At 45.3% G+C, this 71,703-nt stretch overlaps 2 protein-coding genes across 2 annotated transcripts; one reads left to right on the top strand and one right to left on the bottom strand.

The window, feature by feature from the left end:
* Positions 1-28,754: 28,754 nt before the first annotated feature.
* Positions 28,755-41,599, bottom strand: R3HDML (R3H domain containing like). The gene is made up of 5 exons (XM_003411724.2): positions 41,339-41,599; positions 37,422-37,540; positions 35,422-35,554; positions 33,972-34,087; positions 28,755-29,225 (listed from the first exon to the last, which is right to left on the bottom strand). Exons 1-5 carry the CDS (start codon positions 41,597-41,599, stop codon positions 29,093-29,095), a joined length of 762 nt encoding a protein of 253 aa, XP_003411772.1. The 3' UTR covers positions 28,755-29,092.
* An 18,106-nt stretch (positions 41,600-59,705) lies between these two features.
* On the top strand, positions 59,706-68,354 carry FITM2 (fat storage inducing transmembrane protein 2). Its single transcript, XM_003411723.4, has 2 exons — positions 59,706-59,946; positions 62,282-68,354. Exons 1-2 carry the CDS (start codon positions 59,774-59,776, stop codon positions 62,895-62,897), a joined length of 789 nt encoding a protein of 262 aa, XP_003411771.1. The 5' UTR covers positions 59,706-59,773; the 3' UTR covers positions 62,898-68,354.
* The last annotated feature ends 3,349 nt before the right edge of the window (positions 68,355-71,703 follow it).

Genomic DNA, 71,703 nt, shown 5'->3' with positions numbered 1-71,703 from the left:
ACAATAAACATGAAAGAGCTCCTCCCTCTCCAGGTCAGGGGAAATGCAAATTACAACAATGAAGTATCATTTTACATTCTTCATCTTACAGAAACTAGGACGGGGCAGCGAGAAAGTGGAGCAACTGCGACCCCGCCACAGGACTCACTGAAGCCCTAGTTGTAGGAGAGAGAACAGTTTGCTGATACCTCAAGAAAGGCTGAGTGCCTGTTCCCTACCTTCCAGAAATTCTCCTACTTGAGACCATAGAGAGACGCCCAAGCCCAGGTGCAAAAATGTCCTTAGTAACGTTGTTTGAAACAGTGAAAAACCGGGAAACAACTCAATTGCTAGAAATAAAATAAATATACTTGGGATATTCACAGAGCATTTTAAGTGAATGATCTAGCAACTGCTTACATCAATCAGAATGGGAAGATCCAAAAGGTGTTAAGCGGAGTGAATAAAAGGAAGGTGATGAAGGATATATACATAAAAAAAAAATGATCAGATATGCAAAATAATATTGTTGGTGTTAGGTGCCATTGAGTTGATTTCAGCTCATAGTGACCTCATGTGATGGAGTAGAACTGCCCCATAGGGTTTTCTAGGCTATAATCTTTGTGGGAGCAGATTGCCGGGTCTTTCTCCCAGGCAGCCGGTGGGTAGGTTTGAATTGCTAAACTTAGGTTAGTAGCCAAGTGCTTAACTGTTGCACCACCACTAGGCTCCTTAAATAATACTGCATATTGTTTATACAGACATAAGCAGTAAAAGTATAAAAACATGCCCAGTAATGATAAACACCGAATGTTGGGGACAGGAATACCTCTGAAAAGGGTGACAGGGTGATGGGATTGGGGAAGGGTACATGTTTCATTTCTCATTAAAACAAAGAACAAATCCAAAGAAAATACAGCCATGTGGTAGGACTTGACAAAACCCTGTGGTGAGTACATCAGGGTTCCCAATATTATTCTCTACATTTTTCTGCTTGTTCCTAATATTTTTTACTAAAAAAAAAAGAGAGGGAGAAAAGAGTCTATAAAAAAAATGAGCTACCTTTCTATATATCAACAACAATTTGGCAGTGTAATTTTTAAAAAAAGGTATAATTTAAAATGTCAATGAAACTATTTTTTAAAAATCTTGGAACATACATAAGATATAATACCATTTCTCAGCGTCGTTTGGGGCCCAGGAGTGCTTTAATGGGGTTTGTGTTTGCAAAGGGGCTTTGTGATTAGTAATTGGGAAACCTGCACCTATAAGCCCCTCTGGGAACGCCCAACACAAGTGATGTGTTAAGGGCTCTGAGAAGTTCTCCAGTGATGAAATTTGTCCATCTTGCTTTAATTCAGCATTTTTCAAACATCTTAAGACAGAACTCTTTTTTTTTTTTTCTGAATGGCCTCACTTTGGGAAAGGCTGGTCAACCAATCTTGAAGGTCCTTCCAATTCTTGTACTCTGCCATCCCAGTTCTGGCTCTGCCATTTACCAGCTGTATGACCTTTCCTCTTGGGTCCTCCATTTATTAAGCTATTAAATGGGTGTGTAAAATTTGTTACTAAAGATCCCTTACCTGCTTCCAGCTCTAAAGCCCATGTTGGAGCCCAATGTCAGGATGGCTTTTCTACTTAGTTTCATTCCTCCTCCCTCAACTATCTTTTAATTATTTGACTAAAGCAGATTCACAGTTGAAGAATTACAAAAATGCAGAGAAGCAAAATAAAAGAATTGAATTTACTCCAAATACCACTTTGGGCACTTTTTCAAAAGGTATGATGATAGCAGTATTTGTGGAGCACCAAAGGTATGCAGCACTGTGCCAGGAGATCTCATTTTAATTCTCACTAATGCATGAGGCAGGTCTGTTCTTACCCCCATTTTACAGATAAGGAGACTAAGGGTCAGAGAGGTAAAGTCACTTGTCCAAAGTCACATAATTTGTGTGGCTCTAACATAAGTCAAGGAGCCCTGATGGCACAATGGTTAAGTGCTCAGCTGCTAACCTAAACCCAGCAGCTAACACCCAGCAGCTCCATGGGAGAAAGACCTGGCAATCTGCTTGCGTAAAGATTGTTATTGCTGTGTGCCATCGAGTTGATTCTGACTCATTGCGACCCTATATGACAGAGTAGAACTGCCTCATAGGGTTTCTTAGGCTGTAATCTTTAGGAAAGCAAATTGCCAGGACTTTCTCTAGCTGAGCCTCTGGGTAGTTTCGAACCACCAACCTTTCAGTTAGCAGCTAGCAGCCAAGTGCTTAACAATTGAGCCACCAGATTACAGCCTAGGAAACCCTATGGAGCAATTCTATTCTGTCACATGAGGTCACTAGGAATCAAAAATCAACTCGGGGGCACCCAACAACAACAACTAAGCCTGCCTAACTCTTCTACTACCCATATGATTCCTTCCTATTTGAAGGGTGGAGGGGAGCCCTGGTGGCACAGTGGTTTGAACCTACCAGCCACTACTCAGGAGAAAGCAGCGGCGGTTTGCTTCCGTAAAGATTTACAGCCTTGGAAACCCTATGGAGCAGTTCTACTCTGTCCTATAGGGTTGCTATGAGTCAGAATTGACTGGACACAACAGGTATATTTGAAGGGGGTCTTCACCCCTGCCAAGATTCCTTTCCCCCAGCTCCCTAAATCCTTCTGGATGCCTTCATCTCCCCAGAAGAGCTGTGGATATTGGTCCCGCCAAAAAGTTAGTGCCTTCACTGCAAAAAGGTCTGTGTCCTTCCCCCAGCTCAGTCAACAAGATCTCCAAAAACTATGACTGCCCTGGAGAAGGGAAAAACCAGCCTCACCGCCACACCAACCCCGCCCCCCAAATCACTGGATTTGGGGTAAATTCAGCAGGCTGGAAACAGAAGAAAGGGTGTGTAATTAAGTTTCAAATTGACTATTGTTTTATATGAATGTCTGATAAAGAAAACACAATGGCTACCAGATGGGGGCTGGGAGGCGAGATTTCCCAAGTGTAGAATTCTAGAAGACAGGCCTGGAGTTCTGGAGCCTGGGTCCTCCCGACAAACAGGTGACCAGGCCACAAGGATGGGGACGTCACAGATAATAATGGTGGAGTGTGGAGGAAAAGTCAGTGATGGACAGAAGCCCAAGAGGTTTGGATAGGACTAGAGGTCTATTCCGGAATGGGAAATGGAGGCAGAGTGAGTTAGTGAGTCTGGTTCCTGCAATAGAATCTGTGGGGCTAGAGCAGCGCGCTCTAATAGAAATATAAAGCGAGTAACATGTAATTTTAAATGTTCTGACCCAAATAAACACAAACCTGTTGCTGTCAAGTTGATTCTGACTCATAGCTACCCTATAGGACAGAGTAGAACTGCCTCATAGGGTTTCCTAGGCTTGTAATCTTACATCACCAGTCTTTTCTCCTGTGGAGTGGCTGGTGGGTTCAAACCACCGACATTTTGGTTAGCAGCTGAGCACTTTAACCACTGTGCCACCAGGGTCCTTTGGACCATATGTCACAGAGGTGGAAACTGAGGTTCAAACTGGCTAAATATGTTCCTAACTCACAGCAAAGACAAATAACTCAGTCTTTAGGCTCCCATTCTAGGTCATTTCTGCCACGCTAGCTAATAATCAACGTTGATTTTTTTTTTTTTTTTAGCTGCTATTATTGAGCTTTTCAGAGTCTCTAGGTGGTGCAAATGGTCTCAGTTAGCAATTGCCTGCTAACCGAGAAGTTGAAGGTTTGAGTCCACCCAGAGGCACCTCTGAAGAAAGGCCTGGCAATCTACTTCCGGAAAATCAACCATTGAAAACATTGTAGAGTAGTTCTACTCTGACACACATGGGGTTGCCATGAGTCAAAATCAACTTGATGGCAACTGTTTTTTTTAATATATAGAATTTCATTTATTTCGTTATTGTTGTTGAGAATGTACACAGCGAAACACACACCAGTTCCACAGTTTCTACACATATCCTTTAGTGACATTGATCACATTTTTGGAATGGTATATTCTCACCCTCGCGGCAACTGGTTTTGTTGAGAGTTTACTAGGTGCCAGGTTTGTGTTAATCACCTTCTGATGTCACCATGAGATAGGTTCTGTTTTCTGATGCTAGGTTCACTAAGGCTCAGAAAGGTGGAATAAATTGCCCAAGGTTACATTGTGGTAATTGAACCTGGGTCTATGTTTGATTTTAAGACTGTTGTCAACGCTGAACCACCAGACTCTGCCACCCTCTCTAGATGCTTCCTGTTGTTACACTCCCTTCCACTTCACAGTGGATAAAGAACCTCAGAGACCGAGTACCCTGGTGGTTTTCACACTATGGCTACTTTGAAGGGCCAAGGGCTGCTGGGTGGGCAGTTTCTCACACCTCCATTCCTGCTTCTACCTGAGCACCTCCAATTTTATCATTCCTGTGGATTATCTTCCAGATAAGATATATTTTTTAATTTTTATTGTGCTTTAAGTGAAAGTTTACAAATCAAGTCAGCTTCTCATACAAAACCTTATATACACCTTGCTATATTTTTTTTATATACTCCTAGTTGCTCTCCCCCTAATGAGACAGCACATTTCTTCTCTCCACCCTGTGTTTCTGCATCTGTTCAACCGGCTCCTCTCCCCCTTTGCCTTTACATGTCCCCTCCAGACAGGAGCTGCCCACATAGTCTCACATGTCTACTTGATCCAAGAAGCCCACTCCTCACCAGTATCATTTTCTGCCTTATAGTCCAGTCCAATCCCTGTCTGAAGAGTTGGCTTCAAGAATGGTTTCTGTCTTGGGCTAACAGAAGGTCTGTGGACCATGATCTCCGGGATCCCTCTGGTCTCCGTCAGACCTTTAAGTCTGGTCTTTTTACTAGAATTTGGGATCTGCATCCCCACTGCTCTCCTGCTCCTTCAGGGATTTTTGTTGTTGTTGTTGAGAAAGAAGATCACTGCCATTTTTGTGTGTTTGTTTTAAGTTTGAAAACCATTCCTCTGCCCACTGCCCCTCAATTTACAGGCAGGGAAATGGAGGCCTAGAGAGGGCATTGGCCATGGTCCCTCCACAAGTTCATGTTCAGGGCTGGATCGAGAATCTGGGTCTCCCTGCTCCTAGGGCTGAATCCACAAAGAGCTGAGACTGGAGACCAGGCCCGCCCTGGAGGCCGTCTACTGCGTGTGCCAAGGCCTCCCTCCAGCTCCTCTGGGCTCTGCTCAGGGAAAGGCTAACTACTCTCTCTCTGTCTCACCACCTCCTCCGCCCTTCCTCTTGCCTGTTTGGATAACTTTCTGACCTGTTATTTCACAAGCTCTCCCTAGGTGCAGCTGCCTCAGCTACCTGTTCCAGGGAATCGTGGGGCCTTGGCAGTGTGGCGGTCCAGGCTTGGCCGGCCCTATGGCAGACAGTTGTCAAACAGTGACTGTCTGGGTGAAGGGAGGCCTGTTTACCCAAGGTAGGACCCAGGCGGAAGGCTGCAGCTTTCTCCCCACGCTGCTGGCCCCTCCAGCCGCTCAGCCCTTCCCCATCTGTATCCGGCCATTCCACAAGTATTCCTGGAACGCCTACTGTGTGCCAAGCACTAGTCTCCTTGTTGGGGCTACAGCAGGGAAGAAGACAGCCAAGTTCCCTGCGCCAATGGAACTTACATTGTAGTAGGGAAGATAGATGGCAAACAGATAACACATGCATAATTTCAGGGGGTGATGGGGGCTGTGAAGGATGATGGGATCGAAAGTGATAGGGGTGGAGGTGGGGCAGCCTTAGATTTGGGTGGTCAAGGAAGGCCTTTCTGAGGAGGAATCATTTGAGCTGAGACCCAAACTATTAGGAGAGATCAGCTATGGGGAGACCTGGGAGAGGATCTTCTAGCAGAGAGAAGGCCAGTGCAAAGGCCCTGAGGCAGGAATGTGTTTGAAGTACAGCAAGAAGGCCTGTGTGCCAAAGCAAGAATGGAGTCAACGGCGGTCAGATTTTGTGGGGCCTTTTAGGTCAGAGAAAAGAGTTCAAGTTTTATTTTAAGTGTGATACAAAGCCATTGGAGGGTTTTCAGGAGGGAGCTTATACCCTGAAATTTCTCCTCTAAACTTAACTCTGCCTTTTCTCTCCATAACTCTCTGCCCCAAGACTCTTGCATGTGTTTTCAGGTACATTTGAGAGTGTTCAAAACTGTGTTTAATTATTCCCTTTTCTAATTTAATTTTAATGTATTAATCAAAGCTGTATATGTACATGGTTTAAAAGTTCAAATATTTCTACAAGGACTAGAATAAATAACAGTAGTTGCCCACCCATTCTTACCTGAACTTGATTTCCACTGGCCAGAAACAACACTTTCAACTCTGTATTCCTAAATATCATGGTTATACTGCTACTTCTTGATTATTCTGTTTTGTATATAATGAATTAACTTCCTAGTAGGAAAGATCCTATAGAACTGTATTCCAATCTGAAGGTAAATCAATGTTCTGTGTTTTCATTAGCACAGCCACATCTCTATTATTCACAACTGGCATTGTCTATACCAGATCCAAGGCTTTTCCATGCCTGTCTCAATTAATCCTCATGGCAACTCCACCAGGTTGGCGTATGATAATACCACCAACACTTTACATGCAATAAAACCATTGGCAGTTTGCAGAAGATCTTTGCATCCATCCCCTCGATCTGCAGAGCTATCCTGAGAGGGAAGCAGAATTGACATTAGGAACCCCACTTTCAGTGGAGAACATGGAGCCCAGAATGACAAAGAAGTTCCACCCATCACAATGTATGGCATAGTGGTTAAAATAAAATCCACTTCCAGCCAGGATGGAAGGAGCCAGGCTCCCTAGTATTAACCTAATACAACTGCCTAGGTTCGAGCGCCAGCTCTGCCACTTGTGGGCTGGATAGTTTTGGGTAAGTCGAGTAACCTCTCTGAGCCTTAGTTCCTTCTCCTGAGAAATGGATATGATGACAGTATGTACCTCAAAGGGCAGTTGCGAGGATTAAAGGAGCTAATTTTTGTAAAGCGCTTAGAACTGTGCCTGGCCAATAATAGGTTTGCGCTCCACTGCTAACATAAAAGTTGGTGGTTCAAACCTACCCAATGCTACGTGGAAGAAAAAGACCTGGCCATCTGCTTCCATTAAGATCATAGCCCAGTCCATCTAAGATACTCCACTGGTCTCATCCTGTCTGGAGCAAGGGAGGATGAAGAAAACCAAAGACACAAGGGAAAGATTAGTCCAAAGGACTAATGGGCCACAACTACCACAGCCTCTACAAGACTTAGTCTAGCACAGCTAGATGGTACCCAGCTGCCACCACCAACTGCTCTGACAGGGATCACAATAGAGGGTCCTGGACAGAGCTGGAGATAAATCTAGAACAAAATTCTAACTCACACACACAAAAAAAAACAGACTTGCTGGTTTACAGAGACTGGAGAAACCCCAAGAGTATGCCCCCCATACCCTTTTAACTCAGTACTGAAGTCACTCCTGAGGTTCATCCTTGAGCCAAAGATTAGACAGGCCCATAAAACAAAACGAGACTAAATGGGCACACTAGACCAGGGGCAAGGACGAGAAGGCAGGAGGAGACAGGAAGCTGGTAACGGAGAACCCATTGTCAAGAAGGGGAGAGTGTTGACGTGTTGTGGGGTTGGCAACCAATGTCACAAAACAATATGTGTATTGTTTTATGAGAAACTAACTTGCTCTGTAAACCTTCATCTAAAGTACAATTAAAAAAAAAAAAAAAGATTATAGCCCAGAAAACCCTATTGAGCAGTCATATTCTGTAACAAAGGCACCCTGGTGGTGCAGTGGTTAAGCACTCAGCTGCTAACCGAAAGGTTGGCGGTTTGAATCCACTAGCTGCTCCGAGGGAGGAAAGATGTGGCAGTCTGCTTCCATAAAGATTTACAGCCTTGGAAACCCTGAGAGGGCAGGTCTACTCTGTCGTATAGGGTCACTATGAGTCAGAATTGATGCGACAGCAATGGGATTCTGTGACACATGGGATATCCGTGAGCAGAATTGGCTCAACGGCAAAACACAAGGAGTGATAAAATAGAACTAGAAAATGCATGAGCTGAGCCCCAGATCTGGGTCTTCCGAGGCCAGATTCAGTGTCTGTCACCAAAGCCCAGACATTTGTATTGCTCTTCATGATTTTTACCATTTGCCTATTCCCTGTGCTTTATTTACTTATAATTATTTAGTGAACATTTTTCTTTCTTTTGAAGACACACACATGAATTTTTTAAAAGAAATTGTATATTACTGTTCTGATGGCTAGTTATAAATGTTTTAATACACAGTAAAAGAAATACAAAAAATTAAAAAATATTTGGCCATGTCCTACCTGAAATTGGCCCCTGTGCCCCGTGGGCACACCTAATGAAAGGTGGGAACATTCTGACCAGAGGTATTTAAACCCTTTGGCCATGACCTTCAGTAAGAAGGACCTTTTGCATCACAGACTTCACGTGCAGAGGCAGTGAGGGGGTGTTGGCCAAAACACAGGCTCAGGGTCTGACTGCGGGACTGAAGCCTCAGCATCGTCTCTTGCCGCCTGTGCTGTCTCGCTTTGGGTGGGTGTCTTAACCTCTCTGTGCCTCCCTATCCTCATCTGTACATGGGAATGATATTAATAATACCAACATCTACCTCAGACGGTCATTGTGAGGCTCAGGAGTTAACACGTACAAAACATATCAGTGCCTTATACATTTTTTTCTATTATCACAACCTCCCAACACATATCCATAAACATGTATAAAGAAAACCGAAGTTTCACACACACACAAAACTTTTTACATAGAATGCACTCTGCGGTCTTCTATTTCATTGTTCTAAAGTGGCCATCTTGTGAAATTTTACCATGTGTTTATGATTCAGGCCCTTTTCTGTATGAACATCAGCTCTTGATTAAAAATATTTTTAAACAGTACATTTCTAGTAAAAGAAAAGGCAAGAAATGAAGACAAAGGAAAGCAATGGATGAGGTGAACAGCAAATGGGCTGAGATTATTTTGTGCAGCAGCGAGGTTACAGAGTGCTGTGTGTTTGCAGACCTGGGATCCCTGAGAGCTTGGCCACTGCCCATCTATAATTGCTAGTGAAGAGTGCCCAATTGTCCATCAGGGATATCTGCTTAAAAACAAAAAGATGTGTTTCAATGGCCTTAAAAACTATAACATTCAATGTATTCAAGCTAAGTTTGGCAAACTATGCCCCCTGGGCCAAATCTGGCTCACTGCTTGTTTTTTGTTTTTTAATTTTTATTATGCATTTAGTGAAAGTTCCACTGTTCTTTTTTGTAAATAAAGTTTAATTGGAACACAGCCACGCTTATTCATGTATTTATTGTCTATGGTTGCTTTCCTGCTACAACAGCAGAGCTAGGGAGTTGCCACAAAGCCTATCTGGCTTGCAAAGCTTAAAGTATTTACTATTTGGCTTTTTTTAGAAAAAGATTCTGATTCCTGTGTTAAAGTTATAATTCAAACACCTTAAGCTTAAGTTAAGCCTTATTCTATTTATATCTTATCTTATTCTACTTCTAAGTCTAGTAAATTCCAACAATTAAATTTTCCCCCAACGTTTTGCTTGGAAAAATTTTAAACCTTCTAAAGGCTGAAAGAATAGTCCAGTACACACTAATGGCTCCTTCCCCTAGATCACCAACTGGTAGCATTCTGTCACATTCGCTTTATCTATATTTATCTACCTATCTGTACATATTTTGTTGAAACATTTGCCCTAACGCAATTGCATATTCACGTTGCTATATGTAGTTGACTTCTCCTCTGGGTTCTAACTGAAACAAGAACATAAAAGAACTAAGACTGGGCTTTCTTATGTCAACTTGAGAACTCTCATTCTGTGCATTTCAAAAGTATGTATGTATTCATGGCCCTGTGGCAGAGTTAGCTAACTGTGTACCAACAAATTCACGTGCCTCCTTCCATAGTGTAGAACTATTCGTACTGTGGTGGTTTGCGTGCCACTATCATGCTGGAAGCTACACGACCAGTGTTCCAGCAGGGTTACCCATAGAGGAGAGGTTTCAGCAGAGCTTCCAGACTAAGAAAACTAGGAAGAAAGGCCTGGTGACCTACTTCTGAAAATGAACCAATGAATACCCTATGGATCACAACAGAACGTTGTCTGACGTAGTACTGGAAGATGAGTCCCCTAGGTTGGAAGGTACTACACAACAGCCACAGCAATGGGCTCAAACATCCCAATGATCATGAAATGGTGCAGGACTGGGCAAGATTTTGTTCTCTTATACACAAGGACACCATGAGTCAGGGCTGACTTGGCAGCAAGTAACAACAACATTCCTGGAAAACAGTTGCCCAGCTTGGGACCACAGATCCCAGACTCCTTTGCATTTGGCGGGGCCATGTGACTAGTTCTCAGCAATGGAGTGTGAGGAGAAGTGATGTCACTTCTGGGCCAAGGTGGTAGAGCATCTCCACCCTTCCCACCAGCTTGATGCAGATAAGCCTGACAACCTTGGAAGTCACATGTTGAAGATAATGGAGACAAGATGGAAGAGCCTGGGTCCCTGGATAACTATGTGAGGGGAGTAAATCAACTAACTTCCATGTGAGTTTGTTTGTGTATCAGCTGGTGTTGCCCTAATAAAACTCAATAAATTGAATACGTGAACCATTCATGGGTGAAAACTGCAGTTTGAAACACACTGGTCTGGTCCTTTTTGAAATTTTTGAACCGTGGACTCCTTTCACTACATGCTTTATCCAAAGGCCAAAATGGAGCTTCTCTGGCAGAACTCAGGTTGTAGAGTGGGGAGAGCCTAAGAGCCTGGTCCGTTTGAATCCCTTCCTGCCGCCCTCAAAGTGAACCCTGAGTTTCTAGGGCTCCAGTGAATACCATGTAACAACCTGGGAGCAGGCACAGGACCCCGCTTCTCAGAAAAGTTGGCAGAGATCCAGCAGGAGAAGGGCTTGAATGTGGTGGTCACTAACAGCCGCCCAGATCACAGCCATCTCCCAGGCCTCTGGCTAGGGCAGCTCTGTCCCTCCATCTCCATGTCTCCCATTTGCTCCTCTTTTGTGAAAGAGCCACACAGGCCCAGACCCATGAACTGGGCCTCCGAAAACAAACCTCAGACATCACAGGGCATGTTCTTCTGGCAGTCCACATTATCTCTAACATTCGTCACCAACACCACATTTCAAATACATCAATCCTTCTACTGTCTTCCTTTTTTATTTCTCAGCTTTCTTGTGCATATGAGGCAATCTAAAAGACCATGGCTTGGGTCCCAGATACTGGAAAGCTATGGGACTGTGTCCAGCATCAGACTATGGCTGTTCCCAAACTATAGCGCCCCCAGCCCGCCTTTCCTCACATCCTGGAGCTAAGTTTTATTCTGACCTTCCAAACAGACAGTTGTATCCTAGAGCCAGTTACATATCCCATGTCCCATATTCATTTATTGTTGTTCCACAACAGCTGGAAAAATGCCTAATGCGTACATTCCCTTGCACATAGTAGGTGCTTACTCTAATAATAATGATAGTTAGAACCTACAGAGCACTTTCTATGTGCCAGATGCTCATCACTTTCCAGATAGCCCAAAACCTAAAACCAAACCCATTGCCGCCAAGTCAATCCTGACTCATAGTGACCCTATAGAACAGATAGAACTTTCCAAAGCCAGTGGTTCTAACTCCTGATCATTTCATTAGCAGCCAAACACTTAACCACTGTGCCAGCAACCCTGTGAAGAAGATGCTCTTATTATCACCCCCATTTTGCAGATGAAGAAACTGGGGCACAAGAAATTAAGTCATTTTCCCGAGGTCACACAGTTAGTAGGTGGCAGGGCTGGAATTTGAGGTCTGACCTCAGAGTCTGGGTTTCTAACCACTATGTTATACAGTCCTTCAGATACAATTGACAAAGAGTAACAAGTTTAGGTAAAGGAATGAAGACTTGGTGTCAGTTTTGATCACTTGTTTGCCGTGTAATGCAGAGAAACTTACTTAAGCACTCTGAATTTCAATTTCCCTGTTTATGAAGTGGGAATAATAGTGGTCTGCTACATAGAAGGGGCTTCATGAAAGTGAGTTTCTTTCCTTCTCATAGGCCTAGTCTCATGTTAGAGGTGCGTGAGTTGGAAAAAATGGAAGGCAAAGTTCCTGTACTTAAACATCTCATCAGCTTTTTAGCAGCAAGAGAAATCATTTATCATTCATGGAACAATCAGAAAAGTCCCGTGATACTTCCAGGAAAATCTGGAATTTAATACAGTCAAATATAAGTAAAATCGGTATACTATGTGGCCAGGCTCCGGGCCTTTGCATATGCTGTTCCTTCAGCTGGAACACTCTTCCTCCTGCCTCTCTTCTCCTGGCTGATTCCTGCTGAACCTTCAGGTCTCAGCATAGATATCAGTTCCTTCCGCTGGGAAGATGTTCCTGACCCCCCATCCTCCGAAGTCCCTGTGTGTTCCCACATTGTCCTATCACCCCCATCCATGTCTTTGACTGCCTACTGGCCTGTCTACCCCATCAGATTGGGTGCTCTGCCAGATCCAAAGCCTAGTTTTATTCTCCTAGGTTCCCCTAGGGCCTAGCAGAATGCCTCGTACACTATGAGCCCCCAGTAAATATCTGTTGAAAAAATGAACAATGGATTCACGAGCACAGGAGGCTTCCTGGAAGAGACAGAATTCACTTAGGTGTCCATTTCATCCCTTTACAACACGGGACAAAACAAGGTGATGGTTTTCAAACTCCAGCTGATCTAGATACCCAAAATCATATGAGGAACTTTAATAAAATCACAGGTTCTTGGAACTCACCGCAGGATTTCTGACTTCCTGTTCTGAAGTGGAGCCCTAAAATATGTAGGTTTAAGAAAGCTTTCTATGTGCAGTCAGGTTTGTGAACCATTGAATCACAGGGGCTGCAGGTTGAATTGGGGAGGAGTGGGAAGCAAGGGTGTGGGAAGAGGATATGGGGAGGGGAGAAGAGGAAAGGGGGACTGGGGGCACTATAGTTTGGGAACAGCCATAGTCTGATACTGGACACAGTCCCACAGCTGTCCAGTATCTGGGACCCAAGCCATGGTCTTTTGGATTGCCTCATATGCACAAGAAAGCTGAGAAATGAAAAAGGAAGACGGTAGAAGGGATTGACATATTTGAAATGCGGTGTTGGTGAAGAATATTAGATATACTGTGGACTGCCAGGAGAACAAACAAATCAGTCTTAAAAGAAATGCAGCCAAAATGCTCCTTAGAAGCAAGGATGGTAAGACCTTGGCTCACTTACTTTGTACGTGTCATCGGGAAAGACCAATGACTAGAAAAGGACACATGTTTGGTAACGTGGAGGGTCAGCAAGAATGAAGGAAATCCTCAGTGAGATGGGTTAACCATAGCCACAGCAATGGACTCAAACATACCAACAGTCATGAAGATGGTACAGGACCCGGCAACATTTCATTCTGTTACACATAAAGTGGCCATGAGTCAGAGTGGACTCGGACTCGGCAGCAACTAACAAGAAGAACAACATCCAGCCAGCCCAGGGGCAAGGCCTAGAAGGCAGGAGGGGTCAGGAAAGCTGGTAATAGGGGATGCAAGGTCCAGAAGGGAGAGCGTTGACATGTCATGGGATTGTCAACCAATGTCATAAAACAGTATGTGTACTAACTGTTTAATGAGAAGCTGGTTCTTTCTGTAAAGCTTCATCTAAAGTGCAATAAAAAAAGAAAAATAAGTAACTTTAAAAAAACAAAAAACATCCAATTTTCAACCCATGAATCCTTCACAGGGACACAACACATTACAGTTTACTGTTCCTCTTCTCCTTCATTAGCTCATGAAATCTTCACAACAATCAAGGTTCATCGAGTGCGTACTCTGTGTCAAATACTCTCCTAAACCTGCACGTATTAATTCATTTAATCCTCACATATGGCGTTGGTGGTATGTTATTCCCATTTTACAGATGTAGAAACAATGGAAATACAGAGATCTCTGACTGTCTGGCTTTAACTTGGCCTGAGTTTTAGAATATCTAAAGCAGAAGTTGGGAACTTCATAGCCCACACATGTTTTTAGCGTTGGCCCATCAAGTCGTTTAAAATATCTATAAACACAGTTAAAATCAGGACAGTTCATATGCAAATCTGCATTTACCACTTCTCTTGAATTAAAAAAAAAAAAGCCATTGCTGTCAAGTCGATTCTGACTCATAGTGACCCTGTAGGACAGAGTAGAACTACCTCATAGGGTTTCCAAGGGACAGCTGGCAGATTCCAGCTGCAGACCTTTTGGTTAGCTTCTGAGCTCTTAACCACTGCGCCACTAGGGCTCCCATGAGGGAAAAAACAAACAAACAAAAAAACCTAAAAACCCATTGCCGTCGAGTTGATTCAGATCCACAGCGACCCCATAGGACAGAGTAGAGCTGCCCCACAGTTTCCAAGAGAATGGGTTTCCTAAATTACCAGTAGTTATATTTGAGGAGCCCTGGTGGTGCAGTGGTTAAGAGCTCGGTGACTAACCAGAAGGTCACAGTTCTAATCCACCAGCCACTTCTTGGAAATCCTACGGGACAGTTGTACTCTGTCCTATAGGGTCGCTATAAGTCAGAATCAACTTGAGTTTGGTTTTTGGTTTTTGGCTTTTTTATTCCCTCATGGGTACAATCAATAGAAAGTGAATAGCAGCTTCCCCTTAGGTGAGGAAAGCGCTCTCTACTTTCCCACAGTCTCCACCCTTCCCTATTGTCTCCCTGACATTGAGGTTGAGTATCAGTTGCCATCTATAGTGGGGCTTGCATTGTTGTTTTTCTTATAGAGAGGAATTTCTCTGAGCCCCTGTTCTCAAAATAAGTAAGAAAATAAGAGACTGAGAGAGCCAGGTGTTTTAAGAGAAAAGAAAGAGGATATTTTTTGTGGCAGTGACGAGTAAGCCTACTTCTTAATGAACAAATGACCACCCAGGATTCTTCCTGTATGTACATGAATGGCTGAGTCCTCTAGCCATTTTAGTTTGTGAGCCTATTGACCAGATGTCCTTCAGCCAATCCGGGACAAGAGCCCTATCTCACCCATCTTAATTTCCCTGGAGACAAACAGCTGGATGGCTATCAGAGAAAGCTGCTGAAGGAATGACACGATCCCATTTTCTGTGGTTGAGACTCAATGACAGTAAACCACTTTGGAATTTCTAAATTACTAGGTAAATGTAGGTAATTGTGACAATGGTACTGGTGGTGGTGTGTCAAGACAAGGACACATCTGGGTTTGGCAAGGGTAAGATTGTGAAGGGGAAAGGAGAAGAGCCTCAAGGCTCACTAGGAGATAGCCAGACTGTGCATAATAATAACTATGAACTCTATCTACTCCACTAACCTAGGCTCTGCTGTGTGCTGAGTTCCTTATCCATTTACCTAACAATTGACCTCTATCACTGAAATCTTAACCTGTTGCCCTCCAGTCAATTCCGACTCATACCAACCCTACAAGACAGAGTAGAACTACCTCATAGGGTTTCCAAAGATGTAATCTTTACTGAAGCAAACTGCCACATCTTCCTTCCACGGAGTGGCTGGTGGATTCGACCCACCAACCTTTCGGTTGGCAGCCAAGCACTTAACCACTGCACCACCAGGGCTCCTTATTGAAATCTTAGGAGGTGATTATTATTCCTATTTTAAAGATGAAACATCTGAAGCTCAAGAGGGAGTTGTAACTTGCAAGGCCGAACAGCCAAAATAGTGGTGGATCCAAGATTCTAACCTAGATTTTTTATCTAAAAAGCAGGGTGTTTTAGCTACTATCACACACACACACACACACACACACACACACACACAACACACACACAGTTGATCCATGCTGCAAATCTGGCCATGGGATCCCACCTTTCTCTGCCCAGACATATGCGTAGCCTGGTCAAGTCCAGGAACAGCTGGATTATGTCAGGCCTGGAGTCAGATTATTATTTTTTTTACATGATCCTGAGCCTTAGTTTTCTCTTCTGTCCTTGAAGATAGTATTATTTATCTCAGACAGCTGTTGTGAGGTGTAAGAATTAAATGAGGTAATAGGTGTAGAAGAACAACATCCATCCGTCCGTCCATTCGTCCGTCCATCCGTCCGTCCGTCCGTCCATCCATCCATCCAACCATTCCAACAAATATTTGTTGAATTCTCACTACGTGATGAGCACTGCCATAGTGACTGGGATGAAGGGAAGTAAGGGCATCCTACAAATTGGACAGAGATGGGAGCAGTGAGGGGCTGCCAGTTATATTATTATTTATTGAGTCCCTTTGGGTCTCTGTGGTGCCTGTGCCTTAGGCTGTCCCCCAGGAGCTGACTGCCTGACTCCTTTGAGGAACACTAACCATGGGTTCAACCAAGTCTTACAATTGTGGCTTTACCATGATTTAAGCACCTACTACACACCTAGCCCTTTAACTTACTAGTAGTCTCTGACTTTCTATGGGGTTTTGTTCCCACGACTTCATCATAAGTCAGTTCTGAGTAAGTCAAACACCTCTTTTTTTTTTTTAAGTTTTCATAATTATTGCCTTTTATTATCAATAAAAACCAAAACCAAACCCAGTGCCATCGAGTCGATTCCGACTCATAGCGACCCTGTAGGACAGAGTGGAACTGCTCCACAGAGTTTCGAAGGAACGCCTGGTGGATTCGAACTGCCGACCCTTTGGTTAGCAGCTGTAGCACTTAACCACCACGCCACCAGGTTTTCCTTATTATCAATAGCGTTATAAAATCTGATCTTTGTCAGCGTCAGTGTGGTAACAATGAAGTCAGAGTCATAACGGCTGTTGGGCACGTGTGGTGTACAATTGTCATATGTCATTAAGAGTTGAATATTGCCCAACTTTCTGTTCCTTATGACTCCCAACACCGACACCGACTTCGTTATAGACCAGGCCATAGCCTGCTATATGGCAGTGTTTTGATCAGTGAATCATAATGTTGAGAAAAATAACATCAGCAAATTATACGCTTCGACATTATAGGTAGTACATATTACTGATGATAAGATGTACCCCCCCAAAAAAACACAGCTGGTCATAGCGTGGTTCTTACAACTCAGATATATTATAAGTTGGGGACTACCCTCAGAGATAGGTCCCATTGTTATCTCCATTTTACAGATGAAGAAATAGGTTCAGAAAGGGAAAGTGGCTTGCCCAAGGCCACACAGCAAGTGTATGAGAAGGACCCATGGGCTGTTTGCCACTGCTATTTCCACTGCACCACACACTCCTGCTTGAAGGTGGGTCAATTCAAGGAAGATCCCTGGGCTAGTGTCAGGAGATCAGCCTTTTTCTCTCACTGCCATCTGTCCTCAGGTAATGATGATAAAATGAGGTAATATTTATTAAGTCCTCACAGTGTATGTGATGCCAAGTGCTTTACACCCTTGCCCTCTTGTAGTCCTCACCATGACGGAAAACAGGTCCTAGTATTATGTCCACTTTGCAGAGGAGGAAACGAAGGCACAGAAATGTTATTTCCTCCAAGTCACAGAACTAGAACTGAGATCTCTTGGATTCCAGAGGCCCAGTTTCATGTGTGTGTGGTTTAAATCAGCTTCTAAAATGCACATCACTTTTTTAAAAATCCAAAAAAAAAAAAATGCTAAAGGGGAAACAATAAAAAGTGAAACAAATGAGAATTCTTGAATCTCTCTCCTCATAAACAAAACGGTTACCAGTGTCTTTGTGACCTTCTGCTAATTTTCTATGCAAATACAAATGGGTGTGTGTACACATGTACGTATTCATATTCATTTTGTTATCACAAACGTAGTGTGCTATACACACCGTCCTTCAGCTTCCGTTTTTGCACTTGATATCTTGGAGAACCTTGCCTCTCTGCACACAGATCTGCAGGGCATTCCATCATAAAGATGCACCATGATTAATTTTCCTCCGGCATTGGGGTTACTCCCAACTTGCAGGTCACCTCAGGCAGTGGAACCTGAGCTATTCATTGCCAGTTACTTATGCCTTCCCAGCCTTGCAGACAAGCTTCACACATCTAGCACACACCGATCTCATTTTACAACGCCCCACGCTGCGCATTGCTTTATACTTCTTCCCTCTGATGAATTATTCAGAGGTAATGGCCCTCAGGAGCTGGGCAAGGACCAAAATGACTTTCCACTGGAATTCACAAGGCTGGGGTTGCATCCGCAGCTAGGGATCGAGACCAATTTAGATGATCAAGACACAGCAAGGCTCTCTTTCAGCCTCAGTTTGACCCCAAAGCAGAGTGGAAAAGATGCTTCCAGCTTTCCACCCTCTGTGGAATTTTGGAAAGACTCCTGGGATGCATCCCAGGAAAGCCCTGTTTTTCTAGGTGAGCTACTAAATGAGCCAAGCCCCTTTCCCAGGGTTGTCCCGGACTCCTGCGGCCCCTCCCAGCACTTCCCGCAGCAGGAAACAGCCATGCCTCTGTTTCAGGCTGAGTGAAGCAAGCCACATACCTCCTCTGGGCTTCTTGCTGTTCTCCAGGAGCACTTGGAGGGTCTTTGGGCCCAGCAGAAACACATGGAAGGTCCCATCCATGCCTTTGAAACCTGACCACGGTCCCACCCTGCACAGTCCTCCCTCCAGCCCTAGCAGCTGTCTTCACTCACCATAGGGACTCTCCACTGGTGCCCCGAGGGGCGCGTTCACACTGACCATGGCCAAGCCCACCCAGCTGGAGACCTTGGGGCATGGAGGAGCCGGAGTTATACACAGCAGTGGCGGCGGGGCCACTGGGAGCCAGGCCACCAGGAAGGCAGTAAGCACCGCCAGCTGCCACCGCCTGGTTATCTTATTGATTCTTCTAATCGCCCAAGGTGGGTGGATACGTTAAAGAATAACCAGTCACTTAGGGAACCTGCGGCTGGGGACTGTCGCTGTCACCATGACAACGTTGACCTAGCCAGACTCGAGGTCCACTCTGGCCCCAGTTCCGCACACTGGCTTGGGGGCACCTGGAACCAAATGTGGGGGACACAAGCCCCACCACCACTAGAGGGAAAGGACTGGCCAGGAGGGTTTGGGAGGTGAGAGTCCAACCTGGGTTGGGTTTTATGGCTCCAAACAATGGGTGTGGCATGGTGTGGGAGGAGTGGGAAAGCCAGGGAGTAGGAGAAAAGAGGAAGGGTAGAAAACTGCATTTACTGAATGCCTACTGGATGCTAGGAGTTACTCACAGGCATTGCCAATTATAAATTTAACCTTGAGAGTTTGGGATAATTTTTCCAATCTAACAGATGAGAAAACTGAGGCATAGAGAGAAATTAGAGGACTTGGAATTACAATCCACAATCTCCCCTTCATTTTACGTATATTTATTTTCCCCTTCTTTTGCTCAGCATAATGTTTGTGAGTAGTCCCTGGGTGACTCAAATGGTTAGTGTGCTTGGGTGCTAACCAAAAGGTTGGAGGTTCGAGTCCACCCAGAGGTGCCTTGGAAGAAAGGTCTGGTGATCTACTTGAAACAAAAAAGGCCACTGACAAAATATAGTTCAAAAGTTTATGTTCTACATCCTAGTTTGTGAGTAGTGTCTGGGGTCTTAAAAGCTTGCAAGCAGTCATCTGAAGTACACTTATCAGTTTCTTCTCCTCTGGAACAAAACAGAAAGAAGGACACCAAGGACTCAGGGAAGAAACTAGTCTATAGGACTAACGGTCTACATGAACCTTGACCTCATCTACCCTGAGATCAGAAGAACTAGATGGTACCTGGCTCTCACTAACGACTTTTCTGATTAGGGCCACAATAGATGGATCTTGATAGAATAGGAGAAAAATATGGAACAGAACTCAAATTCTTAAAAAGTCTAGACTTACTGGACCAGTTGAGGCTAGAGGATTCCCCAAGACTATTGCCCTGAGATACTCCATAAACCTTAAACCAAAACTACCCACTGAGATCACCTTTTAGCTAAATAACATTGGCTCATAAAATAAATAACAATATTACCAGTGTGTATTTTGCTGCTTTCAAAAATCATCCATATGAGACCACATGGTCAACAACTACTCTAAAGCAAAGATGGAGGGATAAGAGAACAGGAAAATCAGATTACTGGAAACAACAAAACATCTAGAATGGAATTAATGAGAATGTTGGCACATTATGAAAAATGTAACCAATGTCACTGAACAATTTGTATAGTAATTGTAACTGTAGTAATTTGTGGTAGGAAACTGTAGTAATTTGTGGAGCCTAATTTGCTGTGTAAACTTTCCCTGAAAATGCAGTAAAATATTATTTTTTTAAAAATCAGCCATAGAAAATCCTGTGGAGCACAGCTCTACTCTGACACGCACGGGGTATTCACAAGTTGGAGTAGACTCAGTAGCAACTGGTAAGGCAAGGTAATGTTTGTGAGATTTCTCCATGTTGTTACTATCAGTAGTTTGTTCCTTTTTTATTGCTGAATAGTATTCCACTCTACCACAATTTGTTTGTATAGTTACCTGGTGATAGACAATCAGGTTGTCTCCATTTGGGGCTATTATGAATTGCCAAAAACCAAAACCAAACCGTTGCCATCAAGTCAATTCTGAATCATAGTGACCCTTTAGGACAGAGTAGAACTGCCTCATAGGGTTTCCAAGGCGTGACTGGTGGATTCGAGCAGCTGACCTTTTGGTTAGCAGCCGAGCTCTTTACCACTGTGCTACCAGGGCTCCATTATGAATTAAGTACGGGTCTTTGTGTGAACATGGTTTTCATTTCTCTTGGTTAAATTTCTAAAAGTGGAATTTCTGGTTGATTTATGGTAGGTATATGTTTAATTTATAATAAACTGCTAAACTATTTTCCAAAGTGGTTGTACCATTTTGCATTCCCACCCACAGTCTAAGAGAGCTCCTGGCTGCCCCACATCCTCATCAGCCTTTGTTGTCAGACTTTTTAACTTTAGCTACCCCAGCGGATGTGATCTTTCCTTTTGCTTTCATTTGTTTGATTTTAACTCATTTTATAACCGAAAAAAATAATGCATTCACATGTTAAAAATAAAAACTGTGCTAACAGTGTTTAATGAAAAGTAGGCCTCCCTCCCATCTTAGTTTAGTGCCCAAATCTTACTCCACTAAATTTTTTCACAAATCCTTGTATATAGTTCCAGAAATTATGTACACACACAGAGTATAAATGCAGATTGATAGATAGCTATATAGATGGACAGACAGATAGCTGCTGTCAAGGCAACTCCCACTCATGGAGTCCTTATGTACAACAGAACAAAAAGTTGCCCACTCCTGCATTAGCCTCACGGTCACCGGCACGTTGGAGTCCATGACTGCAGCTGTTGTGCTAGGCCATCTCACTGAGGGTCTCCTTCACCCTCGATCGTGCTCTCCTTCACCCAACATGATGTCCTCCTCCAGCAATTGAGCCCTCCTGATGATGTGTCAAAAGCAAGTGAGTCAAACAATGTTCTCTTGTGATCCATAAGGTTATTCTGGGCTAATCTTTGGAGCTTGCCAGATCTTTCTTCCTAGTCTATCTTAGTCTGGAAGCTCCACCGAAACCAGTTCATCATGGGTGACCCTAATAGTATTTGAAATACTCATAGCATAGCGTCCAGCATCGTAACAACACACAAACCAACACAGTACAACAAACTGATGGGGTGGTGACATGTAACTACAGGAAACATACTGAACACACTTTTACAAATTGTTTTTCCCCCCTTAATACCTGTCTTCACATCAGCGTATCTACCTCATTCTTCTGAGTAGTTACGTGTTATTCCATTGTACAGATGCTCCATAAGTGATTTTAGCAGCTGCCATTGCTGGACATTTAGGTTGTTTCCAGGCTTTCGCCACTACCAACGATGAATATCTTTGTACACACGTTTTGAGCCACATGTGGGAGTATGTCTGCAGGACAAATTTCTAGAAGCAGCATCCTATCAACACAAATATGCCGTAATATCTCTGTTTTTTTTTTAATAATTTGTATTGTGCTTTAAGTGAAAGTTTACAAATCAAGTCTGTAATATCGCTTTTATTTTAAAGAAAGTTTCCTCAATAGCTGCCTCACCCATCCCAGCTACTACATCCCCTTTTTCAAATAGTTCTCTACACAACTATCTCTGTTTTTCCATTTCCTGTTTACACCACAAGGAGCCCTAATGGTGTAATGGTTAAGTGCTTGACTCTTAACCAAAAGGTCAGGGGTTCAAATTCACCCAGCAGCTCCATGGGAGAAAAGACCAGGAGATCTGCTCCTGAAAAGATTAACCGAAAAATCAAACCCAGCGCTTTTGAGTCAATTCTGATTCGCAGCAACCCTATAGTACATAGAATTGCCCCATGAGATTTCCAAGGAGCGTCTGATGGATTCGAACTGCCAACCCTTTGGTTAGCAGCTGTAGCACTTAACCACTATGCCACCAGGGTTTCCGTAAAGATTACAGCCTAGGAAATCCCATGGGGCAGTTCTACTTTGTGATATAGGGTTGCTATGAGTCAGAACCAACTAAAGGGCATACAGCAACAATTTATAGCACAACCCACTCTAATATGGCTTCTGCCCACCAGCACCACCTCACCAACACCACTGAGTCTTCTTTGTCAAGGCAAGGATGGCCTCTTTGCCTAAACATTCAATGGGGATTTTCTAGACTGTCAGCATCACTTGACAGTTGGTTGACGCTTTTTCCTTTAAATACTGTCTTCCTCTGGTGTCCATATTACTACAGTCTTCTGATTTTTTTGCTATTTAACTGTTCTTTTCTTCTCTGTCTCTTGCCATTTCATGCTTCTCTACCTGTCTTTAAGCACTAGAGTCTCTTGGGGCTTAGTTCTGGTCTTCTTTTTTTCACTCTATGATCTCTCTTCCCATAATCTCATTTATTATCATGGCTTAAACGAACATCCATATGCCTGTGACTACCAATTGTGTATCTCCAACCTAAATTTCTCCCCTGGAGTCCAGATTCCTATACCCAACTGCCTCCTAGATACCTCCACTGACATGTTTCACAGACACTTCCACTACGATATGCCCCTGATGGCACTCCTGCTCTTTGCTTCCATCTAAACTCTTTCTCCTATATGCCCCGTCTTGGTAAAATGGCACCCCCATTAACTAGGGACCTTGTTATGAATTAAATTATGTCCCCCCAAAATATGTGTTGTAAATCCTAACCCCTATACCTCTGGTTATAGTCCCATTTGGGAATCGGTTTTCTTTGTTATATTAATGAGGCGGTATTAGTGTAGGGTGTATCTTAAGTCAATCTCTTTTGAAATAAAAAGAGCAGACTGAGCAAGCAACCAGGCAAGCAAGCAGAGACAGGGAAAGATAGATCTGCACGCCACATGAAGATCGACAAGCAGCCAAGGAATAGAAGCTGAAGGTCCTTCCCATAGGGCTGACACAGAGAGAAACCTTCTCCTGATTTCAAATCCCCTGATTTCAGACTTCAAGCCTCCTCGCTGTGAAAAAATAAATTTCTGTTTGTTAAAGCTACTCACATAAGATGGACCCTATTGCCTAAGTCTTGAAACCTGGGAGGCATCTTTCATTATTTCACCTCTTTCATGTACACACCCACGTTCCCATAAATTCCACCTCCTAAATGTCACGGTGGCTGCCAACAGAAAGGTTGGTCCTTTGAGGCCACCAGCTGCTCTGTGGGAGAAAGATGGGGCAGACTGCCTCCGCAAAGCTTACAGCCTTGGAAACCCTTTGAGCTGCTCTACTCTGTCCTAGAGGGTCTCTATGGGCCAGAACCCATTCGATGGCAATGGGTTTGCTTTGGTTTAAACACCTCAAAAAGCCACTCACTTCTCTCTTTTTCTAGCACCACCATCTTGGTTCAAGGCTTGCTCATTTCTCATCTGAATTACTGAAATTACCCTTTTCCTGGCTCCCAGCATCCACTCTGGCCCTTGTCAAATCTGTTTCCCATTACGTAGCCAGAGTTACCTTTTCAAATGCAAATCTGACCATGTGTCATGGATTGAATTGTGTTCCTCAAAAATATGTATTGAGTTCCTGGTCTCTGCCCATGTGGATGTGATCCTGTTTAGAAATAAGGGGTTTTCTTTTGTTATGTTAATGAGGCCATACTAGAGTAGAACGGGTCCTAAACCTAATCAGTTCTGAGTTATAAAAACAGCAGAAAAGACACAGAGACACAGATGCCAAAAATGCCAAGGAATGCCAAGGATTGACGACTCTCACCAGGAACTAAGAGGGAGACCCACAGAAGGAACCAACAAAGTGGAGACCTGATTTGGACTTTTAGACTCTAGAACTGTGAAAAAATAAATTTCTGTTCTTTAAAGCCACCACCTGTGGTGTTCCTACTACAGCAGCACTGGGTAATTAAGACCCCAAGCGATTTTGGTGTTAGAAACTTGAGGTGCCTCCCATTGTCCCCCAGTGATGCCCTAGCTCCTCAGGGTGGTTCACAAGACTGTGCATGATGTGGCCCTGCCTCCCTCCCAGGAAGAAGCCCTGGTAGCACAGTGGTTAAGCACTTGGCTGTTAACTGAAAGGTTGGTGGTTCGAACCCACCAGCTGCCCCTGGCAGTCTGCTTCTGTAAAGATTACAGTCTTGGAAAACCTATGGGACAGTTCTACTCTGCCCTGAAGGGTCACCATGAGTCAGAATTGACAGCAACAGGTTCCCTCCCAAGGTCTTCTCACTCCCTTGCCCCCTCCACCCAGTACATCTTCTTTTAGTCCTTGATATCACTATGTGTTCTCACCTTCAAGTCTCACCCTGCTGTCACGGCTTCATCAGGGCCTCTCAGTGATCTAGTGCTGCTATAACAGAAATACCACAAGTGGGTGGCTTTAACAAACAGAAATTTATTTTCTCTCAGTTTAGGAGACTAGAAGTCTGAATTCAGGGTGACGGCTGTACAGGAAAGCTTTATCTCTGTGGGCTCTGGGGGAAGGTCCTTATTCCTTGGCTCCCTAGTCCTCATCATGTGGTACAGCATCTCTCTTCCCCCATCTCTGCTTGCTCACTTGCTTGTTTAATCTCCTTTATATCTCAAAGGAAATTGACTTAAGACACACCCTACACTAATACTGTCTCATTAACGTAACAAAGAAAACCCATTCCCAAAGGGCATTATAACTTCAGGTATAGGGGTTAGGATTTACAACACACATCTTTGGCGGTCACAATTCAATCCATAACAGGGCCCAACCAGCTTCTTTATCTCATCTAAAAGCGTCTCCCTGCAGGAAGACCTTCCTGACTACTCATTCCAGGTTAGACTGTGCTCCTGTAATTCCCTTTTCTTCTCCCAGGTGACAGTCTAATAAACTTTTTGTGTTCATTTTCTGTTTACTGCCTGACTTCCCCACTAGAATTATAAACTCCAAGAACACAGGAACATTGTATATCTCAGGGATTGGCAAACTTCTCCTGTAAAGTGCCAGATAGTATATATTTTAGACTTTGGGAGCCATCCAGTCTCTGTTGCAGTTATTCAACTTTCCCATTGTAGGGTGAAAACAGCTGCAGACAAGATGTAAATCAATGAGCATGGCTATGTTCTAATAAAACTTTATTTACAAAAACAGATGGCTGGCCAGATTTGGCTCCTGGGCCCTATTCACCCATCTCTGCTCTGTATCAGGAGTGCTGGTGGCGAAATGGTTAAGAGCTTGGCTGCTAACCAAAAGATCAGCAGTTTGAATCCACCAGCTGCTCCTTGGAAACCCTATGGGGCAGTTCCACTCTGTCCTGCAGGGTTGCTATTAGTTGGAATCGACTCAATGGCAATAAGTTTGGCTGGGTTTTTCAGTCTATAGTAATGATTGCTGTACTCAGAGCTTACACTTTTACAGCACTTATTAGGTACCAGGCACTGTTCTAAGTCCTTTTTATGTATTCATTCATTTAATCTTTTCAGCAGTGTCACGGGGTGGATGCTATCAGTACCCATTTACAGATGAGGAGACTGAGGCACAGAGAGCTCACAGTAACTTACCAAGGACACACAGCCGCTTACATTGGTACCTAGGCAGCATGGCTCCAATACGCTCTTAACTCTCTGGATTGTTGAAAGAATGAGCAAATGAGTTGACTGGGATATGAAAGCCTTAGAAAAGTATAAAACACTACAGAGGTTCATTGTTATTGTTACACAGAGAAAGAAAGAGACTTCTTGCGGCAAAAGTTTCCCCTCAGTTGGAACTTCTTAGTTGGGACAAGTTGCAGCTTAAGCCAGGACACCAAGTATAACCCCCTCCCCCCAGATCTTCACCCCCCAGGTCTACAATGCCTGTAGGCAGGGCAATGGGTTTTGTGTGTTTTCTGTTCTTTGGGTTTATTTATTTATTAGAAATGAGGAACCCAGGAGGTTATCTGGGATTCCCACTCTATGATAACACCTTTGCTCAATCACTGAGTTGCTCCCTTATTAGCTGAGAGGCAGGAGAGTAAAGAGGCTAAGCCATTGGGCTTTTTAGTCAGATAGAGCCGATTCAAATCCAGCTTTCTCCACGTACTTGACCTTGGCCAACTTCCTAAATCTTCCGAGCCTCAGTTTTTACATCTGTAAAATGTGGGTAGAAACAGTACCTCTCGTTTAGGATGGCTGTCATAATTCAATGAGATTAAGAATGCAGGGTGCTGGGCCAATGGTTCTTATTATCTTGATACTTGTGATAGAGGAAGCAGCCTGGGGCAGTAAAAAGAACACAGGCTTTGGAGTCAGATAAAACTGAATTTAAACTATGTGTCTGCTCCTTATTAGCGCTGTGACTTTATACATATCAATCCAGTGGGTCATATGTCATACAAATGTCCAAAAACATTTTGGGAAATTGACATAGGGTTGTCAAACTTCCCCCTCCTCTCCCCAGTGCAAGGATAATAATTTTTAAAAAGCTAACACTATCACCATTGTTTTATAAAAGAAAGGACACTTTAATAGCCATCTCCCTCCCCCCAAAAAGGAAAAAGAATTGGGGTCTTTGTTTCTTTCATTCACTCATTTCCAGTGTTTGGAAATTGATACTCTTTCTCTAAGCCTCACTTTTCTTACCTGCAAAATGGAATAATAACCCACACCCAGGCACACATACACTGATCCATCCATTGTGTCTGGCACATAGTAGGGACAGAGGAACTGCCAGTCCCCTCTCCTGGTCTTCCTCTTGAACTGGTTTTTGTCTCATTCCATCTGCCCCCACCCAATTCCCTTCCCTCTTCTCTCAACCCTCCTGGGGGCTAGGGGTAGGGTACCAGGAAGAACCACTGCATCTGATCTCTCAGACGACTTTATTGTGGATGGGATGACATGCACAGGCCTTGGCCTGGGTGAGAATAACCAAGAGGTGAGAAAGCTCACCCCATCCAGGACAACTTAGGGACTGGGAGGTGGGGGGCTGTTTTCCATGCAGGTCTTTGGAGCTCTCTCTGCCAGGCAGGGAGGAGGAGGGGCCTGCTGAAGGGCAAGGTCTGAGGGAGGAGATTTTACTATCTCTGGGGAGACAAAAGGACTTTTGTGTGTTATGATCTCGGGGTGGGGCGGGGTGGGGTGGGAGAGCGGAAATGGCTTGTGGGAATGAGAATGAGATTCTATAGGAAAAACAGAGAAGCAGAGAGAGAGAGCGAAATCAGACACACTGATACAAAGACTGTTGTTAGGTGCTGTCGAGTCAGTTCCGACACATAGCAACCCTATGTACAACAGAACAAAACACTGTCCCATCCTGTGCCCTCCTCAGAATCATTGTTATGCTTGAGCCCATCCTTGCAGCTACTGTGTCAATCCATCTCCTGAGGGTCTTCCTCTTTTCTCTGACCCACTACTTCACCAAGCAGGATATCCTTCTCCAGGGACTGGTCCCTCTTGATAACATGTCAAAGTACTTGAGATGAAGTCTCACCATCCTTGCTTCTAAGGAGCATTCTGGATGGACTTCTTCCAAGACAGATTTGTTCAATCTTCTGAGAGTCCATGGTATGTTCAATATTCTTTGCCTACACCATAAAGGAAAGGCATCAATTCTTCTTCAGTCTTCCTTATACAAAGACTAAGAAAAATAAAGACGGATAGAGCAGAGAAGCAGATAAAAAGAAAGAACAAGTCAGAAAGGCAGAGAGTGACGTGGAAAGAGAAAAAGATACAGAAAGAGCACCCCCTCAGGCCAACTTTGGTTTTGGCCTCTCAGTCCTGAAGCTTGGAGAAGGGTCAGGAAGCACAAAGAGCATCTCTGAGCCCTAGCTCCCACGTTGGCGCCACCACAAATAAACCGTGGGGCTCGGAGTAAGTTTCACCCCTTTGCTCAGCCTTGGTGTACCCATCTGTAAAAAGGGGGCCTGGATCCTGTGGAGGAGGCCCTGGTGGTGCAAACAGTTAAGCATTCGGCTACTAACTGAAAGATTAGTAGTTCAGATACACCCAGAGGTGCCTTGGAAGAAAATCCTGGTGATCTGCTTGTGCAAGGTCACAGCTATCAAAACCCTGTGGAGCAGTTCTACTTTGACACACATGGGGTCGCCATAAGTTGGAATCGACTTGACGGCAACTGGTTTTTTTTTGTTTGTTTGAACTCTTTGATTGCTCCAGTGATATGCAGTTGGGGACAGGGGTCCACACGCTAATTTCGATAATTTTTTTAAAATTTGGAGCTAAAATGTTCCCAGCTCTGGGAGGGAACGATGCGTGGGTCTTCAGAGGCTGCCCAGTAGCTGGTTGGCTGTCACTGGATGAATGAAGGTCAGCTTCAGGCAAAAACTTATTTAATAAATACTTTCATTGGGTGGACAGACTTTTGGGATTTAAGGCTGAGAATCACAAAACTAAGGAGCTGCCACTGCTCCACTCCAGCCCCGGCTCTCTGAGCACTGAGTCAATTAAAGATGCAGGTCTCTTTCCTGGAGGGCAGAGAATAGAAAGATGGAAATGAGGAAAGAAGGAGAGCAAGAAAATGGCTTTTTTTGGCACATGCCTGGACATTTAGGAGATGGAATCCAAAAGGGAAAATTCAGATCAGTGAGTGAGCCTTAACCGCGTGCTTTGTAAAAAGTAATTCCTTGACCGTGTCTTTGGGGAGTGACTCTTGGGGGTTCAGGTCCAGATGGAGACCCAGCAGAGCCCAGGGAAAATTCAGAACCACAGGAGCCTGTTGGATTCGAGGCCAGAGAAGCACATGTTGCTACTGCAGCTGCCTTGGTAACTGGAGGGGCAGGCAGAACATGGCTTCCCCATCTTGTACGGCGCCTCCCCGATCCAGTTGCCCCTGGAAGAGAGAAGGCCCCAGGGAGATGGGGTCGGGGGACAGAGTACAGTTATGCTGTGTACAACTTTCACATGAGCGAGGTTTCCCAAGTCTCACACTGCCACTGACTGGCTGTGTGACCTTGGGTAAGTCACTTCTGTAAGCCTTGGTTTCTTCGACTGTAAAACCAAGAGAAGACCCCTCTCTCATAGGTGCCATATATGGAAGCACCTAGCCCTAACCGGCCAGGTGCCATTGAGTTGATTCTGACGCACAGCGACCTCCTGTGTGGCAGAGTAGAACTGCCCGCCACAGGCTTCTTAAGACTGTGATCTTTTGGGAGCAGACTGCTAGGCCCTTCTTCTGAGGTACCTCTGGGTGGGTTTGAACCTTTTGCTTAGTAGCTGAGTGCTTAACTATTTGCACCACCCAGGGGCTCTGCATCTAGCACAGTGCTGGCAAATAAGTGTTGATTTTCATACTCCCTACCCATCTGCGGAGTCACTTAGGTCTGAGTTCGAGTCCCTGATTCTGCTACCACCTGCTAGCTGGGTGACAGAGAATAAGCCACCTCATTTCTTAAGACTTGTTTTTATCCTCTGAATAAAATAAATAAATGGTGTCTGTGCAAATTATGTGAAATGCCTGATAAGAAAACACTTTGTAACTTATAAGAGCACTATGAAAATGAGGACTGGAATAACTGGATGGTGAGTATAGTTCAGTCGTAGGGGGACATGGCCATCAAGACTTGTTATAACCACTGCAGTCCATTTCATCAATGGCCTTATCCCAACTCCATCCTACCTGCTGCTGAATTAATCCCCCCCAAAAGAACACCACCTTCATCACACCCTCCTCCTGCTCAAGAACTTTGAGTGGGTTCCCGTTGCCTATGCAGGAATTGGCAGAATTTTCTGATAAGGGCCAGATAGTAAATATTTTAGACTTTACAGCTGAGACAGTCTCTGTTGCAACTACTCAGCTCTACTGTTGTATGTTGAAAACAGCCGTATATAATTCATAAACAAATGGGTATGGCTGTGTTCCAATAAAACTTTATTTACAAAAACAGAAAGTGGGCCAGATTTGGCCTGTGGGCTGTAGCTTGCCAACCTCTGGCTTATAGAATCACATCTCTAGTTTTCAGTCAGGCATTCCAGACTGCACTCAAAACACATGGATCCGGCTTTCACACCTGATCTTCCCACAATTCTTTTCTCTTTCCCAGCCCCCTGATTTCTCTCTTTTTCTCCCTCTTTGTCTTCTCAAGGCCCCAAATCATTCTCTCAGCTCTTCCTGGTGGCTGTCTAGTCAATCTCACCACTGGCTTGCAGTGTCAGTTGTCTTTGCAAGGCCCAACGCTCTATTTCCTCACACCTGAAATGGACATTCCCTGTTGGTAGGATGGAATCCGATGCTTGATGTCTGTGATTGAAGCCGACCAAAACAGTCAGAAAAGCATGCACTTTTCGTTTCGTAACTGGATTCACTTATTCATTCAGTCATACATTCATTCAACAAACACTTCCAGAGCATCTATTGAGCATCAGAACCTGTGGTCAACAGTTTTCAAAAGGCACCCCAGGAAATCTGTGGGCAGGGAGAGTGGGCGGGGAGACATCTGGGGTGATAGAATCAACGTATCTCTTTTGTTTGTTTAATTTAATCAGTTGGGGGGAAAGTTCTACTGCTTTAAAAAACAAAGGGTTGAGGTCTCTTTGAGTTTTGGAGTAAGAGAGGAAGAAGGAAACCAGAGACTCAGAGAAGAAACTAGTCCACAGGGCAACACCACCTCATTTACCCTGAGACCACAGGAACTAGATGGTGCCTGGCTACCACTACCAAATGTTCCGATCAGGAACACAATAGAGGTTCCTGACAGAAAGGGAGCCAAATGTGGAACAGAACTCAAATTCTTAAAAAGTCCAGATTTACTGGACTGGTTGAGACTGGAGGACTAACAGAGACTATCACCCTGAGATACTCCTTAAACCTTGAACAAAAGCTATTGCATGACGTCATCTCTTAGCTGAATAACAAATTGACTCATAAAGCAAGCAATATCATCTGTGAACACCATGCTCCTTTAAAAAATCATCTGTATGAGACCAAATAGTCAACATTTACTCGAAAGCAAGGGGCCAGGGAAACTAGATTATTGGAAATGGAATGACCAGAATGGAAATAAAGTGAAAGGTGACATATTGTGAAAAATGTAACCTATGTCACTGAAGAAATTGTGTAGAAATTGTTAAGTAGAGACCTAATTTGCTGTGTAAACTTTCACTGAAGACACAAAATATTTTAATTTAAAAAAGAAAGGTTGAAATCATTGCAGTAGAAGGATATGGAGGTGAATAGGGTCTATTTCCCATCCTCAAAGAGTTTATAACCTAGTTATAATCATGGCTAGCATTCAGTCAGCATGTGCTGTGAGGAAATTGTCATACTTTAGTCCTTACAACCCTGTGAACCAGGTAGTATTAACCCTATTTGAAATGAGGACACGGAGGCCTGTAGAGATACAATGACTTATTCAAAGCCCCCAGCATTTGCACAGTAGAGCTGGCAATGAAACCCAGATCCGATCTGGTAATAAGAATCAACATGTATTCTGTTCTTACTATAAGCCCACAGGCATTACTTGTGTTACCTCAATTCTCTCAACAATCCCATGAGTAGGTACTATTTTATTCCCATTTTGCAGATGAAGAAACAAAACTGAGGCCTGAAAAAGCTAAATATCTAAATCATAGATTGGAATTCAGTCAGTCTTGACTCCAGAGCCTAAAATCTTAACAACGACACTACTCAATGCTTCAAAAATTCAATATATCAACAAACGAATTAGAACAGTTTCTTAAGTTGTTTGTAATGGAATTTGGCTTGTATTTTTTGTGTGTTTGATAAAGCTGGGCTAAAATATGACACTTCATCTATAGATACTACCGTCTGATGAATAACTAGCTTGAGAATTTGTGTTCAGGCTACTGTAAACCAATGACTTCTGGAATATCAGGATGGTATAATAGACAGAAAAGAGCCCAGGTGGCACAGTGGTTAGAAAAGAGCCCAGGTGGCACAGTGGTTAAGCACTAACCAAAAGGTTGGCAGTTCAAACCTACCAGCCGCTCCACGGGAGAAAGATGTGGCAGTCTGTTTCCTTAAAGAGTGACAGCCTTTGAAACCCTGTGGGGCAGTTCTACTCTGTCCTATGTGGTCTCTATGCGTAGGAATCAACTAGATGGCAGTGGGTTTGGTTTTGGGGATAGCAGACACAAGGAGTCCTGGTGGCGAAACAGTTAAGCACTGGGCTGCCAACAGAAATGGTCTGAACCCACCAGCTGCTTTGTGAAAGAAAAGACCTGGAGACCTGCTCCCATAAAGATTTACAGCCTAGGAAATCCTATGCAGAAGTTCCAATCTGTCATACAGGGTCACTAAGAGTTGGAATTGGCTTGATGACACACAACAACAACAACATAGTAGACAGAGCATGGGACTTAGAATCAAAAACGTGGGTTTGAAACAGCTTTACTTCTTATCGACTGTGTAACTTTTGGTAAATTACTTAACCTCTCTGAGCTTCAGGTTCTTAATCTTAACCTAGAACAATATTTTCCCAGTATCCCTCCTTTTCCTCTCTCCTTCCTTCTTTCCGTTTTTCATCTCTTCACTGAGATAATAAAACGAAAATATTTTGTAAATGAGCAAAGGGTGGTTACTATTATGTAAATTTGAAATTCTAAATATCACTTGGAATTTGTATTCAGTACCATTTGCAAGTTTGTAAGTGCTAGGCTGCTGACTGAAAAGTCCGCCGTTGGAAACTACCAGCCACTCCGAGGAAGAAAGATGTGACAGTGTGTTTCCTTAATGATTACAGCCCTGGAAACTCTTTGGGGCAGTTCTACTCTGCCCTACAGGATCACTATGAGTTGGAATCAACTCAATGGCAATGGGTTTTTGGTTTTTGGCTTGGTACATTGGATGGAAACTTCCCTTTCCCTTTCTCCATGTTTCCAAGGGACATGTATTTGAGGACCACTCCTAGCCTCTTTCCACCCTGCAGTTACCTGATTGGAGAAGCTGGGAGAAGGCGCTCTGAGCATGCTCAGCTCTATCCTTCCTTTCTTCCCTTTGAGATCAGCCTGCCTACAGGGGGGCGTGTGTTCTCTGTTTCTCTATTTCTTGCAGTAAGCCTAGAGGGGCTGGCTCTACACTTGTAAGAAGAAGCCTGTTGTTGTCTAGTGTTGTCTGTCACTGGGTGGGTAGGTCCAATTCAGCAGTGAAATATCTGCAGGCCCACTTGGCTGGTGGACCTAAGCTCCGCTCTCCATATTGGCTTCATCAGTGAGGCTGCCTAGCCATCTGCCAGGCTCGTCTATCTCCCAATTGACTCTGAAACTTGGGTAAAAGAAAAGGGATCATTAATTGACTCTGTAAAATGACCAAATTCTGTGATATTGAGTTTACTTAAAACTGAAGGAGGAGTAGTGTCTCTGAAACACGTGGAGGATTTTTATATACGGCATGTACTTATAATGTGTGTGTGTGTGCCTGTATGATCTATGATGTCTACTTAGTTAACTCTGAACGTCTATGATATCTATTTATGTAACTACCAACATCTATGATGTCTACTTATTTAACTACAAAATGTGTGTCTTTCTTTCCTTTGCATCCTGCTCATTCTACCTCAGAACCCACCCACCCCTACCCCTGCTCTCAGGACGCTCTTTGTCTGTCAGTGCTGGCACTTACTTAATGGCATAGTTGCAGACCAGATACACTGCCCGACGCCAGTTGCTGCCCCAGACGTTGATGCTGCCACAGGTGTGGATGGCGCAGCCTAGCCGGTTGGAGGATGCCCACACCATCTGAGGGAAGACAGATGGGGATGCTATGAGAAGGACTCAATTCCTGGGGACTGGGTGGCTCCTGGACTTGATTCAGGTTGGTGCATTGGGTAAGGTCTTCCTGGAGAGAGTCTTCCTACCCTAAGATGAGGGAGTTGGAGGCATACTATTGTAATACAATGTTTACCAAACTTTTTTTGACTGCAACCAATCAACCACAAGGAATACATTTTATATTGTTATCCAGTGAACAAATACACGTGCACACACATGTGTGTACATGCACGCATGTGCATAATTGGAACAAAAGTTTTATGAAACAATATTTAACCTTATCATATATGATAAAATATACCCTAACATGTTCTCCTATACTGTTCTATTAGTTTTCTTTTTCCTTTCTTTTCTTCTTTTCGTTAGTGATCAGCCTCAGAATTAGCACCATAACTCTAATGGATCTCAACCCACTTTGAAAATCATTGTTGTGTTGGAGGTTAAAACACAGACTTTGGAGTCAGAATCCCAATATCACTAGCTGTGTAACCTTGACCAAGTCACATAACCTCTGTGTGCCTCGGTTTCTGCGCTGGCAAAATTGAGGTAGTAATATCTCATGGTAAGTCAAGAGGGACATTTGGTTCAGGCTTCACATTTCTTGTTGTCGTTTTGACTCAGAGTGATCCCATGTGACACAGTAGAACTGCCCCATAGGGTTTTCTTGGCTGTAATCTTCTGGGAACAGATCACCAAGTCTTTCTCTTGCAGAGTCACTGGGTTCATTAGAACTACCAACCTTTCGGTTAGCAGCCAAGTGCTCAACCATTGTACCACCAGGGGTCCTTTCACATTTCCTAGAGGGGCTCACATTTAGTTTTTTGAGATAATCTCCAGATGAGTCATCAACACTGAAAGAAAACCTGTCGTCCAATTGGAAGTCTCTGTCCTGTTAGAACACCATATAGTACTGCGCTTTATGTGAAGAAGTGTAAACATATCCAAATCAGCACTCAAAATATATTACAAGTTTCATAATCTTGTTTTGGCAATTCTTTAAGATAGTGGGGGCCTTAGAAAACGCTGTCTGGACCTACTGAATTCGAAAGCACTCTTGCACTTGTCAGACCACACGTCTCCATCTTGAAGGCGGAGGATACTGTCGACCCACCTAAGACACTCAGCACAGGACCCAGTTCTCAATTCAACGTACACACAACGTCCCAAAAGTATGCTTATTATGTAAAAGGAAGTCCATAAGGGCCTCTGCTTTAAGTCTAATTTTTGTTCCACTGCCTTCGTTTTTCCCTAAGGTACCAGGATTTGTTCTCCCTCGGTCCTTAGCCCTGGCAAAGGGGTACCTGGGTATAGTGGGAGCAGACGGGGCCGCTGCAGCGCCAGGGGCAGTGTGGGTTACAGTCCCTCGGGGCCGGAAACAAATAATGCCTCTTCTCTTCAGACCAAGACTTCACCAGATCTACCACGGAGCGGTACCTGGGGGGGCAGAGAAGGCAGAAGAAACTGGGTTGGAGAACAGAAAAGTCACTCTGCCACCAACTCACTTAGTGTCCTGGGGTGAGCCATTTTGCCTCCCTACGGTTTCTTCATTTGTAAAATGAAAATAATGGCAGTAGTACCTGCTTTACAGGTATGTTCTGAAGATCATTGGAGATAATCCATAAAAAGTGCTTATCTGGACCTGGTATAGAGCAAGTGCTCCATAAAACATTGTTGTTAATGTCATACGAAGGGCCAGGCATGAGGTAGGCACTTCAGACAGGGTAGCTTGTATTTTGAGGGAAGGGAAGGATTATTGAACCATCTTCTAGGCTTCTGAGATGTGAGATGGGGAGAAGGCAGGCACCGGGTGTCCTGCAGTCTGACAGGCCACGTGGTGGGACCTGAGGATTGCTCTGTCACACTCACATGACAGGGAGCAGAGGCACAAGTCATACAAAAGGGATGATAAGGAAAAAAAAATCTACCCAGTTTCACACTCATCATTTAGACCAGCACATCTTCATCCCTTCATCCCAAACAGCATTTTGTTTTCACTTTGAGCCTCTAAAGTGATGGCCATGGGGTGGGGTGGGGTAGAGTCTGGCAGGAAGAGCTTAATGGTGGTGGGGAGGGGGAGTACGTGTCAGGAAAGGCTGAGTCACCCCATGTCTGCTCTGGAGGGCTCTTAGGAACCATTCATGGCTCCCAAATGCTGGCGCTGTCCCTGACCAGCCGACGACATGAAAAAGTGCAGACAGGACACAGAATTTCCATTGAGCTGAACTCAAAGGACTGGCCTTGAGTCTGAAACTATGTCCTTTCGGCTTTTGTGGGGTTATGGTGGAGACAGAAAGGTAGTTGTTTCTCTAATACCTTTATCTGGTGAAATAAAATATGGCAATCTTGTAGCAATCCTACAAATGCCTTTTTTAAATTTTACTGGTCTATGAAATCCACAAGTCTGGAAAGAACTGAGCTAGGCCAACACCTCCATTTTGCTGATGGGGACACTGAGGGTCTGAAAGTGGAAATAACTTCCCAAGGCCACACAGGTCAGAACTCAAGTCCTCAGATTCCATCTGGAGGGCCAGGTGGCAGTAAGGAGGCCATGTCAGAAGTGTGGGCATTGCTATCCTCAGATTTTGGCGGGACACCCTTGGGCCTGAAAAACCCATTCAATAGCCCCCACGCCAAACTCTGCTCCCCATGACGTTCCATGCCCTTACTCTCCCTTGTGTGCTTTCAAATCACTCCTCCTTCTCTGAAACTGTGTACTTATTTGTTAACCCATTTATTGCCTGTCCCCCATAAGTAGCCACCACCTGTCTGTCAGTTTGTCGTACTGTGGAGGCCTGCATGATGCTATGATGCTAGAAGCTATGTCACTAGTATTTGAAATACCAACAGGGTCATCCATGGTGGACAGGTTTCAGTGGAACTTCCAGACTAAGACAGACTAGGAGGAAAGGCCTGGCAATCTACTTCCCCAAAATTAGTGAAAACCCTATAGATCATAGGAGAACATTGTCTGATATAGTGCTGAAAGATGAGCCCTCTAGGCTGGAAGGCACTTCCCAATAGCCAAAACAAAGGACTCAAACATAACCGTGATCATGAAGATGGCACTGGATCAGGCAACATTTCATTCTGTTGTACATAAGGTCATCGTGAGTTGCAGCTGACTTGACAACAACTAGCAACGGCAACCCATAATTAGAATGTAGGCTCCATGCGGACAGGGGCCTTCTCTGTCTTGGTCACAAACGTATCCCAGTGCTGAGCTCAGTGCCCAGTTCAGAGTAAGTGCCCAATGCATGTTTGTTGAATGACTGAGCAAAGGAAGGTACAGAGGGTCACTCACCGGCCAGAATGGATGGAGAGGTTCTGGCCCACGTATCTCATCAGCTGCGAGGGTCCATGGGCCCAAATGCACTGGGTGGCCCAGGCTTCAGCAGACCTTGCCAGCTGCTCATCCCAGACCTGGGGAAAGAAAGGCCACGGACGTCTCCATCATCACATCCGTAGCTTCTTACCTGCACCCAGGATGCACGTTCTCCATCTATTTGGATGCCACAACAAACCAACTTGACGAATCGGAAAACTGAGGCTCAGAGGAGGCTTATGGCTTCATAGTCAACAGTGAACCCACACCAGAGCCAAGATCCACATCCAAGTCTCTGACTCCTGCCCAGTGCCCTGTTTCCCTTCCTGGGCTTCAAGTCTGGGGCTCTCTGCTCTGAGGCGGTCCCAGTGTGTTTGTCCCCAGCAGTCCCTAAAAGTGACTGAGCCCAGGATGATGGGAAGATCATGGATTTTTAATTTTATTTACTGTATTTTTAAACTGCATTTATTTCAACATTAATTTTTTTAATTCAAATGTTTTTTTTTTTTAATGGCAAAAACATGCACAAATTTAATATATAAATTATCCAAAGGAGGAAAAGTAGAAAGTCTCTTATCTCTTTCCCACACTTGTCCCCCTCAGCTACACTGCCCCCTACCCCAGGCAACCACACTGCGGGCCTTCTTTCAAAAATATTCTGTACCTGGACAAGCAGATACATACATATTTTTTGACAAATGGCAGCATGGCAGACATTCTATTCTACACGTTGCTCTTTTCGCTAACAAGATAGTTTATCTTGGTGATTATTCCACGTCAGTACATAGAGAATACTTCCCTCAACTTTCTTAACAGCTGCACAGTTTTCCAATGTATGAATGTCTCAAGTTTTATAACCCGATAAACTGTTGCTAAAAACAAAACAAAACTAGTTCCCTTCCAGCTCTGACTTCCTGGAATCCTTTGAGATATTATTTGTTCATTCATTTTATTCGCAAATAGTGAACAATATTTCTAGGCAGTCCTCGATTCATAGTCTAACAAGGAAATGAGAGGTTAAGTGAGGAAGTAATCATCACAGTGCTGGCGGGTGCTCCCGCGAAGAGAACAGAGCGGTGTGAGAACGTGGAACAGCGAACCCAGCCTTCCTTGGAGCTGTGAAAGAAAAGGTTTATTGATCAAGGAGTGTTTAATCAGATACCTGTGGCTAGTGAAGAAGAAATGAGGGGCTGAAGAGTGGTCCAGACATCTCCCCAGGGTTGTCTGACTTATAATCTTTAAGGGGGGAGCAGAAGAAGTTTTCTCTTGTGCTACCAATGGGTAAACTGAGGGAAGGGACATGCTACACATCACACTCACTGATCCTCTCCGCGGCCCCTGGGGAGACATATAGCTCTCTCCCATGATGACTGTCTTTGTGCCAGGCTGCACGCACGAATTAAACACCTGCTGGGGTGAGTGCCACGCACACACAACTGGTGCTCAATGATTGTGGCATTTGCTCAAAAAATGGAAGGCTTTCTATGTGCCAGCCCCTATGTCAACAAATGAAAGAGTTAACGAATGACTAAATGACTCCCCCACTTCTAGCTAACTGAAAGGTTGGCAGTTCGATTTCACCCAGAGGCACTTCAAAAAAAAGACCTGACAATCTATTTCCAAAGGGGGGAAAATCAGCCGTTGAAAACCTGTGGAGCAGGTAACTGGTTTTTTCCCACCTCTAGCTGCTGCCATCCCAGCTCCTATCCCTATTGTTGTGTAAATTGCCATTGAGTAATCCCAACTCATGGTGACCTCATGTGTGCAGAGTGGAACTGCTTCATGGGGTTTCCAAGACTATGCCTTTTGGAAGCAGATCACCAGGCCTGTCTTTCGAGGCACCTCTGGGTGGATTCAAACCAAAACCTCTCAGTAGTAGCCAAGTGCTTAGCCATTTGCTCCACCCAGGGACTTCCTGCTCCTATCCCTACCCCAAGGAGCCCTGGTGGCACAGTGGCTAAGTGCTCAGCTACTAACTGAAAGGTTAGCAGTTTGAACCCATCAGCGGCTCTGTGGGAGAAAGGACCTGGCAATCTGCTCTCGTAAAGATTACAGCCTAGGAAACACAATGGAGCCGTCCTCCTCTGTCCTGTAGGGTCGCTAGGAGTCGGAATCATCTGATGGCAGTGGAGGAGGAGGAACAACCCCTACCCCCTCCATCACCTTATTGCTACTTGACATTACACGTATACCTGTTGCCGTCGAGTTGACTCCAATTTATAGCGACTCTATAGGACAGAGTAGAGCTGCCCCATAGGGTTTCCAAGGAGCACCTTCACGGATTCGAACTGACAGCCTTTTGGATAGCAGCTGTAGGTCTTAACAGCTACACCACCAGGGTTTCCGACATTGTATATATACATATTAAAAAACTGTATAATGTATATAGACATGTTAGGTTCCCTATAGGATCGCTTTCAGTCGGAATCTACTCGATGGCAATGGGTTTGTTTTTATACTTATTTATATATTGTTGCTGCTTGCAGATATTTATTTTCTATCATGCCCACTCTATGCTCCGTGAGGGAAGGGACCTGATTCGTCCTGTTCTCAGCAGTATCCACAAGGCATTCCAGGCTGGGCTCCAGGCAGGCGTTAGCATATCAGTGAATGCACACTCCGCAAAAGTGGAAGAATTTTCAGGCTGTTGAGTAGCACGTATTTGTCTTGAAGGGGGTGGAGGGCAATATCTTTGACTAAAGAAATCTCTGGGTGGGCTGGAAGCCTATCTCTCCTGGTTGGTTTGGGACAATGGTCCCAGGGGAGGGGCTTCGATAAAGTGAAGGTTCCCACCTCCATGCTGGGCGCGTGTCTGGCTGCTGGGGGGCTGGAGTGAGAGCCGCCGGCTCTGCCTCTTTTAGGGAAGATATCCCAGCCTCCCTCACTGATTGGCTGCTGCTTTTCCTCAGCACCTGTCCTTTCTGCCACCCTCTCCCCACCCCCAGCTGAGAGGTGGTCTGGCTGTGTCAGCCAAACACCTCAGGCAAAGAGCCAATAGCATAGAAAGGCCCAACCACTCCCTCACTCCAGGCCCCCAGTAGGAAGCCAAGACTTTTGAGCAAGGTATTGTGTTTGTTAAGACCACAAGCTTTAAAATCAGACAGGCCTGGGTTGGAAGCTGGGCTGGGTGGCCTTGGGCAAATTAATTCTTTAAGTCTCAAATTATTTTGAAAATGGAGATGACAATACCCACCCTTAAGGAAGAGGTGTTCCTGGAATAACACATATCTGGTGCCTGGAGCAAAGATCCCTGGGGGGTTTAAATGGTTTATGTTTGACTACTAACCTAAAGGTTGGTGGTTCAAACTCACCCAGCGGCACCATGGAAGAAAGGCCTGGCAATCTGCTTCTGTAAAGATTATGGCCAAGAAAATCCTACGGAGCAGTTCTACTCTCTAACACATGGGGTCACTATGAGTCGGATCTGACTCAATGGCAATGGATTTGGTTTGGTTTTGGTTTAGTGCCTAGTATACAGTACCTGTTACCCTTTGCCATTGAGCTGATTCTGACTCAGAGCTACCCTATAGGACAGAGTAGAACTGCGCCGTGGGGTTTCCAAGAATTGACTGCTAGATTTGAACTGCTGACCTTCTGGTTAGCAGCCAAGTTCTTAACCACTGCATCACCAGGGCCCCTAGTGCACAGTAGGTGCTCCATAAGTGGTAGTCCTCTGCCCCAACTCGCTGGAGGATCTGTGTCATCTCCTTAGTTTCCTCATCTGTAAAATGGGCAGACAAATCCCTGCCCTATTGCACAGGTCCCAGAACCCAGTGGCTAAGTCGGGCCAGGCTGGCAAATGCTCTAGCCCTTCAAAGCCAGTCGTTCTAGGCCAAGTTGAATCAGCTGGCATTTGCTGGAAGGGGCGGTGGGGAGGGGACAGCATGAAGACTTACCATGTACTCCATGTTGGCGGCGGGTGGATACACGCTGGCCCGGAGGTGGTTGTGATAATCCAATAGGGCACTCATGTCCCTGGCAGAGATGTGGCGCTTCCGGTGGTACCTGGGCACCCCTAGGCCAGTCAGGGACCTCACGGCTGTGACCTTGGGCTGGGCCAGCTCCAGGGTGGCATTGGGCATCATCGTGGTGCTTGCTGTCTGGTCTGCCCGGAAGAGCAGGCCTGCCAGGCACAAGATGCTGGGCAGCAGGGGCATTGCTGGCTGGGGGGAGGGGCACGGTCTGCCTCCTGCAGTCAGGGCCACCTGCCTGGAAGGGACCAGCATAAGGGCACAAAACGCTGAGTGTTCTCCTCCACCATTACTAAGCCAGAGGATGCCACCTTTGGGGACTTGGCAAAGACCTCCAGACCCCAGCTCTGGTCCAGGTGCCCAATATACCTCCCTCCCTACCCAGTGGACTGAATGGATCAGACAAGGGAAAGAAATGCCCAGACAGTGGCTCATCTACACCCGGCCCTGAGGGAGACAGCAGCTACCAATTCAAAGCTAGCACCTATGCCACCAACCCAGGAGACAGACATGAGTCCTCTCCAGCCTGGATACCCTCTTCACCAATCCTACCCCAAGTGGGCTCAGGTGATGTCCTCAGAGGGGCAGGGACCCAACTGTCCCCAAGGCAGATTGAGACAGATTGAGAAAGAAAGAAAGAACAAGAGAGATGGCAGAAAATGAAAAAAGCAGGGAAAAAGAAAGGCAGTGAGAAAGAAAAATGAGAAGCAGGGAAAAACAAAATGTGAGGGACCAAAAAGACAACAGGAAAAAGAGATGCTGAGAAAAGGAACAAGAGAGAAATTGAAAAACCAGGGGAGAGGAGAAAGAGAGGGAGAATATGATACAGGAAAGAAAGAGACAGGCAAAATAGGAGAGACAGAAATAAAGGTAGGGGGAGACAAAAATAAAGGAAGAAAAGACACAGAACAGAAAGGGAGGAGAGAGGACTAGAGAGAAGAGGGACAGACAGAGGTACAGGGAGGCTGGGCAGTAGGCTCCCCAGGGCGCCTACCCAGGAGGGCAGCTGGAGGCAGCCGAGGAGGCAGGGGACCTTTGCAGACTCCCTGGCCCACCTGGCAGTGCAGCGACTGTAACGGTCCCCTGGGAGCTGATGGCATCTGACATCCAGGCCCCACAGTCCCCTCCCCTTCCAGCCAGGCCAGACTTGGACAGAGAAGCTCTGCCTGCCGAGTTATGAGCTTTTCTCTCCTACCCTTTCCGCACCTCCTGGCTCCACCTGGAGTGTGCAGGGCTGGGGCTGAGCTGCTGGTCAGGGTACGGATGTGGCAAAAAGGCAGGGACTCCAGGAGGAAAGAGCCACCCCCTTGGGAGCTTTCAGATTCAGAGGCTTCCCCTCTGCCTCCGAGATCCCAGCATCTTAAGACCACCTCGCATTCAGAGGGTTATCTGTCTGTTTCCCTCACAAAACACTGTAATCTTAGAGTGGGCAGCTAATGCAGCCCCATCTAATCACACCTACTATGTGCCAGACCCAGGGCTGAGTGCTGTGCACACACGAGCTCAGCCAGCGCTGGGAAGCAGGTACCATCCCTCCTCATTTCACAGATGAAGAAACTGAGCCTCAGAGAGGTGGAGGAGGAAGCCCAAGGTCAAGCCAGCCAGTCTGTGATAGAGCCAGGCTTCAAGTCCAAGTCTGTCTGACCTCAGAACCCTTGGGTATGTGAGAAGGATCCCATTTTTGTAACCAAACCCAATCTAGATGCATGGTGCGGGGAGGGGAAGCCTAGAAGGAGATTCACTAAGCTGCCACTCAGAGCATCATGTAGTGTAATTAAGCCCAGGGATCATGGTTCAAATCCCCATTATTCCACTCACTAACTAGGGTCCTTGGGCAAATTACTCAAACTCTCTGTGCCTCGTCAGTAACACAGGAGTGATAATGGTACCCACCTTGTAGCACTGTTATGAGGATTAAACTAGTTAACATTCATGGTGCACTTAGTGCCTGGCACAATGTGTACTCTGTAAGTGTGTGTGTGCGCACATGCTTATGTGTGCAAGTACACATTTACATGCACGTGTGTTGATGTGTACATGCATGTGTGTGCACGTGTGCTGGTAAAGCCCCGGTGATCTCTGAGTTGCTGTACTTCTGAGTTAAGAAAGGCTTCATTTTCTCCTCTTTGATTACTTCCTGAGAAGACCTCCGCCAAGCCCAGTCTCAGATGGCACCCTCAGGCCTGGCCCAGGCTGGGATGTGGCTCAGAGGGCTGGGGCTGGACTACCCAAACTGGGTCCTCCTCCCAGTAAAACAAAACACCTTGTTCAGACACATGGAATTCCCACCCCAGGCAGTCACCCAGCCCCAGCCCCCGTGACCCAGACAGTGCCAGCTGCCAAAGCACACACCTTCCTGTGGGGAGCAGCTTCTCAAGCCCAGGCAGCTGACAGCTGAATGCTGGTGGGATGAGTGAAGGGAGTGAGGGAATGAAGGGAGTGAGGGGGGGTAGGATGAAGGGATAGGCAGAGACAGTGAGGGGTGGGGGCTGTAGTCCCCAACCTTACAGGAATTTCCTGCCACACAGGGAAGGACAGAGACTGACACCAACCTAGTTCCATCTCTGCCTTAGTGTAATGGGTATCCCTGGGCAAGTTCCTACCCTATCCCTCTCTGGGCCATTAGAGAAACCAAATTAAGGCTCTTCTGACTGTGGCAGGCTGGGATCCGTGGCACAACAGGGTCAGGTCTGCAGCCCAGGGAAGGCAGACACACACTACAGGGCACTTAGGAAACCAGGAATATCAACAACCATCCCCCACTCTCTGAATGCTTAACACGAACATCTCCCTGAAAGTGCCACTTGCATGGTTCAGGGCTTTACAGTCATCATTCACTTGATCTTTACAATTCCTTTTGCTGTAGTAATCCTACCCATTGTACAGATGAGAATACTGAGTCGTGCAGAACCTCAATGGGTTGCCCAAGGGCATGGGGCTTATTTGTGTAGTAGCTAGGGTTCTGGCAGTGAACACCCTCACCCATATACCGAGCACATGCGTGCCCCCTGTCCACATACCACACACGCATTTATGTGCATACACTCACATAAGCATATCCCCTTTCCCCCACAAATCACAAAGATAGCCCCTCATGTCACTTGTGTTGTACATCCACAGGTGCATAAACACACAGAAGCCCACCCTTTACACATTTAATCATATCTAGTACACTTTTTTTTTTTTTTTAGTACATATAAGTAGAAGTCCTGATGGCATAGTGGTTAAGAGTTTGGCTGCTAACCAAAAGGTTGGCAGTTCAAATCCACCAACCACTCCTCGGAAATCCTACGAGGCAGTTCTACTCTGTTCTGTAGGGTCACTATGAGTCCAAACCAACTCGACGGCACTAAACAACAACAACAACAATAGTACATATAAGTAGTCCCTGCGTGGTGCAAAGGGTTAAGTGCGCAGCAACTAACCGAAAGGTTGACGGTTGGAACCCACCCAGAGGTGCCTCAGAAGAAAGGCCTGGTGATCTGCTCCCAAAAGGTCACCAAAACCAAATCCAAACCCGTTGCCATCAACTTCAACTCCCAGTGACCTTACAGGACAGAGTGGAACTGCTCCATGGATTTCCCAGGCTGCAAATCTTTACGGAAGCAGATTGCCATGTTTCTCCCGGGGCAGCTGGTGGGCTCGAATCACTGATCCCCCAGTTAGCAGCCGAGCAGTTTACCACCGTGTCACCAGGGCTCCTCCAAAAGGGCACAGAGCGGTTTAACCACAGCATCACCAGGGCTCCTCCAAAAGGGCACAGCCCCTGAAAATCCTGTGGAGCACAGTCCCACTCTGAAACACACGGGGTCATCACAAGCCAGAGTCAACTCAACGGCAGCTGGTTTTAGGGATGTGCACTTGGGCAACAAAACTGTAAAGAAACACAGAGAAATACAGCGACATCTGTGAGAGCTGTAGCTCAGTGTGCCTGCCTTGTTCTTCCAGGTCTCACAAGTTTTCTGCCTTCGACAGGGTGCAGCCTTACCGCTTTTCTATCACTTTCTATGAGTGAAAAATATTTGAGTTTTCCTGCTCTGATAGGTTTTCGTCTTACAGAGGTTCCGGCTTTTGTAGGTTTTACTGTACTATAAAAACTCAGGCCACGATTTGAGCGGGACATTTCAGCGGCTTATGGGGGGCTGGCGTGTTCTATTTCCTGACCCGGCTGGTGGTTACAATAACTCATTAAGTACCACATTTGTTTTAATGTGACTTTTTGTCATATAAAAAAAAATTACTATCTATCACTTTGAAATAACAACAGTAGTAATTTATACGGCGGTGACATCTGTTACCACCTTAATTATGTAAAAGTAGGGGGATTTTAATCTGCGTTTTAGCAGCTGAGGACACTAAGCTTCAAAGAGCAAGGCAATTTGCCCGAAATCATACAGCAAATAAGTCTGGGAGCCAGGAGTCAACCCCTGTGGCTTGGTGTGTCTCCACAGCACAGCGGTGCTTCAGTCTTAGGGGTGGGGGCAGGAGTAAAGAGGCCTCACGATAGATAGAGAGAAACCAAGTCCTCAGAAAATAAAGCACACCCAGAGGCATCCCTGGGCTCCCTGGCTCCATCTCTCACACCCCTGAACCCAGAGAATACTGCTGCCTCTTTGGCAGATTACCCAGAAGGAGGCAGGATGGCGTTGCGGGTAAGGACGAGAGCTGTGGTGTCAAATGGTTCTAGGGCAAGTCATGGTCTCTCTCTGAACGTCAGTTTCCTCATCTGTAAAACGGGAACAAGAAATTGGCCCTACCTTATTTGACTGTTATGAGAAAGTCAGCAAAGGGACATGGAAATTGTCTAGCACACAAAACAAAGGTTATTATTGTTTAAAAAAGATTTTATTTTTTGTTATTGTTGTTGAGGACATACACAGCAGAACATACACCAATTCAACAATTTAGTGACATTGATTACATTCTTCAAGTTGTACAACCGTTCTCACCCTCCTTTTCTAAACTGCTCCTCCCCATTAACATAAACTCACTACCCCCTAACTTTTCTCCCTGCTCCTTTGAGTTCAAGCAAAGCTTATTGATGTTAGCTATTAACCTCCCCACCAGAAACGCTATGTGATTCCATTTTCAAGATGCTTTTTTTTTTTCCTCGAACAGGCAAAACCAATTTAGAGCGATGGAAGTTGACCAGTAGCTACTTTGGGGGATACTGACTAAGGAGGAGGCAGAAGGGAGTCTCCTGGGATGCTGTAAATGTACTGTATCTTGACCTGGGTGGTGATTACTTATAGAAATTTGTCCAGTTGTACATTTAAGATCTGGGTACTTCATTGTATGTAAGTTATATCTCGTTTTTAAAAATGTAGAGCTATATGTGATTTTTAAATCTGCTTTTAAGAGTTCCTTCAACAACTATAAGTTTAAAATCCTACACAAGAAAAAACACACATCCACAGAAATATCCCATTTTTGTCCCCCCAACACATACTTCTTACCCAGTACACATAAAAACCCTCCCTAATGTACCCACTAAACACCTCCACACTGTATACACACAGCCAAACACCCCAACACCAACACAAATAGAAGTCACCCTCCAATAAAGTAGACACGCCTACACTCCCACTCAACCCCATAGCATACCCATCTTCGAACACAGTTTTCCTGTGCTGGGTACATGGAAACACATCCTACAAGCAAACACACAAACAGAGACACACACAAACCAAACACATGAACAGCTGGATTAGATGATCCCTGGGGCTCTTCACAACAGGTTCTTGAGTCAGACATATGTGGATAAGGGGTCTTGGCCCCGCCACTTCCTCCTCATAGGACCCAGGGCAAGTCACATCTTCTCTCTGAGTCTTGGTTTCCTCATCTGTAAAACAGGCCCAATAAGATTTTCTCTTATGAAATGAAACAAAATAAAAAGGCAAACCATGAGCAAATAAGCTGTTTGAGGGAAGGGGTTGCATTGTATTTGTCTCCGTATTCTCAGCAGCTCACGTTATGTCATTATTAGTATACCAAAATAAAACAAACGTGTTGCCATGGCGCTGATTCCAACTCACCCCATGTGTTACAGAGTAGAGCTGAGCTCCACTGGCTTTGTTGGCAGTAATCTTTATGGAAACAGATCACCAGGCTTTTCTTCCGTGACAGTGCTGGGTGAGTTCAAATCACCAGCTCTTCAATTAGCTGTTGTTATCTTTGTTAGGTGCCATCAAGTTGGTTCTGACTCATAGTGACCCAAGGTACAATAGAACAAAACACCGCCCGGTCCTGTGCCACCCTCACAATCGTTGCTATGTTTGAGCCCATTGTTGCAGCCACCAAGTCAGTTCATCTCATTGAGGATCTTCTTCTTTGATTAATAGTCAAGTGCAAACCGTTTGTGCCATCCAGGCACCTGTATTATTTCACTTGCCTGTTTTGTCAGTTCTCTTCAGCTTGATCTATAGATTCAGTGCAATCCCAATCGAAATTTCAACATGGATTATGAAGGAAGTTGGCAAGCTGATTCTAAAATTCATGTAGAAGAGCTACTGCCTGAGAATTTTTAAGACACTTAATTAGTCACAGTATTAGTGATGTTGTTGTTAGTTGCTGTCGATTGGATTCTGACTCATGGCAGCCTCATGTGAGCAGAGTAGGTCTGCTCCACAGGTTTTCAAGACTGCGACCTTTCAGAACCAGATCGCCAGGGTTGTCTTCCAAGGTGCTTCTGGGTCGGTTTGAAGAGCTAACGTTTTGGTTAGTAGTTACTGCTTAACTGTTTGAGCGATCCAGTCACCGCATGTGATGACTAAGCAGAAGAAGAAAAATGAGCAGAGGATAGCTGGGTGAAGTTGGGACATAGGGTGAATGGAGGCAACAGGGGCAGCACAATGAGAGAGATCAGCATGGGCAAAGGCTCTGAGGCTGGTGGGAATTCAGTTCCTTGGAAGAACTGAGAAACGGCAGATTAGGGAGAGGACCTCCACCACCCGTTTGTCAGTTTGTCGTACTGCGGTGCCTTTTGTGTTACTACGATGCTGGAAGCTATGCCACTGGCATGTCAAATGCCAGCAGTGTCACCTATGGTAGACAGGTTTCAGAGGAGCCTCCAGACTAAAACAGACTAGGAAGAAAGGCCTGGCAACCCACTTTTGAAAATTAACCAGTGAAAACAGTATCGATCACAACAGAATATTGTCCTACAGAGTTCTGGAAGATAAGCCCCTTAGACTGGAAGGCAACCACGGACTCAAGCTTGTTGGCTGTCATGAGCATGGTGCCTGGTTTTGTTCTGCTGTACATAAGGTTGACATTTGATGGCAACTAATTTTAATGACAGGGAGAACCTAGAGTGTAAAGAGAGTGTAAGAGACACAGGGAGATGGGCTCAGAGGTGGCCGAGGCCACATCATGCAAGCTGGAGGCCCTGGTGCCATGCTAGCTGCAGGGAGGTGAGGATCTCAGATTCCCCTCGTGCTGTGCCCTGTACCCCCTGAATCCTGAAACTAGGAGTGTACCCTAGTCCTGTCTTCCCCTTGCCCCTAGGGGTTCTGAGCACAGACGTTTCAGAGGCTGAGCCAGGAGCCCTTAATCTTCTGAGGTTGGGAGAGGACTTGCCCCCACTCCAAAAAACAGGGAGGAGCTAGCTGTGCCACGCAGGATCGGGGGCATCTTCAGAGGCTGAGCCCCCTCCCACCTTGGGATGCGGGGGGCGGGTGGGGTTGGAGGCAGCGGGGAGGGTGAGGGCTGGCCGGCCGTGCTCAGCCCCGAGGGGGTGCCCCGCGTCCTGCGCCTCACACTGGCCCAGTAGTCCCGGGCTTAGGCCGCCTGGCTGGGAAATTGCCTGGGTCCGGCCCTGGCAGCTGCTATGAGTCAGAATCGACTCGACGGCACTGGGTTTTTTGGTTTGGCCCTGGCAGCTAGCCGCACGGCCAGGTGTGGCCGCAGAATTTGCTGCTTCGCGGGACTGCGCATCTGGAGCGGAAAAGCCTCCGCGTCCGCGCCCACTGCCTCTCCACCATCGCAGTGCAGCGCCCGCTGCCTCTGCGCCATCGCAGTGCAGCGCCCGCTGCCTCTGCGCCATCGCGGTGCTCCAAATTCCTCCGCAGGGCAAGGAGTCTGGGCCATGTTCCAGGAAGATGCGAGAAGTCATCTGTGGGACCCTCTGGGTCTTGTCGCTCTTAGGTAGTGTGACAAAAAGTGAACCAGACTTCCCGTCTCTTTAATGGAGACGTTGACACTTTGCCGTGCGTCTTTCACAGGTTACTATGAGCAACCAAAGATGAGCATCTTTATTATAGAGGGAGCCATTTATCGTGCACCTTATCTGGGCAGCCAGGTTGGCAAGCATACCATTCTCATTTTTAAAGTGAGGAAACAGGTTAGGTGATTTGCCCTACGTCACATTCAAAAATCAATCCCGTTGGCGACTCTGACTCATAGAGACCCTCCAGGACAAAGCAGAACCGCCCCATAGGGTTTCCAACTGCCCCATAGGGCTTCCAAGACTGTAATCTTTAGGAAGCAGACTGCCACATCTTTCTCCAGAGTGGCTGACCTTTCGGTTAGCAGCAGAGTGCTTTATCCACTGCACCACCAGGGCTTCTAGATCACACAGGTAGTGAGTCTAGACTTGTACGCGTGTCTATCCAAGGGCTTTCTTAACCGATCTAGACATGGCCTCTAAACCCTGATTTGGTGCACTTTGCAAAGTGCTGTGACTGAGCTGTTATCATGAGAAGGTAGGTGAAGTCAGAGTAGCACTCCTCAGGTCTAGGGGGCCGTGGGGGTGGCGATTATTTGAATCCCGGCTCTGCTGGGTTGGCTTCCTGTGTGACCTTGGCTAAGTTGCTTAGCCTGTCTGTGCCTCAGTGTATCCATTTGTGGAACACAGTAACAACAGTACCTACCTGTGAAGTTGTTATGGAAAGGAAAATTGTCAAATACAATAAAGCACTTAGCACAGTGGCTGGCACTTAGTTAAGGCTCAATGAACAGTGGCTCTTCTTGAAACATAGGTATCATATTCCCGACCTGGTGCTCCTTGTTTTGTTTTTTAAACTTTTTTTTTTTTTTAGTATGAAATATAGGGACCCTTTAGGACCGAGTTACTAGGGTCGCTATGAGTTGAAATTGTCTCAATGGCAATGGGTTGGGTGTGGTTTTTAGGACCGAGTAGAACTCCCCCATAAGATTTTCAAGAAGCAGCTGGTGGATTCGAACTGCTGATCTTTTGGTTAGCAGCTGTAGCTCTTAACCGCTGTGCCACCTGGACCCTGAAATATAGCATACGTACAGAAAAATGTATAAATTATGAATGAATAGTTGTCAAGCAAACACATAGGTGTTATATAGGCAGGTAGGTAACGACATAGTTACAGGGATAACTACTCCCAGGTCAAGAACTGAAACATTGCCTCCACTCCCCAAACCCCTTGATCTCAATGTCCTCCCTCCACCCTATAGGTAACCACTCTCCTGGGCTAATCATTTCCTTGCTTTGCTTTTTAGTTTTCCCAGTGATTTTTTCAGGCAACGAAAGCTCCCTCCTCTCCGGCCTCAGGCCTGTGACTGCCTGGGATAAGAGGGTCTGGGGTCTGCAGGAGAGGATGGCCGGAGGAGGGAGCAGGGGGGACCTTGGGGCTGCTGGAGGTGGTGTGGGGTCCCAGGTTGTGCAGCTTGCAGATGAACACAGCAGGATCCCAGGCCTTGCGCCAGCCCCACTGACCCCGTGGCCAGATGGGCCCAGAAGATGGGCAGCCTGGGCTTGTGGGTTTGGGGGCCCTGCCTGTGGATGCAGCCCCCTCTCAGTCAGGCAGTCTGACAGCCTCGCCTCAGACAGACACGGGCTTTGCTCAGCTGCCTCATCCCAGGGAGTGAATAGTTGTCCCCTCTGGCCAGACAGAGAGGTGGCCAGAGGTTAATAACAAGGGAAGCTTTGAAGAGGAGAGTTCAGAAGGAAAGAATTGGTGCTGGGGATGAACACTGCTGCTTGCTGGCCAGGAGCCCTGAAAAAGGAGGCCAGCTACCAGGAGAATTACTGGGCACCTGGTCCCCCTGCCCACTCCCAGAGTGAATTATTTCCCGAACACCAGCCAGCAAAACAGTACATGCTGGTTGTTCTACCTGGAACGAGCGCTTCCCACTGTTGCCCTGGCCAACCCCTGGCCAATCCTTTAGACCTCAGCTTAGAAACTGCATCTTCCAAGAATTCTTTCCTGGCCTTTCCCTGGCTGGGTAGGTGCTCTCCTCCATGGCCCCCAAGTGTCTTCTGCTTAAGCCGCTATCATTTTATCACAGCATCTTTCACACTTTGTGGACCAGAAACCCCCTCTCGCAGAGATTTATCATCGTGAGAACACCTTAAGATGAAAAACAGAAAAATAATTTCATCATTATTATTTTACATTGCTTCTCTTCTGTTTATAAAGAAGCAGTTTGTATTTTAAAAATAACTTCCTTTAGATCAGTTTATTAGTAATGATTCCTTAATGTATTCAACAACAACAACCAAAAAAAAAAAAAAAACTGGAGGGTTTAGTAGGTGCCAGACACTGTACTAGACACTTGAAATGCATTGGTGAATAAAACGGGCTATGTTCCCTGGAGCTGACATTCTAGTATGTGGGACAGAAAATAAATATATAAGGAAATTACATAAAGTATATTTAAAATAATTTTTGACACAAAAGGACAAATCCTGTATGATCCCACTTATATGAAATACTTAAAACAGGCAACTGCATAGAGAAAAGTTTATTAGTGGTTACCAGAGGCTGGAGCGAGAGGGAAAAGAGGAGTTATTACTTAAGGGGTACTGTGTCTGTTCAGGGGAATGAAAACGTTTGAAAGTAGATAGTGGTGATGTTTGTGGAACCAGGGATATCATTGCTGATGTCAGATGGATCCTGGCTGAAAGCAGAGAATACCAGAAGGATGTTTACCTGTGTTTTATTGATTATGCAAAGGCATTTGACTGTGTGGATCATAACAAACTATGGATAACACTGCGAAGAATGGGAATTCCTGAACACTTGATTGTGCTCATGAGGAACCTTTACATAGATCAAGAGGCAGTTGTTCGGACAGAACAAGGGGATACTGATTGGTTTAAAGTCAGGAAAGGTGTACGTCAGGGTTGTATTTTTTCACCATACCTATTTTTTTTTTTATTTAAGCTGTATGCTGAACAAATAATACGAGAAGCTGGACTATATTAAGAAGAACGGGGCATCAGGATTGGAGGAAGACTCATTAACAACCTGCGTTATACAGATGACACAACCTTGAAACACGTTTAACCAAAAACAAAAATCCTCACGAATGGACCGATAAGTAACATCATGATAAACAGAGAAAAGATTGAAGTTGTCAAGGATTTCATTTTACTTGGATCCACAATCAACACCCAGGGAAGCAGCAGTCAAGAAATCAAAAGACGCATTGCAGTGGGCAAATCTGCTGCAAAAGACTTCTTTAAAGCAAAGATGTCACCTTGAAGACTGAGGTGACATCAAGCCATGGTGTTTTCAATACCTCATATACATTTGAAAGTTGGACGATGAATGAGGAAGACTGAAGAAGAATTGATGCCTTTGAATTGTGGTATTGGTGAAGAATATTGAATATACCATGGACTGCCGAAAGAATGAACAAATCTGTCTTGGAAAAAGTACAACCAGAGTGCTCCTTAGAAGCAAGGATGACCAGACTATGTCTCACAGACTTTGGACATGTTATCAGGAGGGACCAGTTCCTGGAGAAGGACATCATGCTTGGTAAAGTAGAGGGTCAGCGAAAAAGAGGAAGACCCTCAATGAGATCAGTTGACACAGTGGCTGCAACAATGGGCTCAAACATAACAATTGTGAGAATGGTGCAGGACTGGGTAGTGTTTAGTTCTGTTGTACATAGGGTCGCTATGAGTCGGAACCAACTCGGTGACATCTAACAACAACTTTTAACGAAGTGATACAGGCCAATTTACTTTAAAACAGACCAAGTTCATTGTCAAAATAGAGATTTCTTTTCAAATGGAATCACTTACTCACATTCTTTGGTATTCTACCCCAACAGAATTCAGTTAATCCCCTACGAATCAGTGACATTAGAATGTAACGTGGCCATGAAGAACAAAATTCTTTATAAGAGGGCAGCATAAGCTTAAATTTTCTTGTATTTTAATACGGTGTGTATACGTGTGTGCGCATGTATTCATGTCCTACCTGGCCAAGGCACAATCTTAACCTCAGATGATTTCCAGGCAGCTGTTCCACAAACGTGTGATTTTACAGTTTTCAAAAAACTCAAGCTGCCATCAAAGTAAAAAAGACAAGTAGAAGTGATTCTCAAAAAAATTGAAAAGCAGCAGAGTGCTTATTTGTATAAGCGCTTATTGTATTGTAGACCAGTTTCAAGATCAATGTTGTAATCTCCAAACTCTTGCGACAAAAGTGACATACTTGTATGTGGAATTTGCTTATGCAATTATATTTAGCATTCAATAAGAAAGTGTTACTTTGTTTGTAGCAGACAACGTTTTGGTTATAGTTCTTCATTTCTGTAGTAAACACGAAGCCATATACATCTGTAAAGCCCGACTCTAAGAAACCTAAGACATAAAATTCTGAGCAAAGGTCCAAACTAAAGGTGATTATCTGATTTAAAATTTTAAAACTTACCAGGTGAACGTTTGGAGAGTTAATTGAAAATGGGGCTGAGTATTTATTTTAGTAAACTTTTCTGTATGTGAATATCTGCATACTGACTTAATGAATATGACTCACAAATATTTCAAACCAGCATTTTTACTTCCATGTTACATAGGTGATATTCTGGCTCTATCCTTCCTTCTTCATTTATTAGTGAGAATATTTCTACTACAAGGAAGTCACCTACTGTTTTGTTACTCGGTTCAGTTCACATGGGAAAGGCAGGAAAAAGATTTGACTCTTCCCCTTTATTTACCAGTTCTCAAAATAATGGGTTGGTTTCTTCAAGGGTGGCCAATGAATATTTTAAGTATCATCATAAACCCGTGGATTTAAACATGTCTGTTGCATTTTAATCGACTGCAGTCACTATTTTTATTTATGAACAAATAGTTCCATCCTCGGCCTTTCTATTGACTCCTGTGTCCTTTGGAAATGACTTTGGCAATCATTGATAGCTTATGACTGCCTTCCTTTTTGTTCAGATAAGATGTTCCAGGCTCGTCTTGTACATTTTCTGCCTCAAACCTGAGAAACTGTGCTTTCAAATGGTGATAGATCTCCAGTTATTTGGGAAACTCGACTATTCAAAACAGAAGTCCCAACACCTACCCCAATGTTTGGCTCGCAGAAAGTAGTTGATAAATGTTGGTTGGCTGAATAAATTAACGATTATCACCTTCATTAGACTTTAAGTTCCCTTGAGGTCAGAGACCATATACGTGCATCCTTATCCCTTCCATCTATCTTTATAACTTCCATTCCCATCCCTGTACCTACTACCGGGCCTACATAGCAGGTGCTAACAAGTGTTTGTTGAATAGATAAATGTAGAAATGAATAGCAACAATTTGGAGGTACCACTGAAGTCTTAGGCAGGGCAGAACCCTGATATTTGTGGCCTTTTATCACCCTCTGGTGGGGAATGCTCTAAAATCCCATTACCAGTACCAGTTGCTATCAAGTCTGCGCATGGCGACCCCATGTGTGTCAGAGCAGAACTGTGCTCCACAGGATTTTCAATGGCTGATTTTTTCCGTAGATCACCAGGCCTTTCTTCAGAGGTGCCTCTGGGTGGATTCAAACCACTCAAACCTTTCAGTTTACAGGGAGCAGGTTAACCATTTACACCACCCAGGGACTCCCAAAATCCCCCAGTGCAGTGGTTTTCAAACTATGGGTTCCCATCCATTAGTGAGTCATAAAGTCAATTCAGTGGGTCATGAGTAGCATTTTTAAAAAGTGAATTGAATAGAAAATATCAGAGTGTCTCACACATAGTAGAAGCAAATGCTGTCATGAAACCTGTTTCAGTTATATACTCCATGTCTATAGCTATACCTCTATTAGGATATGTATTCAGTTATATGGTACATACATTTTTGTGTGTACTGAATCACAACTAAAGGTTTGTTGGTAAATGTTTAACAACTAGCTCTTTGGGGGAGAATGTATGAGCATATATGTACGTATGTTTCTTATAATTTTTTGATATAAAGAATGCATAGCATGTAATTTACAAATAATAATAAAATGTGAAAATACTCTTTATTACAAATCCGTATAGCCAATTGATTCTCACACAATGCTTTCATTTATTTCCACCAAACTCTTGCATTCATAGATGTTATGGATTGACTTGTGTCCCCCCAAAATGTGTGTCAGCTTGGCTAGGCCACGATTCCCAGTATTGTGTAGTTACCTTCCATTTTGTGAGCTGATGTGATTTTCCTACCTGTTGTAAATCCTAACCTCTATAATGCTAATGTGGCAGAATTAGAGATAATAATGCTAATGAGGCAGGACTCAATCTACAAAGTTAGGTTGTATCTTGAGTCAATCTGTTTTGAGATATAAAAGAGAGAAGTGAGGAGAGAGGAGAGGGACCTCCTACCACCAAGAAAGCAGAGCCAGGAACAGAATTCGGTGTCTTTTGGACCTGGGGTCCCTGTGCTGAGAAGCTTCTAGACCAGGGGAAGATTGATGACAAGGACCCTCCTCCAGAGCCAACAGAGAAAGAAAGCCTTCCCCTGGAGCTGATGCCCAGACTTTGGACTTCTAGGCTTCTAAACTGTGATAGAATAAATTTCTGTTTCTTAAAGCCATCTCCTTGTGGTATTTCTGTTACAGCAGCACTAGATGACTAAAACACTAGCTGACCTATGCTTTCAATTCAACCATGTTCTGACAAACGGAGTTGCATCTCCATCTAGACAATCAACAAAACAAATTATGCTCTGATTTGTAGCATTTGCCAATTTCCTTCATGTAAATACTCCCACCGTAGCTAATTTAAAGCTACCAGTATGACATCACTGAATAGGCACTTGGGAAGAGAGGCATAGTAGCGTACCATTACACCGTATAGTGTTTCTGTCTCACAGATAGGATGTCGTTGTTGTTAGTTGACCCTGAATACACTCCTACTCATGGTGACCCCAACTGATCCCATGTGTGCAGAGTACAGCTGCCCCATAGGATTTTCAAGGCTGTGACCTTTTGGAAGGCCTGTCTCCCAAGTGCCTCTGGGTGAGTTTGAACCGCCACTGTTATGGCTAGTACTGAAGTGCTTAACTGTTTGCACCATCCAGGGACTCCTTACTCCTTACACGTACAATAGACATAAATAACCCAAAGACCATAGATAATAATAAAATATACTAAAATAATTAGGAAATGATCACTTTTGAGTGTGAGTTTATATAATTTGATTTTTAATAATCAGCTTGCAAAATTCCTGAAAATCTCATAATCAGTTCGGGCAGGCCACTATGAGCTGGTTCCAATACACCACTGGGCTCAAAACACAAATATGTATTTCCTACGTACAGTGGTTAAGAACTTGGCTGCTAACCAAAAGGTCAGCAGTTCAAATCCACCAGTCGCTCTTTGCAAACCCTATGGGGAAGTTCTACTCTGTCCTCTAGGGTCGCTATGAGTTGAAATCGACTCGATGGCAATGAGTTTTTTTTTTTTTTTTTGAATATGGGTTGAGGCAAAAATGAAAGTTGAAAACTGTTCTAGAGACCTGCAACAATTGGTTCAAGGCCCATTGCCGCTGAGTTGATTGTGACTCATAATGCACAACTGCCCCATAGGGCTTCCAAGACTGTAAATCTTTATGGAAGCAGAAGCCACATTTTTCTTCCATAGAACAGTTAGTGGATTTGAACCGCTGATCTTTTAGTTAGCGGCCGAGCTCTTAACCACTATGCCACCAGGGCTCCCTAACGATTAGTCAGCCCTGGGCTTAACCAGTTCTTCAAGAATCTCCAGGAACGAGGCTGAATGGTCTCAAACAAGCTCGTTTCCTTTCTAAAGAAATATGAATAATCCTGAACCTTTCAGAAGATACCTTTGTGATAGTTCCTCTGGGTGATGTCTAGCGTTTCTCTTTACCTGGGACCCTTTTCCCTTTTTTTTAGGGAGGAGATCAGTACCTGGATAAGGAATGGAGGTGGGACTCAAACCAGCCTCCCCCTCTTAGCCATTGTGCTGTTTGCTACGAAAGTAACACTAACCAAGCACCTGCCAACCTTCAGGAGATAGGGATGGTTTCAGCCTACTATTTACAAGCTGCCCTCACAAATAAGGAAACCCTGATGGTGTAGTGGTTAAGAACTATGGCTGCTAATCAAAAGGTTGGCAGTTTGAATCCACCAGGCGCTGCTTGGACGGCAATGGGTCTTTGGTTTGGTCACAAATAAGGAACCCTGGTGGTGCAGTGGTTAAAGTGCTCAGCTGCTAACTGAAAGGTCAGCAGTTTAAACCCACCAGTCTCTCTGTCGGAGAAAGATGTGGCAGTCTGCTTCTGGAAGGCTTACAGCCTTGGAAATCCTGTGGGGCAGTTCTATTCTGTCCTATAGGGTCAGAGTAATGGCAGTGGGTTTGGTTTGTTTTTCATTTCACAAATAACACTTGGTCTGTGATTAATCAGTTCATTGTAGGCACAAATCAGGCCAGTGTTTTCCAAAGTGTGGTACCTATCCCTGGTATAGGGCATGAGATTATTTTAGGAAGTTCAGAGATAATGGATATTTCAGTGGCAAATTTTCGTTTGCAATAGAAAACATGTAACTGGCACAGAATCCGTGATTTCAAGGATGTTTTTGTTTGGGAAGCTAATCGGTAGGTATTTAAGTTTTAAATGTGTGTTGGTTTAAAGAAAACTATTAATAGTAGAATTGGTGGCATATGGATGTAGCGAAAGTAGTTAAAGTGGCAAAGGAATGATTCAAGGCTGGGAAACACTGAATTAGACACCCAGCTGTGACAAGTGTTACAGGAATAAGGATCTTGCCTCTGGCTGGTCAAGAATGAGCAGGTAAGGCACATAGAGTTTTCCACTCGAGCAAAGCTTTATTGAAGAGGCTTGCAAGTGGAAACAAGGAAGGCCTGGAGCAAAAAAAGAGGGCCTGGGTGAGTCATGTTTATTCATAGGCACAGGCAGGGATATGTTAACTAAGGTGCACGTGCAGCAGCCTTCCAAGATGGCTCCTATCCCAGAGGCCTCTGGGATTCGTAGCAGGACTTATTATGGGGTGTCACACCTGCATAGTCTCTTGCTCCCTGGATTTGATTCCTGGCTGGGGCTGCAGCCCCTCACTGCCCCTGGTGGAAGGTCACACAGCAGTCACAGGTGGATGTTCTGCCCATGTCCCTGGGCCTGATTTTCTCCAGCTGCCTCTGAACAACAACTTTAAAGAAGTTTGCGGGCTATTTTTAGATACCCTGCCCCATTGTTCTGGGGAAGGACTTTGTTTCTGAGCCCTGTTCCATTTCTTGTTACTTTGTTTGCAGATTTTGGGGCCCCTCCATTCTCTGTCTTACTAAGTCTCTAGTTAAGGTTCCACACTCCACCCCCTATTACTTCCCTGATAGTATAATCTGTTTCTCTTTTACTTGCTTCTCCTCTAACCACACCAGTCTCTTTGCCATTTCTCAAACTGGCACCCTCGATCTCAGGGCCTTTGCTCCCTGTCTTACAAGGACTGAGGGGGCTTCACTGTGATGAACTGAGTGACTGAGTCACCAACACCCTCATTGGATCTCCTTTAAACTGCATCGTCCAGCATTTTTATCCCATACAAATAGCTGCTTTAAAAGAGAAAATAAATTTAATATTTTATGAATTGATTTTCTAATGAAACCTAATCTCATGTGCCTGCACGTGTACCACCATAATGAACCACCACTCATAGAACTAACTCTTGGGAAAATCTCGTCTCTCCCATTTTACAGATGAGAAAACTGAGGCTCAAATAGAGGAAGCATTTTTGCCAAGGTAAAAGGGAAACTAATTGATGATGTAACCACCCCTCCAATTCCTACCTTGCCCCATTCATTCTTCCCCAACCACCAGCAAACATTCCCACAAGCGCTTTCTCCCAGACTAAAGACCCAAGGGGGTGAGATTCCAACCTTAGGTACACAGAGGGCTATCGCCGGATGGCAGGGGCTGGGGGAAGGAAGAAGAGGAAAGCGAGGTGTTGGGAGATGAGCGCGTTGCAGTGGCTGGCAACGACCAGAAGAGGGAGTGCGCGGGCTCCAGAGTGCAAAAGATCCGCCAAGGGGTGGGGCCCGCGGGTGGCACGCATGCGCCCGATGGGGGGCGGAACAAGCCCGGGCGAAGGACAAGACGGTGGCCGAGAGGGCTAGGGGAGGCGGACGGTGGCCGACAAGGTCGGCCATGGATCACCTGGAGCGCTGCGCGTGGCTCCTCAGGGGGACGCTGGTGCGGGCGGCAGTGCGGCGCTACCTGCCCTGGGCACTGGTGACGTTCATGCTGGCGGGCTCGCTCCTCAAGGAGCTCTCTCCGCTGCCGGAGAGCTACCTCAGCAACAAGCGCAACGTCCTCAATGTGTGAGTCAGCCCCGGGTCCCCCTCTCCTGTCCCCGCCATCGCGGGCTCGCTGTCGCGATAGGCGGACACGGGGCCTGGCTGACGTCCGGCTGACGGGACGACTCGTCCACTGAAGCCGGGATTTAGCTTCCCAGATGGACGGGTCCTTGGAAGGGGGTAAGCCCTCCCAACCGTGACAGCAGCATCTCGCACTCGTGTCGCGACTAAGGGGCGCCGGAACAGCTGGTGTCACTAGAAGTTGGTGTCTGCAGACCCAGACAAAGTAGCCGGAGCTTGACTGGGCAGAGAGTGATGAGCAGGGTTGTCTGGATGTCCGATGTGAGTGTAGGGGGGTGTGTCGGGGTGGGGTAGGGGGACATAGGAACTAGCCTGTGTCTCTGTCCCTTCTCCTAATCCCCCATGGAGTTAGGAGTTGATCCGTGGCCTGTTTGGGAGATGCTGCCCCCCGCCTGCTTTTGTCAGACCCCCCATCTCCACCCTGTGTTGATCCCCCCAGCCTGTGACAGGGTCTCATCACCACCTGTGAAAGACCTACCTTCTCTCCCCATCCCACCTTTGAGAGTGTTGCGCCAGCCTGTGACAGGACCCCCACTCAAAGATATTCGGCCAAGGAGTCGGGAATTCTCCAGTCTATGGCCTTTCCTCTGGATTTCCTTGGACCTTCTCAGTCACCCAAAGTGCATGGCGGTGGCCCAGAAAAAAAAAAAAAAAAACCCAGCTGGGCTCTCGGAGACATCTTAACTCCACCCACTTACTCCTTTATTTTGAAACTCCTGGAATTTTAAGTTTATTGCACAAACCCACTGTTGCAGTAATAAAGGGAAGCGCCAAAAGGCAAAACTTATCCCTTGATTAGAGCCAGATTTTTCTTCAGAATTAGAGTGTCTGCAGCACCTCTTGAAAGTTTGCCTAACTTTGGTTATCTGCTTAAAACCCTGGTTTCTCTCCCAGGCAGCTTTGTCAAATGTCAGACAGATCTTGGCTCTGGCAAGATCCTTGTATGTCAACCCCAGTGAAGATTTTAGTGACAGGCCCTTGAGTGATATCTGGGAAACCTTTGGATCCTAGGAATGTCATTCTGTCCTTGGCCTGCCTTCCTTCCTCACATACCCTGCATGGCCTGGCTAAGAATAGACTCCGAGAGTGTTAGTGTCCCCAAGTCCCTTGCCTATGTGTTAACCACAGCTGGTCCCCAGGTCAGCCACCTTTCATGAGCACATGGGGGGCCAACAAGGCACCTGCTGCTTTGTCCTGCCTGGGTGGGCTAGGAGCCAAACAGCCTGGCAGACAAGTCCCTGTTGTTTGGGAGTAGCCGTGGATTCTGGCATTTTGTTCCAAGTTTCTGTGCTAATTAATGAAGGGAACTAGTGAATCATTGGATCTAGAAGGGACCTTAAAAATAGTTTGATCCCTTTAGCTCTATTAACAGCTGAGGAAAGTGAGGCTTAGAAAGGTGCAGTAACAGGTTAGATCAGAGTCAGGATTTGAAACTGGGTCATCGAGCTTGAAGACAAGCACTTTGTGTGCCAATTCCTTTGAAATGCAGTTGGATGGTTCCAAGACCATGTGTGTCTTTTAGGACAGAGCTGTGGTGTGGTGAGAAAAGCATGGGTTTGGGGCTGGCCAGACCCTGGTTTCATCTCTGCTTGCTGATTTTGTGTGTCACCCTGGACAAGGTACTGAATTTTCCTGACCCTTAGATTCCTAATCAATACCTTCCTCCCGGGGTAACTGAGTATTCTATGGGAAAGTGAATGTATGTGAAAGCTGGCATTTGGTAGGTGCTCCGTTATTACTTTCTTGAACAAATAACATAGTGCTTAAGATTACAGACACTGGATTTGAACCCCAGCTACTTCTACCTTGGGTGTGACACTTCTCTTATCTGTAAAACCCACTGCCACTGAGTCGATTCTGACTTAGCGGCCTTATAAGACAGAGTAGAACTGCCCCATAGGGTTTCCAAGGCTGTAATCTCTAGTCTGTAATCTCAAGACTGCCACATCTTTCTCCCTCAGAGCAGCTGGTGGGTTCGAACCACTGAACTTTCTGTTAGCAGCCAAGTGCTTAGCCACTATGCCACCAGGTCTCCATTTATCTGTAGAATGGGTATAGTAATAGTCCATACCTCAGAGAGTTGTTTAAGAATTAAATAACTAATACAACTAAAGTAGTATATGTGAGGCATGTAGTAAGAACTCAAAATGTGATAGCTGTCATGATCTGTAACTTTTATCCAGTTTTCCTTCTTTTGCGAGTCTAGAGATCTGACTCCTGACATTGTTTCCTCTCTGCCACGTCCCCTCTTTTCACTTCCACTTTCCTTCTTTGCCAGGTATTTTGTCAAAGTAGCCTGGGCCTGGACCTTCTGTCTCCTTCTGCCTTTCATTGCTCTCACCAACTACCACCTGACGGGCAAGACCAGGCTGGTGCTGCGGCGGTTGAGCACCCTGCTTGTGGGCACGGCCATCTGGTATGTCTGCACAACCATCTTCTCCAATGTTGAACACTACACGGGCAGCTGCTACCATTCGCCAGCCCTGGAAGGGGTCAGGAAGGAGCACCAGAACAAACAGCAGTGCCGCGGGGAAGGAGGCTTTTGGCACGGCTTTGACATCTCAGGCCACTCCTTCCTGCTGCCCTACTGTGCCCTCATGATTGTGGAGGAGATGGCCGTGTTGCATGAGGTGAAGACGGACCGAAGCCATTGCCTCCACACGGCCATCACCACCCTGGTCGTGGCCCTGGGCACCCTGACCTTTGTTTGGGTGTTGATGTTTCTGTGCACAGCTCTTTATTTTCATGACTTGCCTCAGAAAGTGTTTGGCACTCTGTTCGGTCTCCTGGGGTGGTATGGGACATACGGGTTTTGGTATCAGAAGTCCTTTTCCCCAGGACTTCCTCCGCAGAGCTCTAGTTTCAGTCTGAAGCAAGACAGTTACAAGAAGTAAAAGAAACAAAAGGGGTGGCAGCAGAACAATGGCTAATATATTTTTCATTTATTTATCTAAATTATTGATCCTACCGCAGAGAGGAAGCTTACCAGGCAGTGTTGGTGTGTGGTGGCGGAGGCTGGGGAGCAAGTTTAGCCCCCAGACTAATCTTGTGGCGTTATCCTGTGTCACAAGCACCACCCTCCCAGCCAGGCACATTTCGTCCTTGGCAGGACTTGATCTTGGTCTGAACTCCCCTTTTGTCTCTAGAGGGCAGAGCAGAGGCTCAGCGAAAAGAGAGTCAGGAAAGCTTCCCTTGGGTGGCCGAGCGGAGGCCAGGGGCCTTAAGACTCTTATCTGCTGCCATCTTCCTGATTTCTGATTGTTTTATGGTTTTAATGTCTATTAATGATATTATTTGAAAATATTTCCCTCTGGTCCATTTTGCACAAGCATTTATTTCAGGCAGGGTTCTTTATAAAAGAAGCAACTGCCCGAAGCAAACTCTGGTTGTAGTATTTGTTAATCCGTGGAATGTTAAATGTCGAAACAGGCCTGTTGAACCGGAGTGCCTCTGCGACCTAGTGTTGTATGATTTGAACGTCACAAACGTTGATGATTTTCTGTCAGTGATTTCTATTATGTATGTTGGTTTTTGAAGCAATAAGGTTACTGTTTTTTCGTCCTTCTTGAGCGAATGCTTTATAGGTTTTAATAACAACCGTGGCCATTATTCTTTGTCGACAAAACTGAGAATAACTGACAGCGCCAGTGCTGCACTTCGGCATATGTGTAGATTGTTTTGAGGGTTTGTTTAGCACATGAATTTACTTTTTATAAACCAAAGTCTTGGCTTATGGCATTAAATTCCGCCTCACAGGACTGTTTTCTCCGTGAAGAATAAAACAGGAAAGCAGGTGCTTTAGTAGTAACTTGATGAATTTGAAAGCTGAGTCAGATTAATTTTGCAGAATACACATTTGTACGGAAATGTTCCTGAGCACATATCAGACCGAACAGTGCTTCAGGGTCCTATGATAAGGACATTGCTCGGTGGCCCAAGGCATCTTTACTTATTGAGCAAGATTGTGATAATTCAGAAGTAAAATAAAATGTCTCCCATTGCATCAGATGGCAAGAAGCCAGCCTGATTGCAGAAATGCCCTTATTAAATGGTGGCATGGCTTTGGTCCCACCCACCTCTTGCACCTCCAACAAAAACAAACCTGGGCTGGGCCTCGAATTTGCCCTTCTCCCCACACTCGCCTTGTCATTCTGTGGCCTCTCTGAGAGTGCTGGGAAGGGTTAGAAATCCTACCACCTCCATCCCACAAAGGCACAGCTACCTGTAAGCAGATCTCTCTTCTCCCCTCACCCAGGCTCTCCTTAAGGTCTCTCAGACTGAGCTCTTCGTGTTTTGGATAATCGCTCTTGAAGTGCTTTGATGCCCCTCCCCACCCCCCCACCCCACCAGCCTGGTAATAGCATTAACTGATAAACACTACACTTAACCAGCTTAACTCACGCTTAGGCTGTTAGGAGCTTGAGGCCTGGAAATTGTTCAGGGTAAATTTTATTTTATATAAAGATGTATTTAAAATACGTGGTTTGTGTGCTGTTAAGCCCCAGGTTAACTCGTGTTGATCATATTGTGAGACCTGATGTGTTGTACCCTAAAGTGGGAGAAACATTGGCAGCATCACCATGGTGCTTCGGAAACACTTGGCAGGATGTGATAAGCCCCAGTGAGAGAAATTTTTGCCCTCTGGAGTTTACATCCATAAACCCAGAGAGGTAGGTGCTTACTGAAGGGATTGAAATCTCTCCTAAATTTCTTGTTTGGCACCTAAAAGCAACAGGCATAGAGCAATCTGGAAGTTCACTTGTGACACTTAAATCTCCAGGGATTTTCTCATGCGTGTCTGATTCAGGCTCAGCATTAGACTAACTCTGGTGGGAAGTGTCGGTTACCAGAACTCCCGGATCCGTGCCTTCTGTGTTGATTAGTCTCCCACTACTTCTTGTTCATCCTTAGCATCCTTGCGTTTTTCTTGGGAACATGCTCTATATTCCTGTTTCACACAGCATGGTATTAGGTGAAAGAGTTTGGACTTAGACCTGGATTTAAATCTTGGCACCACCACTCAGCTGTAGGACCATGGGCAAGTTAAATATCTCCAGGCCTCGTTTTCTTCATCTGTAAAGTGGAGATAATACACTTAGGATTAAGGGAAATGATGCCAATAAACTGCCCTGTGTGCTTAGCAGGCACTAATCTCCCTATCCACCCCACCCCCCGCCCCATCCTTCTTGTCTAAGCCTTTAGAACTTTTTGGCTCTTCCAGAGAAGGCAAGGGAAACTAACATTCTTCTTTTTGGTGCCATTTGGGGTCTGGGTCTCCTCTTGAAACAGATTCGTACTTTGAAAAGTGTCTGTTGTCCCCAGGTGCTAAACAAGAGGCTTTTGGAGGTATATCACAGGATATTGCCACCCTTGTTTTGCCTCTCCATGTTGAGGTTCATTCACTGATGCCTCGTTTTCCACATGCATCTGTCGTAGTCTGGGTACCAGATTGTATTTAGAGAATGGCTCTTGCCACTGTTATATACACACGGATCATGTGTGTAAACAAGCAAATTAAACTAGAGAGAATTAAATTCCACATGCCAGTGTTTCGTGTGTTGCTTTCTAATACCCTCGAGGAGGTCCACTTAATGTTAGCTCACTTTGTGAAAGTAGGCTAACTCTTCAACCGCTGGTCAGATGTAGGGTGTTTCATCGCTTTAGTTGCTCCTGTCTTCCCCTCTAGATCCTGTAAACTAAGTATTTGTTGATTCATTTAAGCAGGCCACAGACGTTCTTTGTTATTTCTTAGCTTGACTTACAGTCCTGAGTTCTAAATCAGCCAGATTTGGGAGCAGTCCTCTTGGCAAAAGGAGAAGAGATTGGCCTCACAGAAAGAACACTGAAGAACAGTTACAAAGTTCACAGTAACAAGGTCATCTTTGAAAGCGCTTTGTAACCCTGGAGCCCTGCACATACCTGGGAGCCTCTTAACGCCTTCCAGTGCTCACTCATTTGTCAGCCTGACCTGCTTGGCACCCCCAGGTCGTGTCTGTCGAAAGTTCTGTGGCTGCAGGGTTAGAATCTCCTCACACTGCAAAACTCCCCGGTTTAGATTCCTTCAACTGCAATAAACCCTTCTTGACTCCATACTGTGAGCCAAGAACTGGGGTAGAATGATAAACTCCCTCCCTTTGTGGAGTTTGTGTCTGAAGTCCATCCCTTCTGAGCCTATAGGGTATGCTGAGGTTGTGAAAATGAAATTGATACAACTTTGCACTGAAGGCATCTTCAGTCTTACAGAGAAGACATATCAGGGACCAGTAATCATCGCCAAGTGGTGCGTGCTGGGGCAAGGTCAAGGCCTGGGAACGTAGAGCAGGGAACACTTCACAAGACAGCAATCCTTTTGAAGGGTAAGTGTTAAGGCGGTGAGAACAGCATGTGCAAAGGCGTACAGATGTCACCACAATGCTCATGCAGATACCCCTTTTCAAGAAATGGGACTTCCGTATCATTTTCTAAAGCAACTGAGATTGAAGAAAGGCAGACGTAAAGAAGACTGTCAGTGGAGATCCTAGATGAGCCCTGTGACAGTATCACGTGCTCTCAACTGGGTGTTAGAATACCTGGCTTGGAGCTGGGTTCTGCTACTACTTTTTCTGCTTTTCTGTGTGACTTTAAACAAGTCACTCAGCCTCTCTGGGTCTCAGTTTCCTCATCTGAAAAAGGATGGGGGTGGCCTGAATAATCTCACCAACTCTTCTTATCTTTTCTACTTTTCTCCTCTGTTCTGCCTGATGAAAAATTCTTCCCAAGCTGTTTATGACTTTTATTTTTAGGAAACAATCCGAGAAGAAACTCCCACTCAGCTGAGGTGGCAGCTGGTTTCCTGGCAAGTGAGTGATGGGGGAGCATACTTCAGGTGCCCTTCCTCCCTCCCCGTCTTTTTCTCTGCACCAACACTAATCTAGCTCAGACCTGTTGTTGTGAGGGCTCATATGGACTTACAGGACATGGGAAGCTGAACCTGGTTCCCTAATGGAAAGATGGCAGGGACCTTAAAAAAAGAGTCTTTAAAAGTCAAAACTTTTTTTTTTATTGTGCTTTAGATGAAAGTTTAAATCAAAACATTTTTTTGTTGTATTTTTATTGTGCTTTAGATAAAGATTTACAGAGCAAATTAATTTCTCAGTAAACAATACACATATTGTTTTGCGACATTGGTTGCCAGTCTCACGACATGTCAACACTCTCCCCTTCTCAAGCTTGGGTTTCCCATTAGCAACTTTCCTGCCCCCTCCTGCCCTCTAGTCCTTGCCCCTGATTTGGTGTGTCCATTTAGTCTCATTTTGTTTTATGGGCCTGTCTAATCTTTGGCTGAAGGGTGAGCCTCAGGAGTGACTTCGTTACTGAGCTACAAGGGTATCTGGGGGGCCATACTCTCGGGGTTTCTCCAGTCTCTGTAGACCGGTAAGTCTGGTCTTTTTTTGTGAGTTAGAATTTTGTTCTACGTTTTTCTCCAGCTCTGTCCAGGACCCTCTATTGTGATTCCTGTCAGAGTAGTCGGTGGTAGTATGCAGGCACCATCTAGTTGTGCTGGACTCAGTCTGGTGGAGGCTGCGGTAGTTGTGGTCCATTAGTCATTTAATCTTTCCCTTCTGTCTTTGGTCTTTGGTTTTATTGATTCTCCCTTGCTCTAGATGGGGTAGGACCAGTAGGGTATCTTAGATGGCTGCTCACAAGCTTTTAAGACCCCAGATGCTACTCACCAAAGTAGGAAGTTGAACATTTTCTTTATAAACTATGTTGTGCCAATTGAGCTAGATGTCCCCCGAGACCATGGTCCCAGCCTTCAGCCCAGTAATTCAGTCCCCCGGGGAGTTTGGACGTATCTATGAAGTTTCCATGACCTTGCCTTGATCAAATTTTGCTGCCTTCCCCAGCATTATGTACTATCTTACCCCTCACCAAAGTTACCTCTTATCTATTGTCTATTTAGTGCTTTTCCCTCCCGGCCCCTCCCTTCTCTCGTAACCATCAAAAATTCTTACTTTGTGTGTAAATGAAAACATTTTTGATAGCTCTCAAAGAGAAGTTAGTTTCTGTTAAGAGAAGCTCTGTGCAATTTGAACACTTTCAGAAATAGTGCCAGGAGCCCCCAGAACACAGGTACTTTCAGACCTTGGTGGGAGGGTAAATGGGTACTACCTGTTTAGATGGTAATCTAGTAATGTCAGCATTTAAAATGTCCAGACCCAACAATCTCAGTCTAGGTGTTCAGGCTCTGGAGATGCTTGTAGAAGTGGGCAAGGATATAAGGATTTTACTGCAGCTGGTTGTAGTAGTGAAAAACTGTCAAGAACTCAAATGCCAGTTAGTTAAATAAGTTATGGTAACTATATTACAGACCACAAAGAAGTGATGTTATATATCCTGTGGATTCTGGAAAGACCTTAACTCAAGGCGACTGTAACTTGTAATTGTGTCTCTTCCGTCTCACTGAGCCCTGGTTTCTGACGTGTGAGATGGGGATAACAGTAGTACCTCATCCCATTCATCATCCGCTCAATCAATACTGGAGGATCTGAGTGTGCACCGGAGCCCCTGTGTGGTACAAAGGGTTAATGTGGTCAGCTACTACTAACCAAAAGGCTGGAGGTTCGAGTCCATCCAGAGGCACCTTGGAAGAAAGGCCTGGCAACCTGCTTCTAAAAAATCAGCCACCGAAAACCCAGCATTGCACAGTTCTACTCTAACATGCATGGGATCACCATGAGTCAGAACTGACTCGATGGCAGCTGAGTGTGCATCACGTGCTGTACTGGGCACAGGGTGCAGCATTGATTCGGAGACATGGTCCTGCCTTCAGCGAGTTTAGAGTCTAGCTGGGTACAGGCTGTGAAATGGCAATTCCAAAACGGTGTGCTGAGAGTCAAAAGTAGAGCAGTCCCCCAACCTACCATGCCACCCTGCTAGCTTGGGTAGAGGGGATTTACATAAAGCTTTAAAAGAGCAAAAGAGGGAGGGCGCACCTTCTGGCTCTGCCACACACTGGCCTTGTGACTCTGAGCATGTTCCTTAACCCCCCTTTTTTTCCTCAACTGTAAAACTGGGATAATAATAAGACTGGATTAAATGAATTAATGCCTGTAAAGTGTGGAGAACAGGATCTAGCATATGGGAAGCACTTATAAATGTTTTTCAAGAACACAGTAAGTGCCCACTGTGCCCTCGTTATTATTACTTACAAAGCAAAGAAAAAGAAGCCCCACACATGCTAATGTTTGATTGACTCGGAAAGTTAAAACGTACATACAGTCAGTGAATGTTGAACACCTAATGTCCCTGGTCATCTGGCTGGGAGTGCAGCCTCTGATGTCAGGGTTAACTAGAGAGAGAGGGAGAGAGCCAGCTGTTTTCCAGAAGAGATGAAAGGAAAGACACGTTGTAACTTGGTGCCCTCTGGGCTGAGGAGGTCCCCATTGTTGGAGCCTTGGCCACTCATAGGTGTCTGACCCTGGCCCCAGGCTGTACCTTTTCATGGAACTGCCATGCCCCCTGTCTTCCCTGCCAGGATGTGGCTGCCCAGAATATGTGTGTCTGCAGTGTCTGAGTAGCTAGGAGGTGAGTGGGTGGGGGAGCCTGGGATCCACTTCTGATTAACATCTTACTTTCTCTAGCAAAGTTCTTCAGGCCCTGAACACACAAGCTACTGTTGCCTATTCCCACCCCCACTCCCTTCACCTCCCCCCACCCTGCTTCTGTCTGCATTTCCTGAGCACCCTGTGCCTGCCAGGTACCCCACGCTGCTGGGGAGCAGTGCAGGGGTGAGTGGAAGGGGGCATCAACTGTCAGCTGGAATGACTCTTGCATAAGGAAAGAAGCAGTGGACTTGGAGCCAAGCAGACCATGGTTCAAATCCTGCCTGTAAATTCCTTGGCTGTGTGATCTTGGAAAAGTCACTTAGCCTCTCTGGGCTTATTACTCATTGATGAACTGGATCTGTCTGTTGCCAGGTGAAAACCCCAGGTTTTGCTTGGCGTGACTTGTTACAGCCAATAAACAAGAGGCGGAGGCGGGAGACACCTTTATTTCATTGTACAAGGAAAGGAGCAATCAGGGCTGCTGCCTCCCAGACTGCTGGCAGACAGCTTGGGGAGGCGGGCTTTTACAGAGAGCAGACAAAGAAATGCAAATTCATCATGAATATTAAGGATTGACCTTCACACAGGTACTCAGAGCTTGGGGAGGACTGTGCATTTTCTTTAGACAAGAGTTCGATCCCCCAGGATAGAGGAAGAGATTGATTTTCTTTTACTAGGATGTTAAGTCTCCGCTCAGAGGTGGGTTGAGGCCATCTGTGGCCCGTTCTGTGGTTATATCTCCTCAAGGACAGTTCTAGAAGAATGTGCGGCTTATTCTGCTCAGTGCAGGAGGATAAGCCAGAGCCGGTGTCTCTCAGAGGGGTTGGGCTCTGAGGCTGCCTGCCTCACGTCTACCTCGCTGGTCTTGATTGGCTTAATGAATTCATGGATGGGAAAATATTTTATAAGCTTTAATTAAAATGCCAGACATCAGCGAAGGCTGCTTATTATTGAGGAGATTTACCTTTGTCTGATGGGTGTCTCTCTGGAACTGGCACTGTAACTCTGCCATGGCCCTGCTAACCCTGAAATGACCTAGTGCCATCAATGTAATTTTTTTAAAATGCAACATCAAATAAAATTTATAACCGCTAGCATTTGTAAAGAATTTTTAAATCTAGTGTCATCATTTGACTGTATTATCTCACCTGTAGTTCCCAACAATTTAGGACATTTAAAAAACACAAACAGCCAGTGTTTTGGCTTCTAACACATCTGGCTTCATATCTCAGCTATATCAGCTATTGCTGCAATAATGCTATGTAACAAACCACTCACCAGACTCGGTGGCTCACAACAAATGTTCACAGGTTAACCATGGTTCTGTTGACCTAGGCTGGGCTCAGCTGGCCTGCTCTGCTTCAAGCTGTGGGTCAGTGGGGCTTGGCTCCAGGCCACAAGCTGGGCTTGGCTCTGCTGTTTGTTGCCTTCTGGGGTCCAAACTAAAGGGACAGCAATTGCTTGGGGCATGATGATCACTGGGGCACCAAAGCCTAAGCCAAACCACATAAGCACATTTAAAGCCTCTGCTCACATCGTGCTTCCACTAGCATTCCACTGGCCCAGGCAGGTCACATGGACAAGCCCAGCATCAGTGCAGGCAGGACATAAACTTCACCCACACTGGGGGGCTACAAAGTTCCATGACAAAGACTAGATGTATAATTCTATTCTGTTATGGGTCAGAAGACCCATAATCCAATCTGCCACCATGTCCTTGGTCATTTTAACTCTCCGAACCTTAGTTTCCTCGACAGAGAAACATAAATAATGATATGTGCTGTGCAAGGTTAGAAATAATGTCCGTAATTTTCCTAGTACATAATTAGTATTTAGTGGATGGTGGCTATTATTATTATCAGCCTCATTTTAGAGATAAGAAAACTGAGGCCCTTAGGCAATGTGGACCCAGGTTGCTAGAGAAGGACCAAGCAGGTCTTTGGAGATATGTTGGAGTTACCTGTTTACTGGATAGATTGGCTGTAACCTAGACTCAGGTGAGATGCCAGGATTTCCCCAAGACAATGTGGAGGGAGGAATCCAAAGGTTTAGGGAGATAGGAATGTTGGGATGGATTTATCATGTACGACCTGCCCACCCCCGTCCGCCCTAC

Source organism: Loxodonta africana, chromosome 24 (genome assembly GCF_030014295.1).
Source record: "Loxodonta africana isolate mLoxAfr1 chromosome 24, mLoxAfr1.hap2, whole genome shotgun sequence".
Taxonomy (NCBI): Eukaryota; Metazoa; Chordata; class Mammalia; order Proboscidea; family Elephantidae; genus Loxodonta; species Loxodonta africana.
The sequence above is the reverse complement of the archived record's forward strand: the minus strand, read 5'-3'. Positions and strand labels throughout refer to the sequence as shown.

What these genes read in the sequence shown, in the direction of transcription:
- R3HDML (XM_003411724.2), bottom strand. Translation starts at nt 41,599, where the DNA reads ATGCCCCTGCTGCCCAGCATCTTGTGCCTGGCAGGCCTGCTCTTCCGG. An exon ending in CTCTCCATCCATTCTGGCCG is followed by an intron (nt 35,555 to 37,421) that starts GTGAGTGACCCT and finishes CTGCCCCCCCAG; the next exon opens with GTACCGCTCCGTGGTAGATC. An exon ending in TCTGCTCCCACTATACCCAG is followed by an intron (nt 34,088 to 35,421) that starts GTACCCCTTTGC and finishes GTCTTCCCTCAG; the next exon opens with ATGGTGTGGGCATCCTCCAA.
- FITM2 (XM_003411723.4), top strand. Translation starts at nt 59,774, where the DNA reads ATGGATCACCTGGAGCGCTGCGCGTGGCTCCTCAGGGGGACGCTGGTG. An exon ending in AAGCGCAACGTCCTCAATGT is followed by an intron (nt 59,947 to 62,281) that starts GTGAGTCAGCCC and finishes CTTCTTTGCCAG; the next exon opens with GTATTTTGTCAAAGTAGCCT.